General features: G+C 36.6%; 1 pseudogene; it reads left to right on the top strand.

Annotated features, from left to right (window-relative positions):
* The first annotated feature begins 45,050 nt into the window (after positions 1–45,050).
* LOC150015115 (U6 spliceosomal RNA) lies at positions 45,051–45,146 on the top strand (annotated as a pseudogene).
* Positions 45,147–72,089: the final 26,943 nt, after the last annotated feature.

Genomic DNA, 72,089 nt, shown 5'->3' with positions numbered 1-72,089 from the left:
GACCTCCTCTTTTGATCCCAGCCATCTTCCAGGATCCAGAAATGTAAAGGGCACAGAAGGGGATGGGGTGGTGTAGTGAGGGAAGGAAGGAGCATAGAGAGAACAGAACAGAGCCCTCCTCCATATCTTCCTACTGCGGCTCCTCTTCCCACACACCAGGAGTTGTTCCTGAGCTGGCGGGAGGGGAGAGGCTCCACATGGATATGAGACTAAATGCTTTGATTTAGACAAGACTGAAAATTTTAGTACCTGATGTCAAAACTGTTATGAAAAGAGATGATGAAAGAGATGATGTCCAGGGAAGAGGAGGGGAGATCTGACAGAGATTGGCTGCAGTGATGGGACAAAAATGAAGCTCTTTCCTCATTGCTTCTGAGTCTTGTTCATGCAGTAATGAATAATGAAGGCCCTGATTTCTTTAACAGACAAATTGTAAGCAAAAGAAAAAATGAAAGGGTATTCTGCTTTTTGAATCATGAACAGTTTGGAAAACTATATAATAGGAATGCTTCATTTAAATGAGTGGCTAAATTAGATCATTTTTATGATACCTGCAAACTTCAAAAATCTATGCCTTCTTGCCATGGACATGGACAATGAGGTGGGGATTGACTGTGGAAGAAGTGTTGGGCAGGGTAGGGGGTAAAAATGGGACAACTGTAATAGAAAAACAATAAATCAATAAAAATTAAAAAATGTTTTAAATAAATAAATAATTGTTTAAAAAAAATCTATACCTTCTTGGGTGTGTGTGGCTTTTTAATATGTTGTAGCCAGGAATAATTTGTCAGCTCTCACTGTGCTTTTGCACATAACTGGCGGTCAAATGTTATTTTTTGAAAACAATCTACCTTTCCCACATTACTGTATCCCACATACATCATTTTAATGAGCTATTATAGAAGAGTTTTCATTATAATTCTGAAATTATATTCTTTGTTGCTGATACCTTAGCTTTTAAACTGTTGGTCCTAATAGTGGTATTAACTAGTTGGTGTTTTTATTATTTTATGCCAGTGAACCAAAATGACAAACATTTTGAATATAGGCCAGCTCATTTAACTTGATCCATCATTTCTTTAAAGCCAAGATTCAACATCAAACAATTTTAACAGGTAGACTTCATGATCAACTTTCAGACAATGAGCTTTGGGTTTTGAAAAAGTTTGACCATATATTGTAATATAAGTGCTAGGTCCCCCTCTAGCTTCTTTTTTAAGACTCTTTCTACTAATGCCAATGGTCTTTGACTTCTTAGGTAATTGAATATTTAAATCATTGGAGTCGTTGTATGTTGAACTTGGCTGTTTTCATCATCCTTCAGGTTTTGGCCTGTCTGAATTTAAATAGGCAAAATTAAATAATACCATTTGTTTTTAAAACTTTCATTGCTTTAGGATATTTCTAACTTTTTGACATGTACTTATATCTAGGCTTCATGGATATTAGCTATCTGAGAAAGATTCTTTCCTCCTCTCAGCCATTAATCCTATCTTGTAGGCTTTGATTTAAAAAAAAATCAACTGCTCTGTGCAATATTCTTTTTTATTTATTTAATTTTTTAAATAAGTTTTATTGATTACGGTGTTACAGTTGTCCCAATTTCTTTTCCCTATATTCCCCTTCACCCAGTGACCTCCCTCCCTCCAGTTGTCACCCCCCTTAGTCCATGCCCATTGGTTGTGCATATAGTTCTTCTCAACATCTTCCTGTTTACTCCACTCCCTCCTACTATGCTTCTTAATTCCTGCATCATCTCCCTCCCGTTCCACCCTTCCCCCTCCCAGCTGACCTCCCCCCCAAATGTTCCCCATACCTATAACTCTTTTTCCTCTCTCATTGCCTACTTAGTTTCCCTTTGTTTCAGTTCCCTAGCTTCTGTTGTTGGTTGTTGTGATACAGTTTTCATTTTAATGTTCATAGTTTTGATCCTCTTTCTCCTAAACAAGTTCCTTCAACATTTCATATAACAGTGGTTTGGATCTAATGAACTTCTTCAGTTTTACTTTGTCCTGGAAGCACTTTCTCTGCCCTTCTATTCTGAATGACAGCTTCGCTGGGTAGAGTAATCGTGGTGGTACGTTTTTGCTTTTCATTACTTTGACTATTTCTTGCCAGTCCCTTCATGCCAGCAGAGCTTCTTTTGGGAAATCAGCTGATAGTCTCATTGGGACCGCTTTGTACATAATTCTCTTCTTCTCTCCTGCTGCTTTTAAGATGCTCTCTTTAGCCTTAATTTTTGACATTTCGATTATAATGTATCTTGGTGTGGTTCTCCCTGGGTCCAGTTGTTTTGGAACTTTCTGTGCTTCCTAGACCTGTAAGTCTATTTCCTTCCCCAAGTTAGGACAGTTCTGCTTCATTATTTTTTCACATAATTTTTCAATTTCTAGTTCTTCTTCTTCACCTTCTGGCAACCCTGTGATTTGGATGTTGGCTTGCTTATAGCTGTCCCATAGGTTTCTGAGCCTCTCCTCATTTTCCTCACTTTTTGTTTCCTCTTTTGCACTGGTTGACTGTTCTTTCCCTATGTTCTGGTTGGTTGATTTAATCCCTGGTTTTCTTTCCCTCACCACTAGTTTCATATGTGTTTTCATTCATTTCAGCAGGACTAGCTTTCATTCCTTCCTTGTCTTGTTTAAGATCTGCTATTAGGTCTGTAAGCATTCATATAACAAAAGCTCTAAACTGTGCCTCAGAAAGATTTCTTATCTGCTGAGCTGTTAGATTAGATATTTGCTGGCTGGTCAGCTGCATCACCGGGATCTCTATCATGATCTGTGCTATCCTGACAGTTCTGTGTTTACCTTTGCTTCCTGAGTGGGGCTATCACATCTCCCACACTATAGGAGGTGGAGCCCCACATGCACTCATCACTACTGGATTACCCTTCTCACCATGCTATGGTGTTTTGTGTGGGAGTGGGGATCCAAGGTGGATTTCTGCCATTCACTCTCTGCTGAGAGACCAGGAGTCCATCACCAGGTCCTCCAGCCCTCACAGTCCAAGGCAATGGGGGTCTGCCTTCCCTGGCATTGGAATCGCGAGCTGATGGGTTTGGCCTGCAGCCGAGGGTGCTCCCCAGGTACTTATTGCCTCCCCTTAAATGCAGGTGTCTGGGCTTACCACTGTCCCACTGCCAGTGCCACAGCTGCTGCTGCCAGCACAGCTTGACCTCTCTGCCATGGCTTCACTCCTTCTACCCGTCCAGACGAGCACCACTTCTTTATAATTTCATACATTGGACTTCCATGTAGCTTTATTTCCTGGAACTTCTGGTTATTTCTGCTTTTGCGGTAGTTGTATTCTTTTTTAGTTGTGGAGGGAGATGGAGCATGTTAGTCTGGGCTTACATCTTGGCCGGAAGTCCTCTGTGCAATATTCTGAGAGTACTGGTCCTAACCCATTATTCTTTCTAGGCCTTACAAATTCTTTAGAAGGACTAACTTGAGGGTGTCATGGCCCTTTCTGCTAATAAGCCTGCTTTTTCAATATTTTGTCTCTTTCCTTTCCATGAAGAAGGAACTATGGACTGTGTGGTTAAAACAATAAGAAAATACAAATATAAGGTTGGTGTAAAAATAATGTTTGATTTCGAGGTCTATTTTAAAAATGAAAAAGCCCATGATTATAAAAATATTTATTTGTTAACATAACCTCCTTTGCTTTCTAGAATGTCATTCCATCTGTCAACTAGCTTATAAATGCCATGCTTGTAAAATTCTTTAGGTTTTGAAGCAAAATATGAATCCAACTCATCTTCAACCTCTTCTCTTGATGTCAACCTAAGACAATCAAAATGGTTCTGTAGTCCCCGAAACAAATGATAATCAGAAGGAGCAAGGTCAGGAGAATATAGAGGATGAAGCAATATTTTCCAACCAAGCTCTTTCAAAAAATTTTTGGTGAGTCAAGCTGTGTGAAGATGAGCATTATCATGATGGAAGATGACACCCTTTCTGTTGACTAAGGAGGGTCTCTTTTGGTTCAAAACTGCTATCAAACGATGAACTTTTTCACAGTAAAGATTAGCAGTAATTGTTTGATTGTTGTCTAACAGTTTGTAATGGACAATTCCTTCCATATCCCACCATACACTCAACATGATCTTCTTTGGATGAAGTCCTCCTCTTGGTTGTTGAATTCTTCTTCCTCCTCAACTGATCCACCATTGTTGGCATTTAACGTCATGGTAAAGGATCCACTTCTCATCACCTGTAACAAACCTACCTAAAAATGGTGCCTGAAGGTGTTGTAAAAGCAATGATTCACAACAAGCAACACACTGTTGCAGATTCTCTGGAGACAGTTCGTGTGGAACCCATTTTCCAACTACTGAAACCTTTCCAATCCTTTTCAGTTGGCGTAGCATGGTTGTATGGGCTACGTTAAATTGTTAAATTATTTTGCAAGTTCCCTAGAGGTGATGGTGGGGTTTTCTGTGAAAACAGCTTCCAACACTTCAGAATCTAGTTTTTTTTGATGACTGGCCCTCTTTTGGCCCACTTTTCAAACTGAAATCCCCACTTTGGAAATGGGAAAACCACCTCCTGCAACTTCTTTCAGTCACTGCATTGTCCCCATAAGTGCTCTCTGTACTTTTGCATGGGCATCTTTATAAAACTCATAGAGTAAAACATTTCTAATGTGGTCTTTAGATGGGACGAACATAGGTGCAAATATTGCGGATGATTATGAACAATACTTTGATAATCTGAAAAAATAAGGTATAAATTAGTCACTGTGACATCAAAAATTATAAGAGTCACAAATTTAATAAATACTTTCTAAAACTTTCTTTTAAAAAAGTCGGACATAACTTTTGCACCAACTTGCTTATGATTCTCAAACCACAAGTTTTAGAGCCAGTCATATGAGAAGCCCACCCTCTGTGTTTTAAAGGGTGGTAATTCATTGTTCAGGGTGTACAAAGTTTTATATTTCATTGGTTAGGCTCATAGATTCTGCAACTGTCTATAAATATTCTTTAACACTTTACCTAGGATTTTGCCTTTTTATTTTGTCTTTAAAAAAAAAAATACTAGTATTTTAAATGGGACCTGTATTTGAATCATTTGACCCTACAAGTATGATCTTTTTACTCTTATGTAGATAGTTATTTTTTGTTTTGAGAAGAACCTGAGTAAGAGGCTCTGTGCTTTTAATGTTTTACCAATGGATGCTTATGTAACATAAGTACAACTATAGAGAGATGCTCACTAGATTGTTTTCAAATTTTCAGCCGGTAAAAATATATGTACAAAATGCTATATTCAGTTCTTATAAACTGAAATATTAAAAAATACAATAGCTTGAAAGATCTTAAAAGTGAGCCTTTTGTGTTACCTCCCTGGATTCCTCTCCCCTGCTCCTTCCCTTGTTGACAGATTGAGATAAGTTGCCTATTTTTCTTCAGTGTAGATAATTGAATTTTGGCTTCTCGAATTTTTTTTTTTTTTTTGTTGTTGTTGTTGTTTAACAAAGCCTGTAGAGTCATTTCAGGTTTGTTCTCATATATTCTGTTTTTATTAAATCCTTTGAGAAAAGTATTTTCAAAGGCACTTCTAGGTCTTAACTGGCTATATATGACTTTTGACAAGAGGTGTTATTAGTAGGAAAGACATCTCTTAAATCCATTGGTTCCATGAAAAAAGGTTATCCATTTAGAATTCATGATGAAGAATAATGTAGTAGTTTAGTGGAGTGAGTGAAGGAGGGATCCTTTTTAAAGATTCTGCTTTAGGGGTCTAGAATTTATTTAATCTGTAGCCTCTGATTTAAATGTATATATTCTGGCCAAATTTAGCTGAGTAGTTAAGGCATTTCTCTTCATTCTGAATTGCCTTTAGTACTTATCCAAATGTAATACTTTACTGATTATAATCAATTCTTTTTTTCTTGATAAATTAATGATTATATTTCAAATTCCATTTTATTTCCTGATAGAAACCCCTGCCTTCAGGAACTTAGACTGTAGATTTTAATTCTTTCATTTATGATGAGCATTTAAAGCCCAAAGATCCCAGCTTTTTAATCAATATTACCATCATTGATTAAAATATTTATAATAATATACACCACTTTTGCTCATATGGTAGATATTGCATGTTAATATTTTTATATTTTAAACACTAAAATTTGGCAACATAGGTGACTTTTTTGAAAATGTAAAGTAGTATATGAAAGCATATATATTACAATATACCTATTTTCTTGGTGAGGTAGAAAAATAAACCATTTGGTAAATAAAATATTTGGGTTAACTGAAGATTATTATTTATATGTTTATAAATTAATAACTGATTTGTCAAATATTATAATATAGTGAAATGCCTGCACCACTATAACTATGCAAAAACAATTAAGACTCTCTAAGAGTGAGTCAAAATTATTATTATGAACATTTGCTATCATTGTGTTATAGACTTAGAGACATGCTATGGAATTTAAAAAGACGTAAAGAAAATGATAGGGTAAGGCAATGGTATGCCAGATTTCTTTCTTTGATATTTTAGTAATTTATTGCACAGCTTGCATAAAATTCTTTCAACAACTAATTGTTTGAACTGGTTTAGCTCATAACCATTAAGGAATCACAGACTATAAATGGACAAATAAATAGAAATTGTATATTGCTAGGACTTTTTATAATTATTCTTACTTAAAATGTACTTAAGGAAAATGTATTTAAGGACTGTTGAAAGAGTATAAAATGTGTTATTTAAAGGCCATTAAAAACTAGTTTTTAACAGATCCTTGTAGGGAATGTCTTTGGAGCTTTATGCTTGTGAGTTTTTATTGTTAGATTAATTGCATATTGAATGCAAAAACAAAGCATTAAGACATAATAAACTAATATATGCTAATATATTAATATATGAAACTAATCTATGATTAAAGTATATTGAGAAGATTTTTATAAAGAAGTGATTACATAAACGAATACCTTGAGTAAACAATAGATAAATCTTATTGTATGTTTAGTATGCTCCAGACACATTTGAAAGTATTTTGTACTTATTAACTTACTGAATTCAATAATTGAATTAATATTTATTGTGTACCTGCTCTGTGATGGATATTAGTTTAGGTTCTAAGGGATATATACTGAATAATAAACAGGAAAAAAAAAACCCTCTACCTTTAGGGAATTTATTTTATAGAGGGAGAAGACTCACAATAATCAAGATTAATAAGTAAAATAATGTGTTATATGGGGGTGAGTTTTATGGTGAAAAATAAAGAATCAAGTAAGAAAGAGTGTGTGAGTGAATGTGGGGGTTCTTTAATTTTTAAAAAGTTAGAGAAGCCCTCATTAAGAGAAGCCCTCATTAAGACTGACATTTTAACCAAGACCTGAAATAGGCCTAAACACATGTGGACATCTGGAAGAAGAAAGACCCAGAAAGAGGGAATGGGCAAAGGCCCTTAGGTGGGAATGGCTTCAACATTCATTCTAGGTATAGCGGAGAAGCCCAGGTGGCAGAATAGAGCTGCAAGGAAAGAACGAGGTCAAGGAAGCAATGAGTGCCCTGATCATGTAGACTTGGGCTTTTATTCTGAGGGAGAGGCAAAGCCAATAAAGGGTTTGAGCAGAGAAGTCACAATCTGACTTGCATTCTAACAGCTTCCTAACTGCTGTGCTGAGAATAGACTGTGTGGACAAAGACTGGAAGAGGAGGTCAGTTAGGAAGCTGTTGGAATAATCAAGCAGAGATTATTTTCTTGGAACAGAGTTGTGTAGAGCTGGAGTGTAATGAGAAGTGGTTCAATTCTGGATGTGTTTGGAAGGTAGAGCCAAAAGAATATAATGCCCAAGAGGAAGAAAACAATCAGTTATGACTCGAGGATTTTTCTCTGAACAAGGGAAAGAGGAAATTACTATGAAGATGCGGAGACTGTGGAGGAGCAAACTTGGAAGGGGAGGACAGGAATTCAGTTTTGGACCTTTTGAGTTTGAGATCCCTGTTTGACATCCAAGTCAAGACAAATCCTCAATTTAACTCTATGAGGTAGTTACTATTATCATCTCTTTTTTGCTAAGTATCAGTACACTGTTTAGAAAGATTACTTTCCCTTTACTCTCTCAGGAAATAACAGGTACAATTCAAACCCAAGTAGTCTGACACCACAGTTCCTGATTTTAAACACAGAGGGGTCTAACTAAGGAATTTAGAAATGACTCTGGTCATGTTGAGTTATATAGAATTATAACATGGAAAAACTCTACAACCCATCAGAGTTAGGGCATCTGGCAGCTTACATTAAAATGGCTCTTTTTAAAGGACCATTTATAAAAATTTAAGTGATTTGTACCATATCTATGTCTATTTCTCTTCACATTTATCCTAGAGAGCTACTATTCCATACCTGTGTAGCTGGAGTGAGAATGAGTTTTCGTTTCTACATAGCTTTAAATAGTTGTGGCAAAAGTTAATATTTTGATTACTAGAACATTTCTGGCAGTGTTTGTACTTATGCCTTTTAGTCTCAAGCTCTCTAGAATCTTAGCCTCAAAGAAGCTCCTGCACCTTTTTTGTTACATTCTGAATGTTGGTTGACTCAACCTTCTGGTTTCCTAGGAGTCCATTGCTGATGGCATTGTTCAGGCTTAGTATATCCTTACAGTTCCATGTGGTCCAATGTACTTATAATTGTTTAATTTAGCACATGACAGCTCTTTAGGTTGCTTTTGCCAGTTAATCTCACTGTAAAAGCTCAGCCCAGATAACTTGTGTTGCATTGTGTACTATATAACTCAGTAAAGCAAATTATTACAATTTAAACGCACACTCTCTGTATTAAGTAAGATAACATTAATGTGGACTGCTCTATAAATTTTTCCAAACAACTGTGAAGTTAAAAAAATTTACTTTTTAGATACTTATGATCAGGGCTAAGTTTCCTACTAGTTAATAGGAAATGTTTTATATCTTGGCATGTCATCTCTGGAAATATGTATTTGTAAATGAATGAATTTGGTGATTGTATTGCTGTATAACTATTCAAATGTACTCGTCGTCGGCAGCCGTCCGTCTCAAGAGACGATGGTGTAGCTTCTTAAGAGTCTATCTGCACCGCCGAGAATGGCTGTGCAGTCCGACTCGGGAGTGACATGGTATCTGTCTCCTCCCGTGTTGAATCGACATCTTGCGATGACGCTGGAGTGTCCTCTCCAGTGAAGCTGAAGCTACAGAGCCTGGGCAGGGTGATATGGAGGGTCTGCTGTTGCCCATGCAGCAGACCCCCCCTCTCTTCACAGCTGAAGGATCCAAGGGAAAGACGGAGTCAATACAGCTTGGCTTCAGGTGCGCCGCAGGAGTTGCCGGTGTTGACTACAACGTCAAACCGCCTTAGGGACTCCGGCTCCGGATTTTCTGTCCGGGTTTACTCCCTTAGCCTTTCCCCTGAAGAGGTATGCCGCAAGGCAGCGGAGGTTTTTTGGAGTCAGAGTTTTCCTTCTCTGTCAAATGTACTGCATAGTCAATAATATAATTTATTTGTCACTTTATGGTTGGTCCTATCAGAATAAGCACAATATTATGAAAAGCTATTTTTTTCCTTTCCTACATTGTGTGCTGTATTATTGCATGATTAAACCAAAGTGCTAAACTCTGAACTCATTATATTTCATAGTTACAGATAATAACACATGTGACTAGAAACATTTAGTAAAACAATATAATTTATTGAGGGGAATTTAATCTTAGCCTGCAGTGAAGCAATGTATGATTTGGAGTTAAAAAGCTTGACTGACTATTAAAAATGTGGAAGATATAGAAACTAAGTAGTTTTAGGAAAAATAATTTTTGGATTTTCTACTTGTATAAACTTTAATGAGCATTTTAATGTGTTATAAGTTTTCTTTTGAAAACACGAGTGATGACATCCCTCTCCCTGAACTTTGCTTTTCACAGTCTCCTTCTCTCAGCCCCCCCTCATTTTTCATTGTCTTTTTTTTTATTAAAGGAATGTGTAGCACTGACATTTACCTACAGGCCCAGCAAGCTCTCTTGTGTTTGATTCCTGTTAGTTCTTAAGTATGTTGCAGATAAATATTCATAAATGTGCAATCAGTCTTTCTCCTTCTGTACCTTTTGTTGTTTAAATAATTCGCTTATATTACTTAGAGTTCCACAATATGGGCTGAATGCTTCTGCTAATGGCTGGACGTAGGATAGGACAGAGCCACATGATGGAGAGGTCTGTTTTGTAAAGTAGAAATAGCATTGGGCTGATCTTGAAGGGTGCGGGTGTTGGATTATGGGGTGCACATACATGTGAGACCCCAATAGAGATGTGTCTCTGAAGGTTATTTACTCCATAGTTTTGCCTAAGATCCAGATCTGCTTCTGCCCTTATATTATTAAGCAGTTTGTTTTATCAGCACCATTGGGTTAAGGTTTAGTATCAGCAATATTTATTATTTTCAATATTTCATCAAGATTTATCTGTTTTTTAAGACTGTATAAATTTCAGGTGACACAAAAGAAAAAAAGTCTCAAGTTTAGTGACAGATACTAAATTACTATTAGAATATTCTTGAGTCAGGTAGACCAAGCCAAGTTACATTATTTAGGTTATTTACTAAACAATATTAATGTGTGTTTTCTGTCCAGGCTTCCCTGAGTTTAGATTGCTGCAATACAATCTGCCTGGAACAACTTTTGAAAATGGAACTCAGAAAATGAGAGAGGCCCAATTTCTTGATAGGATAAGCCATAGGGAGAACATTTTGTCTTCCAGTTCCACAGTTTACTCTTATGTGCAATTTAAGATGTTGGCTTTGATGTATTCTCCTCTCTGTGCTTACCTTTTTCCAATTGGTACATCATGAAGCTTATTCAGTTGAGATTGAAATGAGTTGAGACCTTTGCTGACAGACTATAGTTGCCATATTTGCTGATGCATTGGGTATACCAGTCCATGGAGTGTATAATTCTCTTTAACATAAATATTATAGCCAGGTAGAGATGCCAAACACTGTGTTTGCACCCCAATATGTTGAAAACATTGCACATATTTATGAAAGCAGCAAACTCTTTCATAAAAAGAGGAGGGAAACCTTTTTCTTTGGCTTCATTACTTGAATTATACTCCATTTTTATTTTATTTTTGCGCTGACTTACATTATATTTACTGGAGCAGGTTCATATTTGTTTCATAAAATAAATCTGCATCATTTTGTGCCAGAAGGGCTTATTTGGGGTGGGGTCACTCCTCTTTAATATAATCACAGACACCTTTAGTAGTCAGGATCACAGTGAGCAACATTTAAGCACACTCATTTCACATTACTTGTGGGGGGGGGGGGCAATCTAAGGAATATTTTCATTTATACATACATTGATAAACATTAAATTTTACTGAAATAATAAATTCCTGTGGTTCAAAAGTCCAACAGTAAGGAAGTTTTTATAATAAAAAAGCCACAATATCTTAGAAATATAGCAGCAACGAATGGAAGAATAAAAACAGAAAGCATTAAAAGTTGGTTATCTTTGAGGGTGGGGAAGCATGTGGCCAGGTATTGTGACTTTTTATATAGACATATATACACACACCAGTATTTCTTGATTTATTATCTTTAACTTCCTTCTAGATAAACTAGATTAGGACTGAATTCATTTATACTATTTCTCATCTCCCCATTCTCCTTTATCTGCATATAATTATATCAGTAGTTTAATGGAACTTCTTTGCTGCTCAAAGAATGGCATGTTTGTAGCATGTTTCATACCTTTTCCAAAATTCTCAGTCTATTCAGTTCCCTTTTTCCCTTGGAGACCTCTATCCTGGGACACTGTGTCCCCTGTGTCCAGTCCGTCCTGGTTCCTATCCAGGGCCTTTCCCAAGCTGTCATCTTGGGACTTATTTTCATTTCCCCCTGAGCAGCACTCTTTCTAGCTTACATCCTCAAGCTAACTTCCTACGAAAGGGTACAAAAGAGGTACATGAATGAGATCTTGTATACCAGAAATGTATTTATTCTACTTTCATGCCTTGTTGACATATCATTTGACTGCAAATAGAATTCTTGGTTGAAAATCACTTGCTTTCAGGACTTCTGCTCAAGATGGAGGCATAGGTAGACATACTTCACCTCCTCATGCAACCATAGAAAGAATTACAACTCTATCTCAAAACAAATAATACTCAGAACTGTCAGAAAATTGAGCTCTATGGAAGTCTGACAACCAAGGATTTAAAGAAGCCACATTCTTCCATGTGGGTAGGAGGGACAGAGTTGCAGAGATGGGAGGAGAGGCATGGAGACATGGTGTGGCATGGCGAGCCACCAGTGGCAGTGGAATGGACAGTCCCACATTCATATGTGGTAGATAAAAATTGGGAGGGATACCTTGAGAGCAAGTGATCCCAGTGCCAGGCCAGACCACAGAGCCCAGGGTTCCAGCACCAGGAAGATAAATACCCATAACTTCTAGCTGTAAAAACCAGTAGGGGTTGGGACACTTGAAGAAACTGCTGGATCTTCAGGAGACTCTGTTTAAAGGGCCTGCACAGACTTAGAACATATGCAAATCTGCCCACTCTGGGATTCACCACCAGGACAACAGCTGGAAGGGTACCAGTCATATGGAGAGTGGGTGAAGTGACTGGAAAAGGGGTGAGTGCTAGACAAACCTCCAGAAGCCAGGCAGAATCATTGTTCTACCCCCACCCCCACACACAGAGCCACAAAGCAGTGAAGTGGGTTGCCCTGCCTTGGTGATTACCTAACGCTCTCCTCTTCCACACACAATTTATAGGTGCCTTTTCTACAATAGGCCACACTACAAAGACAGGGAGTCAAAGCAACTCCACATAATATACAGAAAAAAACACAGGGAGGCTATCAGATTCCGGAGACAAAGAAATATAGCCCAAATGAAAGAACAGAACAAAACCCCAGGAAAAGAACTATAAATGAAACAGAGATGGTGAACCTATCAGATGCAAAGTTCAAAACACTGGTGATCAGAATGTTTAGAGAACTCACTGAGTACAGCAATAACATAAAGGAAGAAATGAATGTTACACTAGTGAAATAAAGAAAAATCTGTAGGTTACCATCAGTGGAAGGAAGGAAACCAGGATTCATATAAATGACTTGGAATATAAGGAAGAAATAAACATTCTACCACAAGAGTAAGAAGAAAAAGGAATTTTAAAAAAATGAAGATACTATAAGGACATCTCCAAACATATCAACATCCAAATCATAAGGATGCCAGAAGAAAAAGAGGAAGATCAAGAAATTGGAAATTATTTGAAAAAAAATAATGAAAGAAAACTTACCTACTTTGGTAAAGGAAATAGACATAAAATTCCAGAAAGTAAAGAGAATCCCAAACAAATTGGACCCGAAGAGGACCACACCAAGACACATCATAATTACAATGCCAAAAGTTAAAGACAAAGAGAGAATCTGAAAAGCAGTACGAGAAAAGCAGATAGTTACCTACAAAGGAGTTCCTATAGACTGTCAACTGATTTCTGAAAAGAAACTTAGCATGCAAGAAGGGACTGGCAAGAAGTATTTAAAGTGATGAAAAGCACCACACTGGAGGGAAGCATGGTGCCAGGTGGAGGGGGGCAAATGGAGAAAAATTGGGACACATGTAACAGCAAAATCAATAAAATCTATTTAAAAAAAGAAAATTATTTGTTTTCAGAACTTTGGAGGGATTGCTTCATTATTGTCTAGTACTTAGTTTTTCGGATGAAAAAATCTGATATCAGATGAATTTTAATTCATTTGTTGATTATCTGTTTTTTTCTCTCTGGAATCTTTTAGGATCTTTTCTTTGTGTTTTGTTTGAACAATGTATGTATGTATTTACTTTTAGTTCTAAGATATTCTCTTATATTATTCCTTTGGTAATCTTCTATGTGTTCTCTTCATTCTTCAAAATTTATGAGTGGTTATTGAACATCCTGGATTTATCCTCCTTGTTTTATTATTCTGTATATTCTCTTTCTTTGTTCAACTGTTCTATGTCCTGGAATATTTTCCTCGTTTTATTTTCCAATACTTCTCTGGAATCTCTCTGAGAATAATATTTTGATGTTTTAAAGTGTTTTCCTGTGGCGTCATTTTTTTCTGCTAATTCATCTGTGTCTTTCTTCTGTAATACTTCAGGCTCTACTCAAATGTCTGGTGATTTTGGTGGGCTGTTCATATGTAAGAATGAAACTGGAGGCTCTGGGCACACAAAATGGTTTCTTAAGTGATGTCCTCTGCTTTTTGGTTTGTGGTTGTGGCTCTGCCCATTAGTCTTATGAATCTCTGATTACCAGGCCTAGAAATGGTTTAATCAGCACATAAGTCTTATACTTGCTGCTTACTTTTTCCTAGTGTAATCAAAGATAGCTCACATTTTTTTTGTGCAGGATTACATGCCTGTCTTCAGGCAGTCTTACTTCCGGGAAAGAGGGAGGTGTTTGTATATCTGTTGCCTGTTCTATAATCCAGGGGTCTGTAAATGTTTTTTGTAAAGGATCCACAGTAGTGTTTAGGCTTTGTAGGCCACATACAGTTTCTGTCATATGGTCTTTTTATGTTGTTTTTTTTTTTCAAACAACACTTCAACACTTAGCTCACTGGCTTACAAAAATAGGCTGTAGTTTGGCAATTCCAGCAAAACAGACCTGCAGTTAATCTTCGTGTTGTCTGCCCTATGATTCACTCTCAACTTCTAAATCTCAATCCTACCTGGAATTGGGATTCTACCAAGTAGGTTGAGACAACCTGCATCTACCACTTGCCACTCCTCCAAAGCCTTTCTATCTGTGTATTCTGGGCTGTGTTTCTTTTGACTTCTCAGCCACTAACTTTCTATCTGCTTTCTGTCTTCCAAGAATCTGTTGAAAATTCATGTCCCCTTTTGGCTTCTTCCACATTCTTCTTGTTGTTGTGTGTAGTAGATGCTGTTGGTTCCTATTTCCTGTCATCACTGCTGTTTTCCCAGTCTAGCCCATCTTTTCAGCTGCCAGCACCTGAGGGTAGGAGCTTGCTATACTGCCCAAGGGGCAGAGTGGAGAAGCCAGAGAATGTGCTCTCCTACCATCCCTCAACTGATGGCTCATAGGAATTAGTGAGTAAAAACCCCAGCTCCCTTGCCTCTCTGTTGGGATAACTCAGAGGTGCTCTACATTGGCTCCAGGATTGACTGGCAGGGTTGAGCCCAGGTGCTAATACTTGTTCAATAAAGAGCCCTTTATTAGCTCTCCTCTATTCCGTGACTCACTTTTCCTTTCCTTTACTAAATTTTCCTGGGATTACTTCTCACATAAATTGCTTGTATTCAAATACTTATCTAGAATCTGCTTCTGAGGAACTCAACTGGAGATATCATGGGTTAGTTTTTTTCTTAATTATAGTTTTAATAAAACCTCAGGTTAAAAGAGCAGATAACTTTGAGTACTTCTTTTATTATGTTGAATCTGAATCTAATTAATCAATATTTTGTTGAGTATTTCCTGTGTGCCAGACATTATTCCTGAAGGGTAGAAGAAAGAATGAGACATGTGTTCTCCCTGCAAGGAGCTTGTGTTCTGTGGAGCAGATAATGCACAGAATGTCTTAAGTGTTGTCAAGAGGTTGAGATGTGTGTGTCGTGGGGCCTACCAGGCATGAGAAGTTATTGAAGAGGGGTGATCAGGGATGACTGCAGGAGGAGGTGATGAGATTTGAGTTGGGTAAAGGGGAAATGGAATTGAAAACAGAATGAATGATAGGGCTGGTCACCTGTAGGAGAGAAAACAATGAACACAACCACTTTTCAAGAGGCATGTGAAGAGGAATGGTTGACTCAAGAGAAGCTTTGCATTTTTGAGAGGACAAAATCAAGTGAAACAAGCATGAGGATGTGTAAAAACACACTATATTTGTATAAATAGACTTGTAGGGAGGTGTTCATATGATGGAGATTGGTGATAAATGATTCATATAATTAGGAATTTGGATTTGATGTGGGAAAAAAATGGGCACCATCAGAGTCCTCTGTGAAGGGAAATTACAAACTTCTCTAAAGGAGAACGTTGTTATTTAGGGTGTTTTGTTCTTCTAAGGAGCAGATTGAATGGCAATGAGGAAGAGGCCAGTGAAGGCTAGCGGTGATTAGGAATCTAAGGGCTAATGTGAGAAAAAGGGAGGAAAAAGCTGAATTGCTAAATTGAGAAAAAAACAAAACCAAAACAGAAGTATGGAGAATGGGAAAGCAAGAACAAATTCAAAGGAAAAGGTCAAACGCTTGGGTATCTCTCAAAGTGGGAAGGATAGTAGTGAGAGTTAAAGAGAGGCTTGTATCTGGATCAGTGAGAACTGGGAAGGTAAACTGGGTAGTTTGTCGGCAAGGACTCTGCTTCATTTATTCTAACCATTTGTGTCCTTCAGAAGAGTTGGTGAGAAATTGTATAAACCTATTGAAGGTTAATTTTGGGGTTTATTTTGAAAAAAGAATTTTGGGAGGTACCAGTCCCCTAAAGGGGTTCCAATTTTTAAAAATAGAAAGTAATACATTCTTCATCAATAACAAAATTTTGAGCTTAACTGGAAGACTCTTAGAGCCTTTAACTTATACATTAGGTTCTATTTAAACTGATTTACTGTTGTAGTCATAACAGTTATTGTACTGATTTCCATGTGAAGACATCCTCTAAGGAGAAAAATTACAAAACAGAATTTACTGCTTTCCCACAATGTTGATTTCTTAGGCACCAATCTATAAGTTAACATTATTAGTGTGGAAGGATACTGTGTCTAGCTACATGTATTTAACTATATGCTGAAAAGATTGCTCATTACTGCAGCTATAGGGTAGCTGTAGCTACACATTAATAAGTTATGAGCTACTGTTTCAGAGAAATTGCTCTACTAATAATAAGCAGCCTATGTTCTTTTTTTCTCCTCCTTTGGATATCTGTATGAAATAAAATTAATTAAGAAGTAAAAATAGGTAGTTACAGAATAGCCATGGTGATGTAAAGCTAAGTATAGGAAAGGGGATAGTCAAATAACTTATATGCATGACCCATGGACATGAACAATGGTGGGGAGATTGCCTGAGGGTGTGGGGGTTGCTGGGTGGAGAGGGTCAAAGGAGAGGAGATCAGAACAACTGTAATAGCATAGTCAATAAAATATACTTTAAAAAAACCAACAATCTCAGAGAAGTGGGAAACCTTAAATAATCTGATAACTGGCCTTTCCTCTCCTCCCCCAACGTTATCAAATAGCATTTAGAATTATTCTAGCGTATTAGTTGCTCTTTCAGACCATAAATCTTAAGAATTTATTTTATTTTACCTATCCCTTCAAGGTCACCTCCCATTGTTTTTTCTGTTAACAACCAGTACATGTGGTATCACACTCTTCCAGTTTTGCACATTTTTACGTATTAGTAATTTACTTTGAAGGTTTTTTTCTTCTGTTTGTTTCTTTGGTCATCCAACAACATGGGAGCAGGCTGCCCCAGAGGAATTCTGCTTTCTTAGAATTTTGGGTTGAGCAATTTCCCAAAAGCCCTCAGGTCCTCTAAAAACATTTTTCCCCAATCTCACCTATTCTTTTAACAAATTTATCATTGCTTCTATTATACAGTAATATTATTAAAATACCGCTGCTTTGTTACTGTTAGGTATTTCTGCTCAGCAAATTATGCAAAAGGTTCTAATGCCAGGGAGGGAGGTACATCTTTTGGAGAACTTCTGAGATTGCCATATGTGGGGTGAAGCTGTTCTTAAAAAGGTAGCACCTTTTCTGTTGCATATTTAGTTTTGGAGGAAAGTACAACATCCTGAAAAAACCCAGGATACCTTAATACCTGCAGAAGTTGTGTGACTCTGAACTCACCCACTTCCGGTCGTCGTCGTCGGCAGCCGTCCGTCTCGAGAGACGATGGTGTAGCTTCTCAAGAGTCTATCTGCACCGCCGAGAATGGCTGTGCAGTCCGACTCGGGAGTGACACGGTATCTGTCTCCTCCCGTGTTGAATCGACATCTTGCGATGACGCTGGAGTGTCCTCTCCAGTGAAGCTGAAGCTACAGAGCCTGGGCAGGGTGATATGGAGGGTCTGCTGTTGCCCATGCAGCAGACCCCCCCTCTCTTCGCAGCTGAAGGGTCCAAGGGAAAGACGGAGTCAATACAGCTTGGCTTCAGGTGCGCCGCAGGAGTTGCCGGTGTTGACTACAACGTCAAACCGCCTTAGGGACTCCGGCTCCGGATTTTCTGTCGGGGTTTACTCCCTTAGCCTTTCCCCTGAAGAGGTATGCCGCAAGGCAGCGGAGGTTTTTTGGAGTCAGAGTTTTCCTTCTCTGATGCACCCTGACTGGGAGATCGAACCAGCGACACTTAGCTCGCAGGCCGACGCTCAATCCACTGAGCTAAACCAGCCAGGGCTATTGTTAAGTCTTATGCTCTTTAAAACACCCACAAACACATATCCTTGCCTCCCCCCCTTCCAAACCAGGCTAGTTTTAGGAAAGTCAGAGAAACCATTTCCCTACTTTCCAAACACAGTTCAGCTTTACCAGCAGCTGCCAATCATTCAATTCTGATTGGGGAGGTCCTTTCTGTGCTGTGGTGCCCTCCAGCTCTCAATGCAGAACCACCTGGATTCTCACTTCCGGTATTGTATAATCATTAGGCCAAAGAGCCTGAAAGAGACCATCTGGGTTGAGTTCCCACCTTCACATTTACTCAACAGTCCCATCCAGTGCTTGACCAGTAAAAATCTGAGGTAGAAAGGGAGCAACATAGTTTAGTAGCTAAAAGTGTGGGCTGTGGAGTCAGACACTGAAATCCAGATCTTCTGCTTACAATGACATGATTTTAGACAAGTTCATTAACCTCTTTTTGCCTTAATCCTTTCAGCAGTAAGCTAGGGGTATTAATAAAACCTACACCATAGAATTGTTGACATTAAGTGAGGGGCTGGAATATCTTAAATATTAAATAAATGTAAGCTCTTGTTATTTGTTACCTTCAGAACAAGAAGGACCATTTCTTTAAGTTTTTGCTAAAATCTTTTTTTGGCTGTAGTCAAAGAAATGCATTGTCAGTCCAGCTTTTTGAATGAAGTCTTTTCTCCTATATTTTGAACTGTATCAGACTAACTTGCTAACATAATTTACACATCATTCACATGTATATACATGTTTAAGTTTTTAAAAAACCTATCTATATTTCCACAAAGGCTTCAATTAAAAGGTTGGTAGAGGTGACAATAGTATTTACCTTTTAGCAGCATGATTTATGTTTACACTGGTGTTGGGACTTTGGGCCAGTGCTATTTTGCATGACTACTTAAAATTACCATGAAAAAAAACAACACATTCTGCTTTTAACTGTAGCTGGAATTTACCTTTTTTTCACAGACTCAGTCACAGTCCTCTGAAAAATAGAGGAATTTTTATTGATACTTTGATTCTATCAAAATGATTTCTGAATCTCATAGAAGAACTATAGTTGTTATAAGTAAACTCAAGATGACTATTATGCATATTTTTATTATAACTAGTACTGGGATAACTCCTGCCCCTTTTAATTTTGTATGAGCTGATGCTCTAATAATCTGGTGCTATGGCATTCTGTTTTTCTCCCAGTCCTCATAGGCCCCAGACACTGATTTCAGAAGTGCTTCATTACTGCATAATGTTCCTGGTTCATTGTCATGAACAGATAGCCTGAAGTGGAAGATATGCTATTTCAAGACAGCAATGTTTTTCTTTTTCCTTTTTTCCCCTTACATTTGAATAATGCATCAGTGTGAAAAACAGCACCTTCAATATTAAGCTTTGGAAGCCAAACTGAATTCCACAAAAATTTCAAAAGTTTGTGTCTCAAATGCTACTTTGCTACTTTTAAATCTCAATTCATACCTGGTAAGGAAAGCATCTGATGTTTATTTAGTTGCTTCCCAGTGCCAGGCATTTTGGATAAATTGTATTATTTAATTATCATAATAGCTCTAGGAGGTAGGAATTATCACCCATATTTTATAGAGGAGGAAACTGAAAGTCAAAGAGGTAATATTATTTACAAAATTATTAAGTGCACAGCTAGGACTTGAACCTAGACCTGACACCATGACTGTCCACCTTTCCACTCCACTGCCTGCAGTAAAGGAGAAAGAAATGAGTGTAGTGAAAATAGAAATGGCTGTGACCATCTGGAAGGATAGTTCTGCCGAGTTCTAATAAAAAAATTCCTGGATCTTGTTATGGCAAACATTAACATAAAGTTGAACCCCTTCATAGAATGATCCCACTCCTATAGAATACTATGATGCAAATTTTTGTTCTGAGTTTTGTTCCCATATTTTGAGGGTACAGCGTTACCCATAATTATTGCTGTTGTAACTTTGTACATTAATGGAAATTTTGTGAGGCTAGGTGAGTTTTCCTATTTAGCAAGAGCTTGATTGTTCTCTCTAGACTTCCCTTAATCTTCTGCTGAGATCTTGTTAAACATTTTGAGGAGGAACTAATCAATGTTTTGCATCTCTTCAATAATGTGAATGCTTTTTTCCCCCCAGCATAATTTAATGTGAGACTATTCAGATAGAAATAGATGGAAAGACTCTCTCACCAGTTATGGTCTGGGAAAATGGTCTGACTTAGTGATGCTGATGGGTAGGCAGCCTCATTAAGGTTTAATCTGAGGTAGACCCTTCAGGTAAACATTTGTAATGGGCAACAATTTCTAAATTATAAGTAATCATTCATTCTCTCATTCTCAAAATTGAAATTCCTTCTGGGAGTATTTATGAGAGGAAGGTGATCTATTCACAAAATCCCTCTAGCCAATTGATAATCTTTTGATAGTGCCCATTGATGCTTGAAAATCACCCCAGTGGATCACTTCAGCATAAAATTAGAATGCTTAATTTGAGACTAATTCTCCCCAGAAGAGAAGCAGTTCTAATTTTCCTGTAGAGGCTATCAGTAATGCATCTTTGAGTTTAGTGTTAGTAGATTATAGTACTCTTCATGTTGTTTCTGGGTCAAGATAGTTGATGAGCATATTACAACTGTAATAAGGAGCCAACATATTTGGATAGTGTTCTGATGTATGAGATAGAAATATACTTTGATATCTTTGATGGCAAGAACCTTTTAGTGTAATTTGACATCATTTAAACATGTAAAGACATGGGTAATAAACCAGTCTTTTTTTCTATATGATACAGGGTACAGATTTTAAATTTCAGCAGTATAATTAAGACTTTGCTTTATGTTCTTTATTACTAATATGAATATTTTTCAATCAAACTTTTCAACGACAGTTCTTATAATTTGGTTTGAAACAGCTGGAAATCATCAGCTGGTTGTGTGATTTTCAGGTACCTGTATTAAAACTGAAATAGTCAAATGCTTTGATATACAATATAATGGAACAATTATGTTATTTTCAGTTATTTTATGGTTTAGGATTATGAGTTCACATACATATAACTATTTGTCTTACATTTTATGCCAGATGACCTTGACTTTTCTTATAGAGACTTTAAATTCCTTCACACCCATATATAAAACCATACTCTAAATTATTTGTTTAGTTCTATACCATAATAGTATATAATATATAATAAATATTATAGTATTTGTTCAATTATTCTTAACTAATCCTTTGGCTATCATTTAAAATATTTTACAAAAATAATTTTTCCAAATAGTGCTAAAGATAGTATCTGAACTGGGATAACACAATAGAAAAATTTCATTCAAGATTTTGGAGTTCAGAGTAGGTAGTACAGATAAACTACTGCTTTTACAGAACAGTTTCTGAATAAAATCCCTTGTTGTTCAGGTGTATCATGTTTACTCATTTTAAAAATACTAATCTATACTTACCAGCATCATATACTTTTCTCTAGTGTTAATGAGTTGGTAACTATTAACCTCAATAATTGCTTACCTTAGTCTTACATCTCCCACAAAAATTATCCCTGAGATTTTACTGTGAAACTCTGTTTACATCCAATTTTTAAAAATTTTCCTACTGAAGCAAGGATTCCTTTATCTGCATACTGTTATGAAATGTTCTTGTATAAAACTATACTATGTTAAACTAAACTATACTATCTTAATGGTATTAAGATATATGTAATCTACATTTGAAATTCCATAGTATCTAATAATTGTCTATCAAAGAGAAAAAATAACAGAAAGGAGTTTCAGTAGTTGAAAGGGACCCAACTAGTTTCGAAAGAGAAAAAACTTTGAGATATGATATATATTTGGAGAAGTTCACAGTGATTTCCTTTGAATGGTTTCTTGATTTTTTTCCTCATATTGAGGATTAATACGATGTCTTGATAGCTAGAACAAAGTATGGGAGTAAAAAATTATAGACAACTAAGAAAATGGGTGGTATTCATTTGACAGAGAAATAGACTGTGGGGGAATACAGATCTTGAATTGGCAGAAAGTAAAGATTAAGGAAAACATTCATAAAAGTTGGAAAGGCAAAACTACAAATTATATTAGCAATTACTTTAAAATTCTGATTTGTAATAATAATCTAAAACACAATTATGCAAAATGGGTAATATGATTTTGTGTTTATTTCTTCAAAAATAAAAAAATAATAATTAAAAATATTTTTATAGAGGGTAATGATGGGGAAGGGACAAAGAAGAAAGAAAATATAAATAACATATGGGAAATAGTTTCATATGACTATCTACAAGGAGATTATTTATCAAAATATTATTAGAAGATCCTAAAGTTGTGTTTGTTATAATGAAAAATATTACATTAATTTGGCTCTTGATAAGAAGTAACTCGTAGCTACAGATAAAATGTTCTCATTTCCCCTGTTCCAATGCAAATTAGATTATAGCCATAACTTCCTGATAAATTACAATAGTAATCAGCAAGAAATTAAAAATAACCATGATATGACAGTAAATGATAATCTCAAACATTTTGTTCATTGTGTTTGTTGAAAATGCCAAATCTTTATTCTGCATACAGTAGAGATAGGGTCCCTGGGAAATTGGAGGGGTTTTGTGATATAATCACCTACAATATTGCAATATTGAGCCCTTCAGTATTGAATGTTATAGGTGCTGGAGATATAGTAGTGAAAACTACCAAAGTCAAGGTTTTCATAGTATTTACATTCCCTTGGGAAAATAAAGACAATTAAAAAAAGAGATAAAGGCATGTAAAGTATGTCAATTTGCATTAAATATCATTGAGAAAAAAAGTAGAGTAAGAGAAACTTTTTTAGGATACAAATAATTTGAACAAATTACCTGAGAATACTTCATTGTAATAAAATATTTCTATTCTTGCCTTTTTTATTGTCAAAATTTTACTACTAATAACCTGATAGTATATTGTTATGCTCCATGTCTAATTACACATGATCTATTTCTCCACTTTTCCCCATATTACAAAGAGAAGATTATTATTCTGGTAGATTCAGATCATGCAGAGAAAGGATTTCAGATAATAGTGATCCAAGGCAATAAAGATTGACATCTTGTTTGCTTTCAGAAACTACAACTAAATAGCTAGCAGAGTGTTGAATTAGCCCATGAACAGATGTGTGGGAGTCTTGGAGCAAAATCGTTTTAATCAGAATGATTTTAACCCTATTAACATTTTTAGATCAGATGAAGCTAAATAGCATTTAGTACATAGTTTATTAACAATCTAGTTTTGGTTTTGGTTACTGAAAGCATACATCAAAAATGTAACTAAATTAGAAATTTGAGTGAGATTTAGGCTCATTTGACAATATAGTAGGTGATTCATTGTTGGTGATAAATAACCTTTTTTTTTTTTTTTTTTTTTAGGAATTAGTCTGTTTAAGTGAGCAAAAACTGAGGTTACTTCCATCCCTGGAACATTTACTGAGTCTTGGGATACAGGAAGGTAGAGGACCAAATCCACCATAGAGAAAGCTTTGTTGGGACAATAGAGATCAACCAAAATTTTAAACACTTTATTTTTTGTATAACTTCCCTTTTCAAGATATAATTCACATACCATACCATTCACCCACTTTAAATGTTCAGTTTAATTCTTTTAGTATATTCACAAGATTGTGCAACCATCATTACAATTAATTTTAGAATATTTTGTCCCCATTAAAGAAGCCCCAGTTCCATTGGCAGTCATTCCCCATCCCTCCAAACTCCCCATATCCTAGGCAATCATTTAGTTACTTCATATTTCTATGGTTTTGGCTATTCTGGACATTTCATTCAGTCATTTTGTGGCCAAATAATATTCCATTTTGGTTATCCATTCATCAGTTGATGGACATTTGGATTGTTTCCACCTTTTAACTTTTTGACTATTATGACTAATGCTTCTATAAACACATGTGTACACTTTTTTCTGTTGATGTCTATTTTCATTTTGGGGGTATATATATACCACAGAGTGGAATGCTGGGTTATACAGTAACTCTACATTTCTTTTTCTGAAGAACTGTCAAACTGTTTTCCAAGGTGGCTTTGCCATTTTACATTGCTCTCACCCATGTATGAAGATCCATATCTTCACTAACACTTGTTATTGTCTTTTTTTTAAATTATAGCCATCCCAGTATATGTGAAGTGGTATGTTGTGGTTTTGATTTGCATTTGCCTAATGACTAATGATGTTCAACATCTTGTCATATGATTCTTGGCCATACGTAGATCTTCTTTAGAGAAATGTCTTTTCAAATCTTTGTTCATTTTTAAATTGGGGTATTTGTCTTTTCATTGTATAGTTGTAAATTTCTTTATATGTTCTGCGTACAAGTTGTTTATCAGATACCTGATTTGCAAATATTTTCTTCCATTTTGGGTGTTGTCTTTTCAATTTCTTCATTGTATCATTTGCAACACAAACAAATTTTAATGTTGATAAACCCAATTTATTTTTTTTCTTTTTCATTTATGCTTTTTAAAAATACTTTATTTATTTATTTTCAGAGTAAGACAAAAGGGAGAAAGAGGGAGGGAAACATCTATTGGTTGCATTTCACACACCCCAAAGTGGGGGCCTGGGCTTCAACCCAGGCATGTGCCCTGACTGGGAATCAAACTGGCGACTTGGTTTGCAGGTCGGCACTCAATCCATACCAGCCAGGGCTCATTTATACTTTTCATGTCATACAATAAACATTTGAATGTATAGTCAGTAAACATTTTGAACTAAGCACTATATTAGTTCTAAGCATGAGTGAGTACAGGGGTTGGCAATTTTTCTGAAGTTACATCATAAATTATCATGAATGATTTAATATATTTGAGAAGATGTTTAGAGATAAGGGGCTAAATGGTCATGAAACTACTGTGATTTGAAGTGGCTTGATCAAGGCACTCAGTAGACATATGGATGAGAATGCAACGAGGTACTGATATTTTTAGGACTCACAAGATTTCCTTCCCCTTCCTCTCAACCACTTCTTAAACTCTTAAATAGTAATTTGTGTGTGTGTGTGTGTGAGAGAGTACTTTCCTGTAAGGGTGTGGCATTGAGGTTTAATCCCGGCCCTGGATGTGCTAATAATCATTTATATGTCATGAGCTTTACAATAATTGTGTCATTTAATTTTCCTAAGATCCTACATCCAACTTCACCAACTCACTCATGTTGTTTCAGAAACTTGGTTCTTTCTAAAGTGCACTTTCCCATGTAACTTCCTGAAGTGGGGCTTCTCATTGTTTTATGCTCTATGTATCTCACATCCCTCAAATTTCCTTTGAGTTGTATGCTCTCTGGAAACCACTCCCCATCTTCTCTGTTTACTATAATTTACTGGCATTTTGTTTACTCTCTCATGTGCATCAAGGCTTTAGCATCTTGTTCACATATTTCCCCTCAGACTTGAGACTTACTATTCTTCTATGTGTCTTCATCTGTAGGTTAACCACTTCTTTACTTCCAGTGGTTCCTTGTGGTCTCCTAGATCAGATTCAAACTTCTCAAAATAGTACTCAGTGCTCCAGACCTAACTGTGTAACATTAGTATACCCAGGGCTTAATGCTAATTGACCATGATAGCCAGAGCTGTACTTTTTGTGACCCAACCAACTACCACAGTCAGTGAGCAGTCCCAGCTCTGTGCCATTGCTTGTGCAGTTCCTAGCATTTAAACTGTTCTCTTCTCTTTTATTTATATTCTCTTCACCATTTAACACCCTATTCCAGTTCTTCCTTTTCCTTCACTACTCATCACTATTTTCTATTATACTTGTTTGAGCCAGACAGTTAATACTTATTATGAATTGTTTATTTACTATAGTTTCTAATACTCCGTACAGTTCAATTTAACACTAAGAATATGCACTTTTATTTTCTTATGATTTTGTGTTTGTAAGATTTTTCTTCTCAATAGATAACAGTTATTGTAAGTTAATGTTACACATCAATGAGCACTTAATGTTTATACACTGACTTCCTTTGGAAATCTTGAATCTCTATGAGTGAGATAAGTTTTATTTAGTAATAACAATAATAAACTATTTTATCTTTTGTTGATTTGGAGAGAAATGTGTAACTGCAATCACTGTGCATATTCCTTCTCTTTAGATGAGCTTGATATTCTACATGAATGTGTGTGTGTGTGTGTTTCCCCCCAGATCAGACTGTGTTGGTTTTATGACAGTACTCAATATTAAAGTCTCAGGACTCACATCAAAATATCACAAAATTGATTATAATAGAAAATTATATATCATTCATGTCATGCAGTTCTATATGAAAGTTTGGGAATTATCTAAATATGATCTTTAATTTTTTTTCTTTTAAAAAAGTAGCTAACCAACCAACAGTATTAAGACAGTATTTATATACGTGCTTCTTTTCTTTCTGAGTGGGATGACAAATCAACAGTGTGCAACTGCTGTGCTCCTAGATGACAAAGGTCAGTGAACTGTACTTGTCTTGGATTCCCACTTCTGTTGGTTTTAGTACAATGCAATATCTGTGCTAGTTGACAGGCAGCCATCTGAAATCTCCAACAGAAAATAACTGATATGTGTCTGTAACCAACACACCTGATCTTTGGCAAAGTAATTTGAAAATGTGTGTTACATTTTATCAAGTGACAAAAATTTTAGGTAATATGTTTCTAGAATCTCTCAGGTGTAAACTCTAAAGGGCTCTTGTTATTACTTGAGCATCTTGCTCACTCCTTTGCTGTTTACTTCTTAAAAGTAATAAAAGTGAAAAATGCGAAGGAAACAAACCAGATTCCAAGGACATTTGCTGTGCCAATTGCACACATCTACTATAGCACTTGTCAAATTGTCATATTTAGATTGTGAATTATTTATTTTTTTGATGGCAAGAATTATGCTTTATTTCATTTCTGAACCTAGTTCACACAGTACATGGCTTATAATAGGTGCTCAATAAATAGTTGCTGAATTTACCCATATGTTTCTGGAATGGACTAATAAAGAATGAAGCTTTCATACTTAGTCTGAAAATGAATAATTATTATTGTTTTTTGGTTAAAGGAAAATTTTATTTATTTATTTTTATTTTTGTTTTTTAAGTGTATTTTATTGATTATGTTCTCACCTTAGTCCCAATTTTTCCCCTTTGCCCCACTCTGCCCAGTACCCCCCCCTTTTTGTCCAGCAATCCCACCCCCCTTATTTCATGTCCATGGGTCATGCATATAGTTCTGTGGCTTTACCCTTTTCTATGTTATTCTTAACTTACCCCAGTCTATTTTGTATCAACCAGCTATGCTTCTTAATCCCTGTATCATTTTCCATTTCTCCCCTTTCCCCCTCCCAGCTGATAACCCTTCAAATGATCCCCATAACAATGATTCTGTTCCTATTCTGGTTTGCTTAGTTGGGTTTTTTTTTTTTTTTTTTTTTTTTTTTTTTTTTTTTTTAGATCTAGTTGTTAATAGTTGTGTTTGTTGCCATCTTAATGTTCATAATTTTGATCTTCTTTTTCTTAAGTAAGTCCCTTTGACATTTCATGTAATCATAGCTCGGTGATGATGAACTCTTTTAGCTTTACCTTGTCTGGGAAGCACTTTATCTGGCCTTCTATTCTAAATGATAGCTTTGCTGAATAGAGTAATCTTGGTTGTAAGTCCTTGCTTTTCATCACATTGAATACTTCTTGCCAGTCTCTTCTAGTCTGCAAAGTTTCTTTTGAGAAATCAGCTGACAGTATTAGAGGAACCCATTTGTAGGAAACTCTCTGCTTTTCTCTTGCTGCTTTTAAGATTCTCTCTTTATCTTGAACCTTTAGCATTTTAATTATGATGTTTCTTGGTGTGGTACTTTTTGGGTCTAGCTTGTTTGGGACTCTCTGTGCTTCCTGGAATTGTATGTCTATTTTCTTCACCAAATATGGGGAGTTTTTCTTCTTTATTTTCTCACATAAGTTTTCAATTTCTTGATCTTCCTCTTCTCCTCTGGCACCCCTATGATTCAGATGTTGGCTAAGTCTCTCCTCATTTTTTTCAATTCTTGTTTCCTCATTCTGTACTGATTAACTGTTTTTTTTCTCTTCCTTATGTTCCAAACCATTGATCTGAACCCTGGTTTCCTTCCCTTCACCATTAGTTTTGTGTGGATTTTCCTTCATTTCATGTAGTATAGCCTGCACTTCTTCCCTTATGCGTTTGCCATACTTAAGCATATCTGTCAAGCCTGTGAGCATCTTTATTACCAGTGTTTGGAACTCTGGATCTGTTGGGTTGGCTATCTTCTTTTTTGTTAGGTTGGCTATCTCCTTGTCACTTAGTTCTTCCACTGGAATCTTGATCCATTCCCTCTTTTGGGCCATACTTCTCTGTCTCCTCATCTTGACAGGCTCCTGTGTTTGTTTGCCTCTGTGTCTTAGGTAGATCTGTTGCACCTGTTACATTGTAAGGGGCAGAGCCTTAGATATGCATCAGTAGAGGGCGACCTCTTTCACCAGGTAGTGGCACTGTGTGGGGGGGGAGGGATCCGAGAGGGAACAATGACGCCTGCTCAGCACTCGCCCCTTTTTCAGGTATTTCTCCCACTTCTGTATGGGACTGGCACCTCTCTAGTTATTGCCCTGGCCGTCGTTCCTAGAGTGGGTGGGTTTGCAGATGTTCTAGGACCATGGGGCCCTTTAAACAAGCGGACTCTGCTGAGAGACCAGCAGTTTCTTCCTGCACCCCAACCCCCACTGGTCTGCACAGTCAGAAGCAATGAGGCTTTATTTTCCCCGGTGCTGGAACCGTGAGCTGTGTGGTCTGGTCTGGTGCTGGGAGTGCTCCCCAGGTGTCCCTCCCGACTTTTTTAAATGCGTGACTGCACTTTCTGTTGGCCTGCCACTGCTGCTGCTGCTTGCCACCACACTGCATCCTCTCCACCCTGGCTCTGCCCCTCCTACCTGTCTGGATGAGTATTTCTTCTTATATCTTTGTTTGTTGGACTTCCATGCAGCTCGGTTTTCTGGAACTTCTGGTTGTCTCTAGTTTTGGAGTAGTTGTATTTCTTCTTAGTTGTGGAAGGAGATGCAGTGTGTCTCTATAGGCCTCCGTCTTGGCTGGAAGTCTGAAAATGAATTCTTAATGTTGGATTCATTGAGCAAAAACTGTATATTAATAGATTCATAAATAACAACACTCATGTCACATTTTATAGTCGAAAAAATATTTTCAACAACTACTGAATTCTTCAATGAGTAAATGACATCCAGAATAATTGACCAGAATACTGAGGCTACACTGTATACATAATAAATGTGTATGGGTTTGATCTCATAGCTGGAGATGAATAGAGTGTAGTTTGTATTTTAGTCATTATAGGAACATTTAAGCCTTCTATATATGAACCATGTTCTTCTTTCCTCATTTTAAAACTTTATTTTTCTAGAGATCATATTCTGCCTATCTTGTCTCATCTTCACACCCAGATAATACTTAAAGAACATGAAAATTACCTTGACAGAATACCAGAGAACTTTCTAGATATGAGACATTCAGAAACTGGTACTAAATCACAGGGCAACACAAAAGGCAAAGCTATTGGATAGAAAATATGTGAAGTTTAGCTATAGTTCACCACTTCCCACTTTCCATACTTACTTCTTCCATTTTAAGGAAAAATAGAAACTCATGTATTACTTAACAAATACTTACATGCTTCCGTGGTACTCAAATCAAGTCCTTGCTGCTTAGGATAGAATTTCTTCCTTTTCCTTGGCATATTAAGATGTCTTTTGGAAGAATTTATGGAAAACTGAATCATAAAGAATCATAGTTAACAGGCTTTGGAAATAATCTAGATAAAATCCTGACTCTATCTGTTAGTAGCTGTGGCAGAAATTAGTGGTTTGCTCCTCTGTCCTCCCATCTTCAACCCTTTCTTTTTGTACCTTTTGCTGATTGAGAATGACTCAAATGGTCAGTTTTTTTTCCCTAAACCTTAACCCCGGACAACCACTGGTCTAATTTCTATCAATATAAAGTTGTTTGATTTAAACTTTCATATAAATTAAATTATTCACTATGTACTCTTTAGTGTTCAGTTTCAGTTGGCATGGTATCTGTGAGGTTCAACCATATTACATTGGTTTGTCCTTTTAATTGTGTGTGTTTAGTCCATTTACATTTAGTATAATTATTAAAATGTTTGGGTTTAAGTATACTATTTCACTATTTTTAATATTTCTATTTCTTATGTTTTTTGCTCTGCTGCTCTTTTTTCCTGATTCTGACTTTTGGGATGATTGAATATGTTTTGTGTTCCATATTATTTTGTCTATTGGCTTCTTAGCTATATACCTTTTAAAAATATATTTTATTGATTATGTTATTACAGTTGTCCCTATTTTTCCCCCTTTGCGCTTCTCCACGCAGCACCTGCAACTCCCTTAGGCAGTCCCCACACTATTGTTCATGTCCACGGGGGCAATGCATATATGTTCTTTGGGCACTATATTCTCTGTGTTGTACTTTACATCACGATGATTATTCTGCAACAACCAATTTGTACTTCTTAAATCCTTTATCTTTTTCTCAACCCCCATTTGCCCTCCCTTCTGACAACCATTAAAACTTTCTCTGTATAGATGATTTTGTTTCTGTTCTACTTGTTTACTTACTTTATTTTTTAGATTTGGTTGTTGATAGAGATGTATTTATTGCCATTTTATTGTTTGTAGTTTTGATCTTCTTCTTCTTAAAGAAGATCCTTTAATATTTCATATAATACTTGTTTGGGGGTAATGAACTCCTTTCTTTTTTTTTTTTTTCTTTTTTTTTTTTTTTTTTTTTGGCCTTAGAAATTCTTTATCTATCTTTCAATTCTAAATGATACCTTTGATGGATAGAGTAATCTTGGTTGTAGGTCTTTGCTTTTTATCACTTTGACTATTTCTTGATAATCCCTTCTATCCTGCAACATTTCTTTTGAGAAATCAGTTGACCATCTTATGGGAGCTCCCTTGTAGAAAACTAACTGCTTTTCCCTTGATGCTTTTAAGATTCTTCATCATTTTAATTATGATGTGTCTTGGTGTGTGCCTCTTTGGATTCATCTTGTTTGGAACTCTCTGTGCTTCCCAGACTTGTAATGTCTATTGCCTTCACCAAATTAGGGAGGTTTTCTGTCATTATTTTTTCAAACAGATTTCTAATTTCTTACTCTTTCTCCTCTCCTCTGGCACCCCCATGATGCAAATGTTGATAGCTTGATGCTTCCCCAGAGGGTCCTTAAACTATTCTTGTTTTTTGGGATTCCTTTTTCTTCTTGTTGTTCTGATTGGTTGTTTTTTTACTTCCTTATAGTCCAAATTGCTGATTTGATTTTCAGATTTATCCACTTTACAGTTGATTTCTTATAAATTGTTCATTTTAATTAATGTGTCCTTCATTTCTGACAGAATCTTTTTTATGCTGTTGAGATTCTCATTAAGTTCCTTGAGCATCCTTATAACCAGTGTTTTGAACTCTGCAACTGATAGATTGCTTATCTCCATTTTGTTTAGTTTTTTTTCTGGAGTTTTGTTCTGTTCTTTCATTTGGGCCGCTTTTTTTTTTTTTTTTTTTTGTCACCTCATTTTGGCAGCCTCCCTGTGTTTGATTCTATGTATTGGGTAGAGCTGCTATGTCTTTCATTCTTGGTAGAGTGACTTATGCAGTAGGTGTCCTGTAGGATCTAGTGGAACAGCCTCCCCTTGAATTGTGCCCACCTTTTGGCTGTGTACACCATCCTCTTGTACTTGAGCCTTGATTGCTGTGGCACATCCAAGGTCAGCCTTCCCCTGTGTTCTGTCTAGGGTCACACAGCATAAGCTACAAAGCTATCTGCAGATGGCTGCTACTTGTGCTGGGCTTGGAGGTGCCAAGGTGAGGCCGAGCAGTGAACCAAGCCAGCTTCTGCTAGTTCTAGACCTTAGAACTTAGCAAGATATATGGGGCTTGTTGAGGCCAGATCTTCTTGTTTGAGAGAAGTTAGTAAAATCTGAAGCATGATCCAAGACAAGGCGTTTGTATGGAAAAGCCACTGGAAACAGCTTGGGTAGACCTTAAAGTTGGGTGGGATGGAGCCTCAGGGAATCAATACTGTGGGGCTAACAGTGTGAGCCAGGTTGATAGAGTCTCAGATATGGTACCTGCCTGCTGGTTCTTTGTGTGTGTGTGTGGGGGGGGCTCAGAAAAGAAACAATGGCCTGTGCCCACATCTCTTTCTGGGAGAAACCTATACTCCCAGCCCTTGCCCTGATACCAGATAATTCAGTTCATTTCTGTATGTCTCTGGTGCTGTTCATACTGCTGCCCTTGTGTTGGAGCTCAGAGGGACTGAGTCTTGAGTAAGTCCATGTGCAGGCCTTTTAAAAGGATCTGCCAGGGAGTTCGGCAGTTTCTGTCTTCCACGGCCTCAATCTCCACCAGTTTTTATAGCCAGAATTTATGGAGACCTATCTTCCTGCCACTGGAACCCTGGGCTGGGAAGCCTGGTGTGGGGCTGAGCCCATCGCTCCTGCAATATCCTTCTCAATTGTTATCTGCTACACATCTCCATCCCTGCTACCAGTCTTGATGTGGTTTCTTCTTTAATTCCACTGTTGTAGGCCTTTCATTCAGCTTGATTTCTGATGGTTCTGAATAATGGTGTTCTGTAGTTTAGTTGTAATTTTTATGTGGTTTTGCAAGGAGGCAAGCTGTGTTCATCTATGCTGACATCTTAACCATAAGTGTAGCTATATACCTTTTATTATTTTCTTAGTAGTGGTTGATCTAGGGCTTACATGATATGTCCTTAACATAACATCACTTATCTAAAGGCAATATTCTACATTTTTGTATTTTCTACTTTCTTTTCACACCTACCACTTCTCATTTCACAAATATAATGTTAATCAGTATTATTCTATTATACCCTCTCCAAAATTTCATTTAAAAATACTCAAGTGAATGTTCATTTTTCTGGTACCAATTTTAAATTCCTAACATGGCTTTTTAAATCCATTATGTTTTGGGCTTAGTACACAACTCTAACCTCATCTATTGCCACTTTAACTGCAGGAATACTGATTTTCTTATAGTTCTTCAAATGCATCTTGGAGTTTGAAACCTCTTTGTTTGGAATATGCATCTTCTTTTGCCATTTTAAGAATTTTTCTGAGTAATTGTATATCTGTGAAACTTCCCGACTCCACTCCTTCAGGAAACATTAATCATTCTCGACTCTATTCTACTTACATGGGATGCTTCTTGTGCTCCACTTCAGGTATTCTTTGCCTTACCTCTTATTTCAGCCACGGCTACAAGGACAATTTCTATGCAGGTGCTGCCCATCTCTATGCAGGTACCACCTGACAGTGTCTGCTCAGGCTTGTGCAGTTTACCACTCCCTCCCTCACTCTAACCACAATGGATTCTTTACTTGATGGTGAAGTAGCATGGGACACCCCTGGGATTATGTTTATCACTCAAGCATATGAAAACCCAGAAGTGATGAAGAGTTAATGCTCTGGAGGATTATCTTGGCCAGTGAAGAACAGAGTAATGGATAAATGCTCCCAGCTTTCTTTCCCTTGGAGATTATCAGGGTGGTTTATAAGACTGAATATCCAGCCATGTGTATGGGTAGCCAGCCAATTTAATAATGAATCTTGATTTGACTGCTCTTCCTTTCCTACTTTGCTCCCTCTTTCCTGTTGTTCCATGGACCACACTCCTTTGTCTTAGGCTCTGTATTCTGAGGAATCCAGGCCACGATAATACATTTATTTCCTTGATAACAATGTATTGTAATTATTTAAATGTCTGTTGCTTCCTCCAGACCAGTGATTTTTCTAACATCTTAGAGCAGTAATGTATCAAATCCAAAAATATACAATTGGTAAAAGTAGAGCAAGCCTGATTAAAATGAGAATGAGGGCAGAGGCTTTGAAAAGCAAAAACAATGTACTAATTAAGCTATAACTTCATTAGAGTTAGACACTATGTCTTATTAATCTTTGACTCCTAAAGAACCTGGTATAGTGGCTTGCTCACAGCAGGCAATCTATAATGTTTGTTAAACTGAACTAAATTGAATTGAGAAAAACTGAAGTTTAGAAAATATGAATAATATTACTTAGCACACAGTGGTTGTAAATAAAGGAAGAAACAAAACAGAAATATAGTTTTAGAAAAGTGAGGTTTAGTAGAAAAGGCAGTAAATATTTTCTGTAAACTCAAGTTTTCCCATTCTTGAATAGGTATATAACTTTCAAACTGTTGTCCTGGTTTCTGCTATATACCAGCAGTAACATTACAATTGAATTTTTAAAAATCCCCCATTTGTTAAATTGTTTAACAAGATGAAAGGTATGGAAAAGTTATCATTTATAATTATTTTTTACTCACAAATGTAAAAGCTAAAGATAATTTCTAGAAAGTAAACATGCCACTATAAAACCAAAGAGCCACAAATGGAAGCTCCTCTTATGTATTATAATTATGATTGATATGGAAAGGTATCATCACTTATTTAAAATGACAGAAACTCCAGAAGGATAGATTTTTGAAATTAGTTCATGTGAGGAAGTTGTTTTGAACATTTGTAGGTAGGGAATAAAGCCCAAATGGAAAAACCTTGCCAGGAATTTATGCTCTAAAAAATCAGCAAGGTATATATTTTGAATGAATAAAGTATTTTATCAATTGATCCACCAATCCAACCACTCACTCATCCATCATAATGATATTGGGGTTAGCATAGGAAGCCTGTGATAGTGTTTATTTAATACCATCTGTCAATAAGGTTTTTTTTTTTTTTTTTTGATGTTGTTGTTAATCATATTTCTTTAAACCAGAACTTTAAGCTTTATGGAAAGCAAGTTAGTGACTGATCTCATTTTCTTTGGAGTAAAAGTTGAACTTATTTATGGTATTTGTGAGCAAAATATAGTCTTAAAATATATCTATCATAAATGTAACACCTACTTTGTGCTAAGTCCTGAAGATTCAGTAGTGAAATAGTTTTTAGATATTAGAGATAGAAGGTACACCAAGAGAGATTATAGGATATACCAAAGGGCATAGTTACTGACTAATGACACAGTCATGTAGAGAGGTTAAGTGACTTGCCCAAGACCACAAAGCTTATAAATTATTCCTCAGAATATAGTTATTTTTAGGTATTATTTTTGTTTGCATTAATAATATCCCTAAGCATTACTGAATGATAAACTATGAAGACAGACAATGGCAAAAGGGAGCTGTGTAAATGAAAAAAACACCAAAAAAGAAACTCTCGGAAAGAGAAGGGATTAGAGATAAATTGGGAAGTGGGGAAAATATTTATGAAAATTTCAGTTCATTGGGAAATTTTTAAAGCTTGGATTTTTTATTTTGTTAAGTTACATTTGATTTAAAAAATACAAAGAGATAAACTAATGACAATTTACTGAGAGTTCAACATACTCTAGGCACTTGAATATATAGTAACTCATTTAATTAATATCTGCAACTGTTCTGTAAAATATTGTATTATTAAATCTTAATGGCCATTTCTGCCTGGTGTTACATGTATGTGTCATTCCTTAGTGATCACCGTTGTCCAGAGTCTGACACACAGCTTTCAGGTTCAGAAACTGGGTTACTGTGTGGTCGGTCACCCAGATGTTGACAGGCCCAGGCAAATTGATTCCTTCTAACCAAATTTACAAGAGTCTGATTATAAACCAGAACATCAATTTACAAGTCTCTATGAGGAAATTAACTGCCAAGTAGACTAGAATAGTCATGTCTGCTTGTCAGCACATTTTATTTCCTGTGGCAAAGAAACATTGGGAAATAAAATTAAGGACAGAAGGATGCCAAAGAAGTATAAAATTAGAAGAATGTGAGTTGGATGCTTTTAATAAGGAAATTGTCCTTTATTTATTGGAATCCAGTATGCCTTCTCCACCATAAAATTATACCTGTTTGCCTAAGGGATCCAAATATTATTGCAACCAGTCTGATCTTTCTCTGTTAATATGCCTCAGATCATGGCCAGTTGTGGACTCCGCTGCAGCAAGACAGAGAAGATTGAAAGTTTAGTATTGGATTATAATTAGAAGTTTGAAGCAAGACTTAGAAGTTTCAAAGTTTTAGGAAGTGAAAAAACATGCGTGTAACAAGCAATATGAAATGTCAGCTCTGGGCATCTTAACATGTAACAGTGAAAATGCAAAATTAAAGAAAATTGTGATAACATTTTCAAAGTGATTTAAAAATAATCTTGAAACAGTTTTTAATTTGGATATACTAATAAGGAATAAAAATAAAAATCAAAGAAAAGAACCTTCAGAGAGAAGAATAGTTACATCAACTAATAAATGTAGAAGGAATAGTGGAGGTAGAAAATCACCACTTTGCAATCACTGTGGTTGATTCAGAGAATAATCAGTGGATTCTAAAAATTTTAAGACGTACAGAACATATTGATACATTATCATACCATCTCCCCAGAGATTTCTTATTATTTCCAAAGTGAGAAATGGTAATTTTACAGTGGAGAAACCTGACAGACACCACTTTATTGAGTGATCAAAATTAATATCATTAGTGATGAGATAAACAGATTTGATTCCTGATGTGATATGCTGAGAAAGTCACAACATGGTTTATATAGTATTCCTGCCAAAAATGTATAACCTGAATCTAATCATGTGGAAATATCAGACAGACCCAAAGGGACTGTTGAAAAATTTCAATGTCTTGAAAGAGAAAGTGTGAAGAACTGTTGTTGATGAAGAAGACTAACAAGACATGCCAATATTACAAATTACATGTACTATGTAATTTTGTATCTGGATCAGAAAAAAAATTGTGTAAAGGACATTATGGAGATAATTGTATAGAAATGAAAAAGACTGTATGTTATATAAAAGTATTGTATAATTGTTATATTTTTTAATTTGATGAATGTACTGTGGCTACATAAGAGAATGTCTTTGTTCTTAGGAAATGAACACTGAAGTATGTATGTATAAGGGCATGATTCTGCAAATAACTCTTAAATGATTCAGGAAAAATATTTTGTGATGTGTGTGTAGAAACAGAAATAAAATATGATAAAATCATAACAACTGGTGAATCTGGTTGAGAAGTATTCAGTAATTCTTTGCTCTATGCTTCCAACTCTTATGTAAGTTTGAAATTATTTCAACATTACAAATAAATTTTGTAATGAGTGATTATTAATCACCTTTCTCAGAAAGGTGTTCTTTCCCCGAGTCACTGTAACTGAATAGAAAGCATTTGATAATGCTGAAGTGAAAGTGTGGACTCCATGAGACAGAACTCATGGCGGAGTCGGCAGATGAACCTGCAATATTATTTATCAGCATAATTCAGAAAACAAAGTCAACTTTCTTATAACTCTCCCAGAAGTATTTTACCTTATATGAAAAACACAGTTCATTTTATAAACATTAATGGGCCTCCTATTATATGTCACATACTTTGCTGGGCACCGGGGGAATATGATGATGGCTATCTCCTATTCTCAGGTTACTCACAGGGAGGGGGAAACTATACAAATTTAATATGCAACAGTAAATGTAAACCTAGAGAAAAAGTCAGTGGAGAATGCATTAATTAAGACAATATTGGGGAGGGAGGAAGGGGTGGCATGGTGGAAGGGAATGACAATGAGGTCCAGGAGTTTTCCTCTTGGTGGTTTCAGGCAAAGGGAGCAGTAAGTAATTATAAGAAAGCGTAGGCTGTTTGGGGACTCTAAAGTGACCTGGAATTGCTGAAGTGTATAATAGCTTTCTGATTTTCAGTTTGTAATAATAAAAAATAAATTATTTTTAGTATAGTATTGTTTAGCTATGAATATAAAACATTAAAATGGTATGAAATAACTAACACTAGAGAACATATAAGACAACTTGATCCTTTGATGAAGTTTTTATTTTGTATGACATGGCATCTCATTATAACTTGTGATTCTTCCTTTGACCTTGTACCTACAATAATTTTTGTCAAATTTGAGTAATATATGGACCATTTAAAAAAAATTGATTTATTTTTAGAAGGTGGGGGAGAAAGAGAGAAAGAAACTCATTTTGTTTCACTTCTTTGTTCCACTTATTTGTACATTCACTGGTTGTTTCTTCTATGAGCTCTGACTGAGGATTGAACCCGCAACCTTGGCATATCAGGATGACACTCTGACCAACTGAGCTACCTGGCCAGGGCCAGATATAAACTTTTTTCTTTTAAGGAAAAAAATTCCTCAATTCTCAATAGTGGGTGGATCTCAGTTTGAGAAATACTGAGTTGTAGATGAAAGTCTAATTTTATGACAATATCCTTTCCATTACAAATTGTGACTATAAAAGAGATATTGTGTTTTCAGTTGATAAAATATTTTTGTATTATTAAAATGAAAACAAAACAAATAATTAAACATAATCATCAAACAATGAAAAATATTGGCAGCCATTGAAGCCAAATCTTAATATTCTTAATGTGCAAGTTTTACAAAAATTGTTAAGTAATACATTTAGGCACCCATAAGTACATGGACAAACATCCCAAGTGAATAATTTATAAAAGATGAAATAAAAATTATTAATAAGCACATAAAATGTTTACCTTCAAAAATAACTAAAAACAGCAATTTGAAATGTGAGAACATTTTTTGACTGTAAAATTAGTAGATGCTTCAAAATGTTATAACCTGTATTGATGAGGATTTTTAATAATAGAAAAAATTGCAAGCAGTCTAATTATTCAATGGTGTGTACATAGTTTAAAAATGCATTGATGTAGTATGACATTACTTGAACGATAAATTAATGTTTTTGAAAATTTTTAATAATCAAAATGCTGATGCTATCATTAAATATGAGAAACTTTGAACAAAAATGTATCATTTAACCTTGTCACAATGTACATAGAAGATTTCAGTAATTATACTATAACAATGAAAGTTGTTATCAGTAGGGGAAGCTGGGTGAAGCGTATACAGAAGTTTTCTGTACTATTTTTGCAACATTTATCTAAGTCTAAAATTATTTCAAAATAAAAAGTTAAAAAATATATATAGAAAAAATACTGATGGGAAAAATAAAATTTTAGTAGTGATTTTTATGTGGTAAAATTAAGTAGCTTTTTTTCCTTTCATTTTAAAAACGCTTTTTTTGTGTAACAAATTTTTACAAGTTCTATAAGCATTCTTAAAAAAAACAAAACTCTTCCTATAATTAGGGGAAAAAAGTGAAACTCAGAAGAAGGATGCCATCTGCCACAATCCAACTTGTTGATCAGTGAGGCAGCTAAATGTAAAAAAGAGAAATTTGAATGCTGAAAAAAGGGTGCATAAGGGTGAAGGAGAAGGTCGACACATCGACTGGTTAGGAATGCATTTGCCAGGTGAATGGGAAGTAAGAGAGTAGATAGTAAAAGCAGGGGCTGAGCTAAGTGGAGGAGGCCGTGGCATTGGGAATTTTGTTAGGAGTAAAGAAGAGAATGAAGTCTTCTGAAAAGAGAAGATACCTGCAATATTTTATGTTAGAAGAGAATTAGGGTACTTTTTTGGATATCTAGGGAGCATAAACCATAGTAATTAATGGGAGTATTTCCAAAAGTTGGGTTTTTAATAATTTAAAATCATTTGCTTTAGATAACCATCTTTATGCTTGTTTTTATCACAGACTGCTTTCTAAGCAACTCAGCTTTGCAGTGATTCAGGCCTTCTTCTGAAGACACAGCCTCTTATCTTAATGAGTGACAAAGGTAATTAGCTACTCAAATTAAGTCCCTCTCTTGATCTGGATTTCTATGTAAAATATTATTTGTTCAATATTAAATAAGGACAAATAGATAAGTGAGTATACACCATGGTGTCATTAGGAGCTGTACCTGAAAAACTGCAGCATGTGAGACATTGTGGTTCTCAGTCTTCCCATCCCAAGACCTCTGAAGGTACATGCCATCCTCCCTTCTGTGCTTGAGGGCTCCCTATAGCAGTGATTCTGGCAAAGGTCTGGTGAACAGGGGCTTTATGGTTTGTAAAAGCATGTGCGTCCCCATGTGTACTTAAGTCAGTTCTGAAACTGCCTCTTCTCTGGCATCGCACCCTCCACCTTAAGAGTTGTCACAAGCATCTGTTCGTGATATAGTCTTTCCTACAAGTCATCTAGGCAGCGGCTCAGCTAGCTGCCTGCTGAGCATCCCAACACCAAGGAATAGACCAGAGTCACACACAGTAACTATGCTATTCACTCAGCTTTTATTGAATGCAGGTTCACTAAGAGTACAATATCAACATGCATTAATATCCTACTCACACTAACAATCTAAGAGAATTGTTAACACACACACACACACACACAGCAGTCAGTGGGGAATAATGAACCTGAGTCCCAGAGTCTCAGTCTGCAGGTGCAGGAGACAGCACAGTGGGCAGAGGAGTTGTCAGTGTCTTGCAAGGAAAGATCTCTGAACCCACGTGGGCAGCAGGGCAAGGGAAGTTCTCAGTTCAGCAGGGTAAAACCTCAGGCAGCCGATGCCAAGGGAATCAGCATGGTTTTGGAGCAGTACTCTGGTGTGTGTCGCTCAGCTTTCTCAGCAGTGGTCTGAAACCTGCCTCAGTTATACCTGAAAAGTGGAGTACTCCACTCTTCTGGGTCCTTTTGATAAATGTCTTGGCACCCCTCATGCCAAGTTTGGAATTTGTCCAGGCTCCTATGGGTGGTACATGGCTGTTTTGCTTGACACCCCTGTTAATAAGAGTGGAATTCCCCCCAGTAGCCTATCTATGGGTGGTCCCTCTTTGCAGACATGGCATTCTGATCACATGAGCAGACAGCTGCGTCTCCTTGCCAGACATGTCTGTTCAGACCACGTGGGTAGATATCTGAAGTATGTCCCCTTGCCAATTTGTCTTAGAGTGACTTAAGCAATTTTCATTTTGAACCAAAGTGTCATGGCTTACTGAAAGCCATTTTAGTTGACATGGGTGACTCCACTTTGTTTTATGTACTTTATGCTATCTTGATCGTACCGATGTCATTTTATTGGTCTTGCTCTCCACAAGAGTTATTGCTAGAAATAGAATCATTGACATTCATCTTAGAGGATGATTGTTTTCAGGCCCCTCTCTCAGACTGGGAAGCCCCGGCTTGCTTGGAGAGAAGCAACATGGTGTCAGAATTTGTTCCTTGGGGAGGGACCATTTGACTCCACCTCAGATTTTGACCCTGACTCCTACTATTTCTGTGTCCATAATTAGGTTTTAAGTCTCTGGCAGGCACAGACCAGGCCTTATCCATTGTTTTAACCCCCTCAGGCTTAGTCTTTCCATTTCAAAGAGGTAGTTACTTAGTAAATGTTTATTGAAAATGGATACTGTTTTTCTTAAGGGCAAATTTTATTCCTTCATGAAGGAAAATCTATTTCTTGCTAAGTAAAATGTTGCATAAGTACAAATTAAAATGTAAGGTACAGAATGTGTAGCTTAAAGCTAAGTAACAGCTTTTATCTCTGGCTATTTTAAAATGATTAAAAGGGTTATTAAAAATAGGATCTACAGGTCTAACAAAAGCTTTTAAAACAGGCCCAAGTAAATCTACATAGGCTTGTGAAGGTGCAAACACATTGTATCATGTGGGCTTTCCCTGACAAGACCCTGCTTTTATGAATCTGTTATGGAAATTCTGCATCCAGAGTCTCTGCCCTCTGTGTGTGGATTGCAATTGTTCCTCAACTATGAAATCTGGGAATGATCACCTTAAAGCACATTTTCTTTTATGCACATAAACAGTGTTATTAAAGTACTCATGCCTGGGGCAAATTAGTTTTTTAGTCCTGTTTGCTCCTCTGTAAAAGAGAATTAACAATAATTATCTCACAGACCCAAGTAAGGACTAAATTGACATGGTGCCCACATATCTTGTATATGCTTAATAAATGATGGTTTTTATTTTGTTCATAAATTGAAATTCAGAAGTGTGTTAGAAATGGTTAAGTGTATTTGAGCAGAATTACGAGGTCTGTATTGTTCTTCAGCTACCCTGTGGCTTAGATTCACTTATGTGAGCAGAGAACAGATCATTGCTACTATGTCTACCAGTCCTTTAAGGAAAAATAATTTCTCAGAACTGTACAAACTGGCATGCTCCTGGAGTCTGGGAACCATGAAACACTTGTAAGTTGAGTGTTACCTAGCTCTTTTCCATGTTATTTATTTAATATTTATCTCTCTTTTCTGAATATTGACTGTTAGAAAACTTAGAAGAGACATTACAACTTTCACCATCAGAAAGAAACCCTTTCTTTCACATTAATATCCACTTTTTAAAAAAACTTTCACTAATTGATGCTTATGTTGGCCTCTATTTAATGTCAAGTAGTTTATAGGCCTTGACTTTCAATTAATGAATGACTTTCTCTATAGCATTTGTAAGTCAGACTCTTTGGGCTTGAGTCATTACTTAACTCACTCTGTAAGGACATTTACTTTTTAATTTTTTTCATTAGTTTTTCTTTGAAAATCTTACAAATGCAATAAAAACTATGATAATTAAAAAACTGTGAGAAAAACCAAAGAAAATAATATAGATCTTGAGAAAACCTTGTCCATTCAGTGGCAAACACTTACAGAACAGAGAAGCTGCAGCACCACCAGTGCCCCCACTATCAATAGAAAATATTCAGGGAATGTAAAATTGAGTGTGAAACTATGCTTAAGGTGTCAAAATATGAGAATCACTTGAGGACAGTGACCAGGAACTAGTTAAATAGAATTTGTAGGTGGACAGAATAAAAACATTAAGGAAATATCTATATATGGGCACTATGGCTTTTATAATAAACAAGGTCTGTCCACAAAAAATTCAGCCATTGTTAACATAATGACAATGGTTTGCATGACATCAATGTAACCTGGCAGCCACGGAGAGAGGACTGGAATGTGCATGTGTGAAGAATGACTCCCTGTATTAGTGAGGGCAATAGAGGCTATTGAGTGAGCATGTGTACTGTGTGGCTGTCACATTCAAAATGACTGCACAAGCAGAGCAACAGGTCTACATCAAATTTGCATTACCCTTGAACATTCCTCTGTGGAAACTATTTGGATGATTCAGAAGGCCACAGCTATGGACAACTGTTGACTGGCAGCTTCATCACAACAACACACCCACTGTTGCGTCATGTCTTGTGCAGAGTTTTCTGGTGAAACATCGAATCACCCATGTTACTCAGCACCCCTACAGCCCAGATTTGGTGCGCTGCAACTTCTGGCTTTTCCCAAAACTAAAATCACCTATGAAAGAGAAGAGATTTCAGACCATTGATGAAACTCAGGAAAATATAATGGGGCTGCTGATAGCATTTGGGAGAACTATGTGAGGTGCCTACTTTGAAGGGGACTGAGGTGTCCTTGTCCTATGTACAATGTTTCTTGTATCTTCTTCGATAACTGTCTCTATTTTTCACATTACATGGCTGGATACCTTCTGCACAGACCTCGTATAACTAAGGTACAAATGAAATTTTGTCATGTGGAAAAGGTTAATTACGTGACTGAAGTAGAGATTAGAGAGAAAGTTAGGACTTGCATGTCTTGTTAGACTGATGCATAATAGTAACAGTGTGACTATGGTCTCTTGAATTCAAGCATTTCAGTTTTGGTGGCCACCATGACAGGACGTTAGGGCAGAGGTAGGGAGAGTGATGATAGCTGTTGTGCTTTAGAGTGAATTCTTCCGGCCTGACCCAGAGTTTGGGTCAGCCTGATGCTAGCACCTGAGGCAAGCTGAAGGCTTGTGCTACTTTTCATAATGTGCCATTGACTCCTGTGGCGCTGGGAAGGTTCATGGAGGGGTCATGGAGCATGTAGCTTCAGGGATATGGCTTCAGAGATAACAAAGAGGAACACCAATGCTACAGATAACCAAGATGAGGCTAGAGCAGTTTGTCTCAGAGAGTATAATACATTCCATCTGAACCTGTTGTGAGTTTTATGTTTTGAGGACACTATAGGACACAGCCAATAAACATTTAAATAGGATTTTTCAAGCTGACAGTTTAAATAGTTATACTTTAGCTTAAATGGGAGTACCTCAATTCATTCTTTATTCATTTCTGCAATTGAAAGAAAGTCTTTATAGTATGTCTTAAAGCACTGAGGATTTATTTGTACTAACATCTTAGCTTTGCTAAATGCCAATAAATGCTATGTCTTATATCCACTTTTCTGTTAGCAAATTTCCTGAAAGAAAATGTTTTACTGTAAAATTTAAGAAATTGGTCATAAATAATTTTTCCAGAAGCCAAGAAGCTATTTATATTATATCCACATCTATATCTCTATCTACTTCTACATCTATATCCATATCTATATCTTCCTGTATTGTTCAATGATCATACTCTCAAATATACTGATATTATAGAAAATAGAAATTTACATGTTTAGGTGGAGTTAGTAGGATTAAAATCATATAAAATTAAACACACACCTACTTTTAAAAAAGACTGCAATTAGTGAACGTAAAGGCAACAACACTTTTTCTTACACCCTAAGAGAAACATAATTAATCAAGATCCATCTGTTCATTCTTGGGTTTTCTATTCCACTTCTGTGGCTGATCTCACTCCTATGGCACATACAACACTGCAATGTCACAGAGAAGATTAGCATAGCCCCTGTGTAAAGATGATATAACTGGGTGGTCATATTTTTGCATAGTTAATTACTTTTTCCTTTGGGGTCTCTTGGCACACTGTCTATATACATTAGTTGTCATCTTGTTGTATTATAATTGTTTATTTGTCTGTCCCTCTCATGAAACAGGATCCCTAAAACAAGGACATGATTCTTTGTAGCCTTAGTGGCTGACATGTGCCTAGCTTCTAAAAAGTACCCAGAAAATGTTTAATGAAAGAGCAAAATAATGAATAACAGCTTTATAGTCTATAAGTAAGATATGTAGGAATTCTTTGTATACATTGTGCTTATCCAGAAATTGATTCCGAAACAGTTAATCCTTTTCTTCCCTCCTCACTTTGTCTTCCTGAAGACAGAAATTCTGTTTTAGTATAATGCCCACACGGCCACCTTCTGCTGATAACTAGTGGGCACAACTCAGTTTGGTGATGGACAGATGGACAAGCCTGCTGTTGTTCTTGGCCATAAGACAGTTTCTGTCTACTCTCTTAGATACATCCAACGTGCCTTTCTTCCCATCCCTCTCCCTTTTATGTAAGACTGTACATATTTTCTCCTAGCACCGTCTTGCTATATTTGCAATATTAAGGCTATAAATAGGCTTTGGAAGATGGATAAGATTTTGAGAGATATGTGGTATCTAACATACAAAAAAGTATGGCATGGAAAAAGAGACCATAAAATATTGCTATTATTTAAGTGGAGAGAGGTAGATCTTCTCTTTTTCTCTCCCATCATCATGGGACTGATTAGAAGGGAAATAAGTTGCAAAATATTTCTGGAAAAAGTGACCCAAATTATGGTATCAACTTGAATTGTTCAACTAGGAGACTGCAAAGAGTCATAAGTCATTCATATTTTATGTGTAATCACATAAATAGTAGTTGTTTCAAATTAGCAATATACAGTTGCATAAGACATTAGCATGTTACTTAATTTTTAAACCATACACAACATTCTAAAGCATCTTAATAGATATTCTTTACTAGCAAAAAGGAAATAGGGAACAGAATTAATATTTATTTAGTTTCTATCATGAAGTAGGTATTTTTATACCTTTTCTATGTTTTTCATGCGATCTTCAGAACTACATTGTGAAATAAATTTTATTAAAATTATTTTATATAAAAGAAAACTTAGGCTCAAAGATAATAAGTAACTTACTCATGACCACAGAGATAGGAAATGACAAAACTGATTTCTAAATCAAGTCTTTTTCAACTCTCAAATCTATTCTCTATTTACTATGTTGGATTAACGAGTATACAGTCAATTTTCAAGGAATTTGGGTTTTTATTATGTGAATATTAGTGTTTTGAAGGATTTTCCATAATTGTGAATGATGTCTTAGATACTAAGACACCATTCTAAAAATATTTCTGTGAAGTGAATTGGGGTACGTGTCCCCTTTTCCAGGTGGGTGACTGGGTTAATTGAAACAAATGATTCAATAATGTGTTGCAGGAGAAGAGATCTCTGAGTTTTGGGGATGACTAGGCCAGAAAGCAGAGTGTTCCCATGTTTATTTAGACATTTTTAAGGAAGTATAGGTCCACTTCCCTGTTTGCCTAAAGGGTACATGGCTGGGCTAGCATGATGGAGTCTGAACAGTCTGAACAGAGCTTTTCGTTTTATTCTTGTTTTGACTTGATTCATGGAGCACCAGTGACCTCAACTGACGACAAAAGGGGTTGAGGTGAGAATCACATCAGTCTTCTAGGGCTCCCTTAAAAAACATCAAGCTGTGGCGAGATTTTTCTGAGACCCATTGGGATTGTTTCTATATGTATCCAGACCCTAGAAAAACCCTTGAACTGACTGCCTGTTTTTTGTGGAGCAGGGCCAGTGCAAGGCCCTGAACTTCCTCTGGCTGTTTCAGCTGCAGCTCCCTGCCCCTTCTCTCCTCCCTCTGCTGCATACTGAAGAGAAGAGATTCTGTGTATTTGCTAACTATCCTCCATTTACCCTCAAATTTGAGTCAGGCTCACCTTCTCAGAGTGAGAGGAAAGGTGACTGGATCAACTGCTGGTTCCTTGTAACTAAGTAACAAAGTTGCTAAATTGGATTAACTCTGTGAATTAACAGAACTGCCAGTTGTCATCCCAGTTTCCTTGAGTAATGCAGACAGTGCCAGAGGCAATTTCTAATTGTGTCAGATGGTGGTTTCCCCCGCAAAGGTGGCTTCATTTATAGTATGCCTAAAATGAGTTAATCAAGACAGAATTATCATTGGCTAGGTAAAAATTGACAAGTCAGTTTTATTCCAACTGAGTTGCAAAGGTGATTATGACATATGGAACCTGTCCTTTAGAGAGAGCCTCTGGAAGATTATAATTCTAAAATGTGGTTTTTAATCCTTTTGTCTTTTTTACCTATTCGCCCAAACTGCCTCCCATCTGGTGACTATCAATTTCTCTTTATCTATGAGTTTGGTTCCATTTGGCTTGTTCATTTATTTAGTTTTTTTAGAGTCTACATATAAGTAAAATCATATGGTTTTAGTCTTTCTCTGTCTGACTTATTTCACTTAGCATAACACGTATTGTTAGTTATAAAAATAGTCATGAGGATATAAAGTGCAGCATAGAGAACATAGTCATTAATATTGTAATAACTATGTATAATGTCAGATGGTTACAAGACTTATCAGGATGATCACTTTATAAGGTATATATAAATGTCTAATTGCTATGTTGTGCACCTGAAACTAATATAATATTGTATGTCAACTGTAACTGGAAAATAAATTAATTTTTTAAAAAGTAAGGAAAATAATAAAATAAAATGTGGGCATACTTTCCACAGTGAGGAAATAGTTATTTATATTATAATAGATATTTATTTCTCTCCCTTAACTCTTTTTCATGTTCCTTCAAATAAATGTTTTCCTACAATTTAAACTTAGTGATTAAGTCATTTAAAAAATAATGCTTTACATTAATGAGAAAGAGGTCACCTTTAAAAAGTTGATTAAGGTTATTTTGGGACTAGATTTGAGTGCAGTTCCTGTTTCTTTTTCTTTCTTTCATTCTTTTTTTTTTCCCATTACCATTTATCACCCTTCCCACTCCCACCCCTCAATCACCAGAGCCTATTTCCTGTTAATGAAGACTATTTCCCTTTTCTTTTTTAGGACAATGACATTAAAAATAATCAGTTTTGTCTATTTCCGGTCATGACACATTCCAGGCTTAGGTAAATAAACCCAACTAAAAAATAACAGACTAACCAACTCTGTCTATCACTCAACTCAAAGCTGTCATTTTTTAATTTCAACATTATATTCATGAGCATCAATACGGAAACTCTCTGTCAAAGGTTTGCTTCTTGTATTATGATTGCTTTAGAATGGAAATTTAAATGCTGAACTTCAGAAATGAATTAGAAGGAGCAGTAGAAAAAGTCCTGGACAAGGAATCAGGAGGCTGGTTCTGGTCTTGGTCTGCTACCATCTATGTGGACAAGTCACTAAATTTCTTAGTATCAGTTTTCTTTACTTTTAGAATGAAGATGGTTAGACTAGGTTAGGATGACAAACAGGTGTCCCCTTGTCTGCCTGCTCTGATCAGTTGGTAATGTTTGTCTAGAGGGCTGCATTGGGCATGATGGTGAGCCTCTTCCAGACTGTGGTTGACAGTAAGAATGAGGACAAGAAAGCCACTTATTTTGCTATCTCTGAATTCAATAATTCTTGCGTCATTATATGAAGTTTGTCTGGAAAAAGTCCAGCCATTGTTAATATAATGAGAATGGTTTACACAATATCAGTATAACCTGGCAACCAAAATGAGTGGACTGGAATGTGCATGTGTGAACAATGACAACTTCACCGAAGGTGGTAGACGCCATTAAGTGAGCATGTGTACTGTGTGGCCATTGCATTAAAAATGACTAAGCGAGTAGAACAAGGAACCTGTATCAAATTTTGCATTATGCTTGAACATTCCTCTGAGGAAATTTGGGTGATTCAGAAGGCCAGCTATGGGCAACTGGTGATTGGCAGCTTCAATCACAACAATACGTCCACTTATGCATCACATCTTGTGCAGAGAGTTATGATGAAACATCAAATCACCCAGGTGACTCAGCCCCCTACAGCCCAGATTTGGCACCCTGCGACTTGGCTTTTCCCAAAACTAAAATCACCTTTGAAAGGGAAGAGATTTCAGATCATCAATGAGATTCAGGAAAATAGAACAGGGCAGCTGATGGTGATTGGGAGAACTGTGTGAGGTCCCAAGGTGCCTACTTTTAAGGAATTGAGGCCCCATTGTCCTATGTACAATGTTTCTTGTATCTTCTTCAATAAATATCTCTATTTTTCATATTACATTGCTGGTTACTTTCTGGACAGAACTCATATTCTTACTTCTGTTATGACTTTCATGATTTAGTCTTAATTTTTTTTTTTCAGATTTAATGTGTTTTATTGATTAAAATATTACATTTGTGCCAATTTCCCTTCCCTCTGCTCCCCTCCACCCGGTGGCCCCCCTCCCTCCAGTTGTCCCCCCCTTTTAGATTATGTCCATTAGTTGTGCATACAGTTCCTCCCAATCTCTCTCCGTCTATTCCATTCCCTCCTACCATGATCCCCAATTTCTATATCATCTCCCTCCCTCTCCCCACTCCCCCTCCCTGTTGACCTCCCCCCACTATGCTTCCCTTACCCACAGTTCCTTTTCCACTCTCGTTGCCTGTTTCGTTTGCCTTTGTTTCATCTCCCTAGCTTCTGTTTTTTAAACCAGTCCCTTTAACATCTCATATAACAGTGGTTTGGATCTAATGAACTCTTTCAGTTTTATTTTGTCCTGGAAACACTTTCTCTGTCCTTCTATTCTGAATGACAATTTCGCTGGATAGAGTATTCGTGGTTGTAGGTTTTGGATTTTCATTACTTTGAATATTTCTTGCCAGTCCCTTCTTGCCTGTAGTGTTTCCCTTGAGAAGTCAGCTGATAGTCTAATTGGGACCCCTTTGTACATAATTCTTTTCTTCTCTCTTGCTGCTTTTAAGATTCTCTCTTTATCCTTAATTTTTGACATTTTGATTATAATGTGTCTTGGTGTGGTTCTCCCTGGGTCCAGTCTCTTGGGAACTCTCCTTGCTTCCTGGACCTGCATGTCTATTCCCTTCCCCAAGTCTGGGAAGTTCTCCTTTATTATATTTTCACTCAATTTTTCAAGTTCTAGTTCATCTTCCTCATTCTCTGGCAAACCAATGATTCTTATGTTGGGCCTTTTATAGCTGTCCCAGAGGTTTCTGATCCTCTCATTGTTGCTTCCTATTTCCTCTCGCTGCATTGGTTGACTGCTTGTTCCTTCTCCATATTCCAATTTGTTGAAATGAACTCTGGATTCCTCACCATCTGTCTCGTATGTGGTTTTGTTCCTTTCGTTATGAAAGTTTTTCGCTTCTTTCATATCTTTTTCCTGCTCTTTTGTGAATTCTGTAAGCCACCTGATAACAATGGCCCAGAACTGAGCCTCTGACAGGTTTCTTATCTGTTCATCTGTCAGGTTCTCTATCTGCTGTCTGGTGAGTTGTGCCACCGGGATCTCTATATTTGTCTGCCACATTTTGACAGATGCGTTTTGTTTTCCTGGGCCGGCTGTCCAGGGCGGTGCCTGTGTACGTGTCACAAATCAGCGACTGGCCGGCGCCTGCTTGTCCGCGACCTATTTCGCAGCCCTGTGGTGCTTTCTGTGGGGGCGGGGGTCCAAGATGGATTCACACAGTTATTCAGCTAGGGGACCGGGATCCTCCTCCCGTCCCCCTGGGCCTCACTGTTCAAGGCGATGCTGCGGCCGCTCTCCCCAGCGCCGGAGTCGCGCACGCCAGGGGCTTGATTGGAATCGCGCAAGCCAGGGGCTTGATTGCCTCCGGGATTTTTCGCTGCCCCGCCCGCTGCTCCGCAAACAGCTTTGCCTTCTTTAACTCTTACCTGCCCAAATGGCACCGCTGGTTTATAACTTCATATGTTGGGCTTCCGTGTAGTTTTATTTTCTGGAATTTCTAGTTATCCTTTGTTTTGAAGTAGTTGTATTCCTCTATAGTTGTAGAGGAAGACCTAGCGTGTCCGTCTAAGCCTCCATCTTGGCCGGAAGTCTATAGTGTCTAGTCTTAATTTTTAACCTCAAGAAATATTCTCTCCATACTTTATTTAAAGATGTTTAAAAATTTGAGAGCAAGGAGACAAAGTCTTTGAGATCATCTAGTCAAAAGTAGGTTGATATGTATAAAAGTGCTTTGTAAAATGTAGAGCACTCTTTCTTGTTTGAGGACAACATAGCTAATTAATGGTAAATTCTTCCATTGTTAGCCTTGGGGCCCCTTCCTGTTTAATTTTTCATGGAATGGTTGTTGCATGAATGATATAGCTTTATTCAGTAAATTTTTAAGGCATTACTCATTGCCGTGACATAAAATTAAGATTTAAGTGTCAAGTTGTGTAGTATAGATAATAAACACTGTCATTCAGAGAGTTGGAGAGCTAGAGTCATCAGGGAATATTAGAGGAAGAAATAGAACTTGAGCATGGCCTAAAATGAGCTGAAGTTAGACAGAAGGGCATTGTTAGATATGGGATGGAATTTGAATACAGCATAGAATAAGACAGAAGAACAATTGGGACAATACACAAGAAGTATAAACTGTTAGTTTTCAATAAGGAAAAATTTGGATTGCTAATAATAATATTGATAATAGTTAACATTATTCACTCCTTTCTTCCCTTAATATTTTTTGAGTACTTCCAATGTGTCAGTCCCTGTACTAGATACTGACTGAGGATACAACTCTTAACAAAATGGAGAAAATCCTTGATTTCATAGAGTTTACATCTTAGTGGGAGGAGACAGATAATAAAGCAATAAGTAAAATATGTAGTATGTTAGAAAGTAAAAACTGCAATGGGGAAGAATACACCAGGAGAGGGAACAATGGAATGACAGGGTGGCTTGCAATTTTGGCTCAAGTGGCCAGGGACAGCCTCACTGGGAAGCTAATGATAGAGTAATGAAATACCGCTCTGCTGAGTGAGTTACTCATATGAAATCATTTAATTTTCATAACAACCCTATGAGAATGGGTACTATTGTTATCCTTGTTTTATAGATGAGGACCTGAAACACAGACAACTGAACTCATCAAGACTGCACAGCAATTAAGTCTAAGAGCTGTGATTTAAAATCAGGAAGTCTAATTCCAGAGTTTGTACTTTTAGTTTATAAGTTTTAATAACAAAAATCTTTTAAAAGGCTGTGGGAGGTAAAAATAATAGCATTTTAGAGCTGAAGAGAAATTTTCTAATCTAGTGGTTTTCAAATCAACCAGCTCTCTGGATTTCTGGACTCTGACTCCTAAATTTTTGATTCAGGAGGGTTGAGGGGAGGCCTGAGAATTTGCAGTCTAACAAATTTCCAGGTAATGCTGTTGTTGATAGTGTGGGTAACACTTTGGGAATCATCAATTGTCCCGGTGACTCTCAAACCAGACTGCATGTTAGAATCACTTCAGGAGTTTTTAAGAACTACCTGTGCCTTATGCCCACGGGTACTGAGAGCATGAAGTTCATTGCTCTGGGCTGAGACTCTGTATCAGTGACTGTGGCGCACATCGAAAATACCTCTGGTCTAGTTTAACCCTTACGCTACAGATGAGGAAACAGGTTTGAAGAAACGAACTGTTCCCTTCTTGTCTTGGCTCCTGGCATTCTGCACATTGTTTGTTACTCACCCACTTCATTCTTGGCTGTATAAGGCCAGGGCCAGGGGCTGTCTTAATCTATTTGCTACACAATAAGGTTCAGAAAACATCTGTTCTTGAGTTATTAATGTTGAAGGGGATAGGGAGCCACCAAAAGTTTTGACCAGCAAAGTGACATACTACATATTGAAAGCAATATTTTAGGAGGATTTACTATTAGGAAGGGTAAGAAAAAGATGTGATCTTCCTACTGCAATGTTCCTGTAGACCCTTGCTACTCAAAATGTGATAAATACCAGCAGCATCTGCATCACCTGCAACCTGGTTAGAAATGCAGACTCTCAGGTCCCACCTCTGACTGACTAAATAAGAATCCACGTTTTCACAAGTTCCTAGTGAGTTGTATGCACACAGACATTTAAGAGGCTCTGTTGTAGGACATCACATGACCAATGCCTGGACTTATGTAGTAGCCCTAGGGAGCCAGGAAAAAGCAGCAAATATGAATGGCTGAACATGTCAGTTTTTCCTTAAGCTTATTCCTTGGGATACCAGTTCTCTGGGATCTTAATAGGTGCTTAATGGTCAAAAAGGTTTGGCAAATACCAGGTTAAACAATGCTAAACAGATCTTCTTTTAAAGAACCAAATTTCTATTTATCTTCTAATATTCTGAATCTCCAAGAGAAAAACTGTATTATGTAGCTGCTTCCTTATTTATTGATCACAGAAGACTGTTTGGGATATATCTTCTCATGTTACTGTTTTGTGGAGCACATCTTGGTAAAGCTGTAATAAGCTCTTTGTGATTTATGGGGGTTCTAGACTTAAAAGATATTCTAACCCCGGGACACTTCTTAAATGTAATATCCATTACTTCTCAGTTCAGATGCCCAATCTTTCTACAGTATCACTGTCCAGGTGTGTGACTCCATTTCTGACTCACTGTTCATTGGCTGAGTCATTTGGACAAAGTCATCAGACAGGTCTGCGGGTTCTGTCAGTGCTGACCTGGGGAAAACATTCAAGATTTTGTTGCTGGTTATGGTGTCTGTTGGAAATGAGGAGGAGACACTGGAAAATGTAGAGTCACTGGTAACATGCCGAAGTTTTGTTTGTGCTAGGAGTGAAATCAGGAGGTATGACTGAGAACAATTACTGGGTGAACAGAGAGAAAACACAGAAATGTGACTGACAGTTGTGAGACACAACACCTGTCAGCAAATTTATAGTGAAAAATAAAAAGAAACAAATGAACAGATAGATTGGAAACTAGTTATTTTAGATTGAGGGCATTCCAAAATGGCTTTTTTAGAGTTTATTTCCATTAATGAGCCCTGGCTGGTTTGGCTCAGTGGATTGAGCGTCGGCCTGCGAGCTAAGTGTCGCTGGTTTGATCTTCCAATCAGGGCACATCAGAGAAGGAAAACTCTGACTCCAAAAAACCTCCGCTGCCTTGCGGCATACCTCTTCAGGGGAAAGGCTAAGGGAGTAAACCCCGACAGAAAATCCGGAGCCGGAGTCCCTAAGGCGGTTTGATGTTGTAGTCAACACCGGCAACTCCTGCGGCGCACCTGAAGCCAAGCTGTATTGACTCCGTCTTTCCCTTGGACCCTTCAGCTGCGAAGAGAGGGGGGGTCTGCTGCATGGGCAACAGCAGACCCTCCATATCACCCTGCCCAGGCTCTGTAGCTTCAGCTTCACTGGAGAGGACACTCCAGCGTCATCGCAAGATGTCGATTCAACACGGGAGGAGACAGATACCGTGTCACTCCCGAGTCGGACTGCACAACCATTCTCGGCGGTGCAGATAGACTCTTAAGAAGCTACACCATCGTCTCTCGAGACGTACGGCTGCCGACAATTTCCATTAATGCCCCTTTAAAAATCCATGGCCCATTTTAATGCTGACAAGTTGCTTATCTCACATTCTATAACTCGGAAAGCATTTGATTTTAAATTATAATCACCGATAAATTACCACCAATATTTCGGATAGTACCTTTTATATTGACCATACAGTTTTCCTCTTGTATCCTTGACATTAAATTTCACTTTTTAAAAAAGCAGGATAATTACTATTCTTAGTAATAAGAGGAATGAATATACTTTCTCCATGATATCCTTACTTGGAACAGTAAGCCACATCATTTTCAATTTTTTCTTTTTTGTTAATAAATCAATGGAAAGTATTTTTGATTTGGATCTGACCTTTCAAATGCTCAAAAGATTTACTTTTATTCTCTTTCCTTGATATTTAGTTTTCTTCAAAATGAAGGAAGGACTGTTAGATCTTACTTATGACATCAGTATAATTTTTCTTAGAAAATTTTCTCTTGAAAAATTTGGTATTACTTTAATGGGTAAACTTGGATATGTAAACCTTTCAAATAGGATTCAATTCAGTTTCTCTTTATTGTACTCTTAGTTGATAGCATTTCCTACACTTTTAGGAGAAATTTTGACAAGAAGAAAAGAAAACTTTAAATCAAACAGAATATATTGAATTAAGTAGTCTTTGATTTCAGACACTTCTAGAGGGTATTAGTATAGTTTCAACTGACTTTTATCCAACTCTAAAATCTATGGTTCCCAGAGACTATGACCTTAAGATCTTATAAGCTGCTAAGCCATCTCAAATAAATTCAATTTTTTCTTATTTTACTAGGTTTACAAAGACAGAAAAGTAGATTGATTCATTATAGACTATATAGACATTGGCAGTCTTTAGAAGGAGTGTTCAGGTGCTTGATCTGTCTCACTGTCAGGTGAATAATGGTGGGAGACAGTTTACTAGGTGATCCAGACTCTTCAGTGGAGTGGGACATAGGAGATTGTGGTAGCTGAGAAACTACCTCTGAACAGGCAAAGAGAACCAGGTGGGTGCTACGGGAACACCAGCTGCTGAATTTTGGACAGTGTGGGTAGCTTGTATCAACTACAAGCCCTTATGGTTGTGGGGAAGGAAAAATAGAGGCAGCAATTGTCACACATGCCGAAAGTAACTTGCTAATGAGCTTTATTTAACATACATGCTAACAGTTGCCAACACTTATTCTGGCAAGATTTTCAACAAGGATTGTATCTAGAGGTTCAAATTAGTCCTTGAGTTACTAGATGATCCCAATCACTGAGATATTTGTACAACATCCATCCAATAAATTATCAAACATCATCAGGTGCCAGGTTCTATGCTGGGTGTTGGAATACCAGGGCAAGAAAAGATAAACATTGTCACTGCCGTTACATTGCTTGCTGACTAGAGTGGGATGCAAATATGTAAACAAGATAATATAACATAGTACATTATGTGCTATGATAAGAGAAATACAGTGAATCATGGTATTGTACAGAAGACAGTACTTCACTTTTAGTTTAGGAGTTGGGTAAGACGAGACATCTATCTACATGAAGGAGGAACAGGCATTGGATAGACCAAGAAGAGATGGGTTAGGAAAGTGCATTCTGCATAGAGGGGAAAAGCATATGTAAAAGTCCATAGAAATATTATAAAGAATATTTTTTGGGGGCATACAGATTTGGGGAAGAAGGAAAAGTGGCTGGAACTAAGGCTGGAAAAGTAAACAGAGCCCAGACATGTAGGGTTTTGTAAGCATTTGGGCTTTATTTTAGATAGAATGGAGAGCCATTGAATGCTTTTCCAGCTGAGAAATGATTAGATATGCATTTTAAGATAATGACTCTGTCAACCTTCTGGAGAATTTGTTGGAGGGAGAAAACACTGGAGAGAATGAGACCAATGGGGAGACTATTGCGGAAGTTTACATAAGACAGGATGGCAGCCTATATTTGACAAGTGATGACATTCTTAATAGATTGTGCTTTTGTATATGGCACATTGAACACTAAAGTTATTTACTCTTACTTTTTATAAGATTGTTCATATGGTTCTTTACCTCAGTATTTTTCATTTTATAATTCTTTAAGAAACCTTTCTTTATTTCCTCTTTCTTGTATTATGTAAATTATTATGTTTTTGTTGCTTCCTAAATAATATCCTGGAAGTTTATTTTCTGTTCTTGACACATGTAAGTGTGGTTTCTTTATCAAACTTGAGTGCAGAGTTAATGTTGAAAAAGAATGAATTATTATTCTAGTGAATATATCTTAATTGCCACAACTATGGGTAGCTTGAGATTTCCTTGAAAGGACTGGTAGAAAAAATAATTTAGTGGCTCTCATCATTTGAAAGAAAGAAAATAAGGTAAAGACATTTTTAGAGGGGAAGAGGCTTGCTGTACAGCAATCAATATTGTAGGATTAGAAAAGACCAACATGGATCAATCCCAAAGTGCAAAAAATAATTAAGGGCACAGAAGGCACATAATGCATGACAAGTTCAGAAGAGAAGCTGAGAAGTTACAGAACAAAGTTTGGCATTTAAAAATGACAGAAGGAGCAATGGTGGGAAATGACAAAAACATTTCATGTAAGACTAAAAGTGCTGCAATATTACACGGAACATGAAAGGTCAGTGAACAGCTTGGAATGGTGTCTAATGGATAACGATGGTAATCCATTGACTGAGACGTTCTTGTAAACATTGATTAAAAAAATAAAATTAAATGAATTCTTTGTCTCAGTAGTCTCAGAAAGCACAGTCTGGCTGAAAAGAGAAATCAATTTAAAATGAAAGAAGTAAAATTGTTCTTGGATTTGTTGCCAATCAATAGGTGCTAAAGAAATTGAGAAATTTGAATTCTCATGTAGAACTAGATATTCTTTCTTCTAGGATTAGTGCTGTCCAAGGTCAATAATTTATTTTTAGGTTTAGAAATGCTATTTAAAAAGTATTACTATTTTTTTCATCCCCCCCACCCTCAAATCTCCCAATGTAGGACATTTTCAATGCTTTTTTGGTTTTCTATCTGTGTGTGAGAGTAAGACACACCTGCCCTTACTAGGTAAAAGGACGTGTAGAAGTTCGAGTGAAAGAACTTCCCAACCTAGTAAACATTTTTATGTTTGAGGAAATTTACTGGTGTGAAGTAGAGCTTTGGAGAAATGGCTAGTTTTCACTCTGGAAACCCTTTGTCTTAATCAGTTTGGGCTGCTATAACAAAAATACCATAAACTGGGTGGCTTAAAAAACAAACATATTTTTTTTTACATTTTTGGAGATTGAGAAGTTTGCTATTTGTCAGCAGCCTCTTTCCTGGCCTCTTGTAGACAGCTGCCGTCTAGCTATATCCTCACATGATACGGACAGACTAATCCCATCATGAGGGCTCCACTCTCATGATCTAATTACCTCTCAAAGGCTCAATCTCCAAATACCATCACACTGGGGATCAGGGTTTCAACATGTGAATTTTGGGGACACAAGCATACAGTCCCATAGCATCCTTTGAGATACACATTTTCTAAGGAGAAAACAATTGTCCTTTCTTAATAGCATGTTAAAGGCAGGATTCAAAGAATGGGTATACCTGATGCAAAAGCAGAGAGGTTTTATGTTACCTTCTCAGAAAGGATTCAGAAATAATTCCATATGCAAGTGTTTTTGTAGCATATGTTGAATAATGGCCATTTCATATAGTGTAATCTAATAGTGAGAGACTACTATATTAAGAGCAGAATAGGAGATGAACAGACTCTAGGGCATGGCCAAATAAAGGAAATACAATTTAAATCACTGAAAGAGACATTGATCCTTCTTTTATCTTCTGTCTCAAAAGCTATTTGTTCAGAATAACAAAATCATCCTTAAGCACTTTAGGTAGAACACTGCACATGTAGTTTAGTTCCCGGTTGTCTGGTGAGAGATTCCAAGTCATGAACATAAGACTAGTGAGCAAGGAAAGGATCAGACTGGAAAGAGTACTTTTCACACATTCTTATGCTAGAGCCAGCCTGCCACTCTTGCCAATTATTGCCTGAGTGATGATGGGGTGGGAGAAGAGTGAGGCAGGCGATCCTAACATTGGAGGAGGAGGGTTGGCTCAACTTTTGCAGCTAAGCTCAATTTAGAATCTTAAATATGATAATCTCAAGAAGCATGACTGGACTCCAACTAATTTAACCTATGTTTTTCTCATTTTAAATGGTGGGCCTTGCTGATTGTGGAGGCAGAAAGGAACTGATAGAATAATTTTTCCCCTAGAGGATACTAGACCAGGAAAGAAAAAGACATCTGGATCTAAAATACAGAACGTTCTCATCTGTTCTTAACCTATTCTTAAATTCTAAGTATGATACTTTGTGTTTTCTAGTTCTATATGGCTTTTAAAACATTTTCACAAATATTAGTTCATTGATGACCTCAAGAGGCAAGTCAGGCAGACATCCGTGTTTCAGAATAAATGAAACTCAGAGTTGTGATTATTTTCCAGCTTAATAAAATTAGGAATGACAGGTGGTCCCTGATGCTTACATCATTGCTTTCTCTTCACCCCAGTGCTTATGTAGTGCCAGAGCTTACACTAGTTGTTCTTAGACTTTTTCTTCTTTTGCTGGCATTTTAAACTCGTTTATCTGTGACTAGTATTTAAAAGAATGACTATGTGGTTGCTTTCCCCCAAATTCAATGCAACATTTCAGTGTGCCTATCATGTGGTCTGAAATGTGGGTGCTAGCCTTACTCTCTACTTTTATGTTTTCCTCTTTTACATCCTTGTGTAAGGCTGAACCAAGTTTGCTGCTGTGTGTATATTACATTTTGAATTTATTCCAGTTTTTCTGTTCATAGGTTGGATATTATTGTGTTTCAACCCCTGTGACTCTATGTCAGCACAACTCAGCTTGGGGATATATTGCTGAGTCATAATTTTAAAACCCTTGGCTTTCTCTGTCAAGCAAACTTGGACATATAACAGTGTTGTCTTAAAGAGGACAGAGTAAGGATTTCTTTTTCAGCAAATGATGCATATTTGAGAAAGAATGTCTACTTAAAATCTCTCTCACCTCTGTCATGGTGCTATTTTAATTTATATGTCTTAACTACTTTATTTTATTAATCTTTCAGACCCAAATTATCTTCTGTCATAAGCAGCCTTCTTTCATGTGGCTTATCATTGCAAGTTGAAATGCTCAGTATTTTCTCTCTCCCTCCATGCCTCCTTCCTTCCTTTTTCTCACCTCTTCTATGTTTATCCATCCATCCATCATCCATCCATCCAACCATTCACCCATCTATCCATCTCTTCTCAATCTCTTAGTAACAGGGAAGCCCATATTTAACATGTGTTGTAGCAAAAACAGCATACTTTCAAAATTTGAAGTTTAAAGGTATTCTTAAATTGAGCAAGTTTATGAGTTTGGAATTGATCTGTTCACTCCAATTTTGAGTGTTTTATTGCAATGTTATTGTCTTTTAAGTATAATCATATAGCTAAGTGCTCATAATTTATCAGACTTCACATGGTGTCAAAAACTAATTAAAGTCTTTGCTTAAGAGATTGAAATTCAAAGTCGGTTTCAGAGCATAGATAAAAATGACTTTCTGTGTCCATCTTGGGATGATTTAGTAATGGATTTTTGGGATTTCAGTGGCCGTAACATTTCATTTTCTTCCCCTCTTCCCCAAGGATAGAGCCAGTCCTTTTAGCAACATGACCTTCAATCTTTTGGCATTCTTACCAGCTGCCTCAAGATTATCCTATACTCTAGTCTCTGAAGGAAAATGACAGGTAGCCAGGGAGTTTTCTTTTTGCAATCCAAAGAGATGTCTTACTTCCTAAGAGAAAACTCTACCTACCTATTTTATTTTACAAGAGACCTCATGAGGAATTTAGATCACTCAGCTGAGTGGTTGGAGAGTTATTAAATGATAGAAATATATCATTTAGGAGATGATGATCAGAGATACATAAACTAAAGGAAAAAGGAGGAATAATAGCTTTCAGTTCCATGAGGTTATTGTTTGTGGAATATACTGCATATTTTCCAGTATGTAATAGGTTTTCTATGTTTTATTATTGAGCATTTTGTATGTGCATTGGGGGAAGGGTACAATTAATGCAGGAAATTCAGAAGGATTTCTATTTAAAGTAACCTAGTTTATGATTCAAGAAATATATCTTATGTGGGTTGTCTCGCACTTTGTGCTAAAATTGTCTCTATTGCCTTTCAAAATGTTATGAGAAAAGAAAAAAAAAAAAACTACATCCAGAGCGACAACACTGAAGAACTGTTTGTGAGTTAAAAAATTTTTTTAAAGCTTGTAACAAAATAATTTTGACCGATGATAATGGAAAAATACAATAAAAATAAATAAAAATAAACATAAGAAAAAATAAATAGAAAAATAAAGTTAATTAGTAAAAAAAGATACTAAACTAACTTAAACAGCTTTATTGAGGTATACTTTACATTTACTATAACTCTGTTTAAAATGTACATTTCAATTGTTTTTAGCATATTTACAGAATTGGGTAACCATCACTATAATTTTAGAACATTTTCATCATGGCAAGAAATGTCTTTAGCATTCACTTCCCATTTCCCTAGGCAGCCACTAATCTCTCTGTTCTATTGATTTTCCAATTGTGGACATCTCATATAACTGGAATCATACAATATGCTCTCTTTGGAAATTGACTTCTTTTATTAATAACTTCTTATGATTATACAGGTAATACTTTGAGAATTTTTAACAGATTTTTGTAAAGAAAATTAAACTACGTCTATTAGATCACTGAGAGAACTTTAACCCATTTTTGTCTGTTTCTTTACAGCCTTTTTTCCATCTATTTGTTAGTTAATTCATTAATTTGTTTAACAAACATTTATTGAGCATTCATCATGGATCAATCCCAGTGCTGGGACTGGACATTCTGAGGTACAGAAGATGAGCAATTTAGTGTTTTTTTATGAAATAAGTAATAACCATTGTAGTGAGTGCTGCAAGTGAGAAATACAGACTGCCTGTACTATACAACACTTAACTCATTTAATTTTTCTAAAGAAGTTACTTTATATGCCTATGTATATGTAATATATGCTTATTTATTTTATTTTTAAAAGAATTTATTTATTTTAGAGACAGGGGAAGAGAGGGAGAGAAACACCAATGTATGAGACATCAATCAGTCACCTCTCACATGCTCTCCACTGGGGACCTGGCCTGCAACCTAGGCATGTGCCCTGACTGGGAATCGAACTGGCAGTCTTTTGTTTGCAGGCCAGTGCTCAATCTACTGAACCTCTCAGCCAGGGTTGCTTATATATTTTAAATAACTGGGATCATATGACATACAAAGTTTAGTACCGTTTTCAGAAATACCTGTATTTGTGTATTTTCCCATTACTTTAAATATTCATTGAGAATACTATTTTTAATGACTCCATAATTTCCTACTGGATGAATATACCGAAAGTGTTAGAATTTTGAACAGTTCCTGGAACTTAAATTTCTCATAAATGACATTCATCTTGAGATTTAAAGTGTCAAAAGCTTATGTGTGAAAGCACATTAATATATAACCAATACTTGCCAGTTAATTTCTTCTTTTGAATATATGTCTGCCTTGTACCTTTGCTTTAAGATACCTCTGGAATCAGGACTTAGGATTTATGGCACCTGGAGGTAAAAAGGTGGTTACAGTCCTCTCCTTGATTCAATCACCACTCTCACTATAAGATAATTGGGAAATTTCAGAGAAATCCAATAGGAAGGATGGCTACATGACTGCTGAGCTTGCCCCTCTAACTCCAAATAGAGAACTCCTTCTGGACTTAGTATAGGTATTTGGGTGATTGTGGGGAAGTTAGGAACAAAAAAAGATATTGTTGAAAATCAACTTTTTAAAGAGATGGTGACTCTACAATCATTGATGTTTGGGAAGTATTCTCTTTGATTTTTATTTATTTGCCTTTTATTTCTCCTTTTCCAGCTTTTTGTTTCTGCTTTTTAAGTTTATTTCTGTATGTTCCCACGTTGTTTTGTAGGACATGCCCTCTATTTATCTGAGATTACTTTTTTTTCATGTTCAGGACAGACTTACTGTCAGCTGTCACACTGGGATCAAGTCATCCAAACATAAATACTGTTGGTTTCTTCTCCTTCTCTCCTCTTCCTCCCCCTGTTCTTCTTCTTCTTCTTTTAAGTTATATTTTATTGATTATGCTCTTACAGTTGTCCCAATTTTCCCATTTTGCTCCCCTCTGCCCAGCCTCACATCCCACTGCCTCAGGCAATACCCACACCGTTGTCCATGTCCATGGGTCATGTATATATGTTCTTTGGCTAGTCTGTTCCCTATGCTGTGCTTTACATCCCCATGACTGTTCTGTAACAACCAATTTGTACTTTGTAATTCCTTCACCTTTTATGCCTATCCCCTTGACCCCCTTCCCATCTAGCAACCATCAAAACTTTCTCTGTGTCTATAATTCTGTTTCTGTTCTGCTTGTTTGTTTATTTTGTTTTTTTAGATTCTACATTGAGCTCAGAGGAAGTGAGTCTGAGTCAGTCCATGCACAGGACCATTAAGAGGCACTGGAACTCCAGAAGTTTCTGTCTTCCACAGCCTAAATCCCTGCTGGTTTTTACAGTCAGAAATTATGGGGACTCTTCTTCCTGGCATTGGAATCCTCGGTTAGGGGGCCTGTTGTGGGGCTTGGACCCCTCACTCCTGAAATATCCATCCTGATTTTTACCTGCCACACATAGATGTGGGACCAGCCTGTTCCACATCTCCTCCCCTCCTACCAGTCTCAGTGGTAATTTTGATGTGGTTGTACAAGGACGTGAGCTGTGCTTGCCTACACAGACATCTTGACTGAAAGCCCCCTCTTGCTTTTCTCCTACCCTTTGTGTGTTGCCCTTTTCGTTTGCATTTTTGAGTTCACTTCTTTTGTTTCTTGGACTGTATACTCCATCTCTACTTTTTGTTGAATTTTCTTTGGTCATAAAGTTTCTTTTTTATTCGGCAGTTTTAGCTGCTTCTTTTCATTCAATTGTGCTTTAGTATTTTCTACTACCTCCCCCCTCCCCCACTCTCTTTGTGTATTTAATGTGTATTTCACCTTGGCTCTGCTCATTCATGCTCCTGAAATTCTACTATAGCTTCTCACACATCTTCTGTAGACTTCATGAAGAGCAGAGGCATTGAAAGGAAATGAAAGGACAACTGTTGTAGTCACTGATGGAACAGCAATTTCAAATGTATGTTTACTTAGAAAAGGGGCTAACTGAAGAAGGATATTTACATGATGTGTTCCTCCTGTTAAGAAGTTCCTGCCTTGGCCTTGTAGCTCAGTTGGTTAGAGCAGTCGGTTAGAGCGGCATTTCAATGTGCCATGGTTGCAGGTTTGACCCCTGGTCAGGGCACATAAAAGAGTCAACCAATGAATACATGAATAGGTGGAACAACAAATTGATGTCCCCCTCTCCTTTCTCTCTCTAAAGTAAATAAGTAAAAATTTAAAAAAATAGGAGTTCCTTAGCCTAAGTCCAGAGATTCAACATTTTCAAAGACCTCTAAATATAGGCTGGTCCTCCAAGTATGATTATTTATAGAGCCACACTCAATTTTCCCCATGAATGGAATTGACTATTTTAGAGACTTGTAACGGGGGAGTTATTCTAAAACTCAATTGCTGAAAGCCACTTTGAAATGGTTTTAAAAATTTCATACACATGATATGCCTCAATATTCCCTAAGACAAAAATTGTTATTAAAGCACTGTTACCCCAGCTTGCAGAAGAGAGGGTCAGAGAGTCAATTTGACAACATATTGTGGGGCTATTGTATGTCATATACTGTGTTGATGCTGGGAACATATAGGTGACGGGGCATACACAGTAACTGTTCTGGTTATAGTCTAAAACAGAACTTGCATTCTCTTATCAGTTCATTTTCTTGTTTACACAATATGAATGAACAAAGCTTTAGTTCTTGACCTCAAGTAGTTCACTGCCCAATGGTTGCTTACTGTTCATGGGAATTCATGCTTTAAATAGCTGGTTTGAGAACTCACATTTTACATATAGAAAGGATGGTATGTAAAAACCATGATCTACAATAGTATGTGAATTTCATATTGATACAAAATTTCAGATTGGTTTAAAATTTTTAAAATAACCAAGAGCTTTTCACAGTGGGCCTACCTATTATAATTGGAATATTGATAGGATAATTTCTAAAGCCCCTTTCAATTTTAAAAAACATTGTTTTCTGATTTTATTCATGTCTATTATATTAATTAATAGAAAAGATAAAATTGTAGCTTCTATTCTCAAACACCACATTTTCTTTTCAATTTTAACAGGTACCCCCAAATAAGAATGGATATATGTGGTTGGTTTGTTCTTATAGATCAGAGTATTTTTTTCAGCCTTGATTAATTATATCTAAATAATTCATCTTTATTAATAATTGGATATTTACATCAAAAGTCTGTCATTACCTTTGCATAGTCTGAAACAAATTGCTCAGTTGATGTAGTCAGTATGTTTTATGATACTGGGTGTTTGAAAATACTAATTACTTAATAAGTACCAAAAAATAATTCTGTATCAAATTAAATTTATGTTGGTAAAGGAGACTGAAATAATTATTTCAGATTAGAGGGGAAGGAGGTCAAACAAAAGAAACTCATACATTTTGTTATATCTCATTTTTTTCCACTTGGACACCACGTCAGCATTTTCTTCAGCACATGCAGAGTATCTGAGTACTTCACATAATGGCTGTATTGACTCCCCAGGAACTGAAACGCATTTTTAACAACTGTTGTCATCTTCAGAATCTTGGCATGACAAAGCAATATGGACTGAAACACAAATGTAGAAGAATGTGGATCAGGTTCGAAGGGCTCAGAAGTTAGGCTCAAAGTATAGAGCTATTAAGTCTTAGCTAATGATATTTGGTCCTAGTAAATATAACAGAAGAGACAGTAAACAAGAGCCAACCAGGATAAATAGATTTTTTCATATTATTAGTGAAAAGATATAATTGAATAGAAAAACGATACTTTAAGGGTCTTTATATAGTAATGATTTAAAAATTGGAGTAAGATTCAATTTATTTACCATGGAATGAAGAGGCAATAGGAAAGCCCAAGGTCTGTCTGGAAGACATAATAAGAAAAATAGAGACATTTATTGAAGAATATACAAGAAACATTGTGCGTAAGACAGTGACACCTCAGTCCCCATCAAAGTAGACACCTTGGGACCTCACACAGTTCTCCCAATCACAATCAGCTGCCCCATTGTATTTTCCTGAATCAACCTCTTCCGTTTCAAAGGTGGTTTTAGTTTTGGGAAAAGCCAGAAGCCACAGGGCACCAAATCTGGGCTGTAAGGGGGCTGAGTCACCTGGGTGATTTGATGTTTCACCAAAAAACTCTGCATGAGACATGGTGCCTGAGCAGATCTGTTGTGTCGAAGCTGCCAATCACCAGTTGCTCATAGCTGGCCATATGAATCATTTGAGTAGGGTCTGTGGAAGAATGTTCAAGCTTAATGCAAAATTTGATGCATATTTGTTGCTCTTCTTGCTCAGTCATTTTGAATGTGATGGCCACAGAGTACATATGCCCACTCAACGGCATCTACTGCCCCCACTGACTAGTACAGTGAAGTCATCATTGTTCACGCATGTGTATTCTAGTCCACTCTCCTTGGCTGTCAGGTTACAGCAATGTCATTCAAACTGTTTTCATTATATTAACAATGGCTGGACATTTTTCTGGACAAGCCTTGTATAATTTTCCATCAAAGATTCCCTTTTGTATGTTGGATTAGAACGTCTCCTGTACCTCTAGTTAGGTACTGATCAGTATTGTTGTTGCATAAGGTTCATTTTCAAGGGACTGGTTGACAAACCAATTTAACTAGGAATTTAAAGCTAACTAGAATTGTGTTAGACACATATAAGAAAACATATATTTTTGCTTGTATATATTTGCCATTTAAGATAAGCTTTAAATTTATTATTAGCACTCTGTTATATTTCTTCCATAAACTCAGTGTATTTTAATTTAGTCTTTTACATTAGAGTAGTTTATATCATCCATTATCTAGTAAAAATGGATAAGGTCATGGGAGAAGATGCACTTTACAACATCCTTAGACTATAACCTCATGAATAAAATATCTAACAATAATCTGAATTTGAAAAGCCAAGTGACTGAGTTCTGATAAACATGATTCCTTCATTAAAACACTATATATTGGCATGTAAATTGGAAAGTGTGCTATGCCAGTTATCTAATTCAGGATCCAAGATGAGTTTTGAATCAAAATTATAAATGTTGTTCCACCTACACAGTTGCTGCAGAACTTCTCCCTTCTATTTAATATTGTATGTGTAGTTCAGATCTAAGTCTCTAATAATACTTAACTTGGAGTGAGAAGATCTAGGTTTCAATTCTGGCTTCATAATTTACTAACCATGTGACAATGAATAAGTCCTTTCATCTTAGGCTCGAGATTCTCATATGTGAAATGAGCCTTACAGTACCATTCTATCTAATTGGTAGAGTTGTGAGAATCAGTTAAATTAATAGAGAATGGATAAAAGATCTGTGAATACTGTAACCATCCCAAGTAATTTAATAATATAAATAAGGTAGAAAAGTTAACAAATACTTTCTAATAGAAAATTTTCTTATTTTTCTAATAATACAATGTGAAATTACTGGCATAAAGTACATGTGAAAAACATAAATATAGAATATGATCCTATAGATGTTTATTACTTTCCTCACCCTCCCTTCCCTGGCTAATTCTACCTCATCTTTCTCAGAAGAATCTGATCTGCTGTCTCCTCCACATTACAGTGAGTAATCACACTCTACTTCCATTACACAATCTTAATGCTCACCTGAATTCTCCCACATGGCACACATCATCCTTTATAATGTCTTCACGTGTACGTATTCGATTTGTCTCTCCCAGTAAGTCCTAAGCTTCATGAAGGGAAGAACTTGTTCTGTTTACATACCTTAACATCAGCATAGTGTGTAGCACCAAGACATCATTGTATAAAACTTTCTGCTATTAACACGTTTATACAAGTAAACTTGAATCGCTAACCAAAAATTGGGTTCACGATAGTTCCAGAACTCAACATGATAATCCACAGAGATGAAGGAGTAGTCATTCTACTTGAACTTGGATTAATTATGGTTGTTCTAAACCCAGATGTAGATTACCATCTTTGGGGCCTAGGGTCAAAGCAAATTTGATTCTCTTAATATTACATGAAAAGGATTTCTGGTTTTAGTACTATTGATTGAATGGCAGTCAGTCATCTTAGATGTTGAATATATTCTGCTTATAAATAAATCTTGAGTCAATTTTTCTTTATTTATAAAATAATTCCTTAAAGTAGAACTGTGTTTTCTGGGATAAATCCATATCTTAAAGCTTTTATTTTTTCACTTGAGCTCTGCTTATTTACATTGAGCACATTTTCAGATTTATTGAGGCCATGCCATGGCACATCAACAGGATTGCTCAGTGGACTCAGCACAGGACCCAGAGGCCTATGAGTTCCTGTGACAGCTCTGCACAGGACTTCTTGGTGGCCTTGTGCCAGTCAATAAGCACTTCTGGACTTTAATGTCCCAGTTATGCAATTGGGATTATAATATGTGTCTCTTCCCTGCCTCACTTGAATGGTGAGAAGATTAATGAATAGACTAGCTTGACCTTACTGGAGAGAAATAAGTAAATCACTTGCTTTTTAAGGGGTTCATTAATTCCTAGAAACTGGTAGCTATTTAGTGCTTGGAAAAAGATAATTTACTAAATGACCCAAGGTTAGCCTCAAAGATGAAATGTTCTTCTCAAAAGTGAGAGATTGTTCACTTTTTGCTGGCAAGAGCGGGCATTCTACCTTATATAGTGCTGTACAGGAGCAGGTTTCACAAATGTGCACATTAGTCACATCATTTTGTTAATACCTTATAAAAATAGTGGTTCTTTAAAAACCCAGAATGGAAGATGGAAGAGGAGTAAGTGGAAGCTACACTAACCTTCTCCCAGGACCAACCTGGAATTACAACTAAATCGTAGAGAAATCATCCTTAATAATCAACTGAACACTAGCTGGAGAGAAGCCTTATAACCAAGGACAGACAGAAGAAACCACTTCACCACATGACTGGAAGGGAATGTGAAGGAGGCGTGGGAAGGCTGGCTGGGCTCCCATGAAGTTACAGAGGGATATTTCAGTGGCCTGGAGACTCCTTAGGAGAAGTGTGAGGTCTAAACCCTGAGCTATAGGCTGGGCTCCCCATCCTACAGCAACAGAGCTGGGAAAGGAACCCAGATAACATCCAGCTGTGAAAAGCAGCTGGCATTTCTGTCTGCCAGGGAGAGATGGCTGGAGATGCAGAGAGCTTCTTAAAGGGCCAATGCACAAAATTTTGTTTGCAGGCACATAACTTGGGCTCCTGAAGAGAGAGGACAAAGTGGACTAGAGATGCGTAAGGAGAGTCTGGTGGCTCTGGTGAGAGCTAATTAAGTGGTCAACTGTCAGAATCCCTGTGCTGAGTCTTTCCCCATACTATAGGAGCCATCTTTCTCAGGCAGAGTCCTCCTCTCTGAATGGCATCAGCCTGAAGGACAGCTTGCTCTAAGAAGTAGAAGGAAAAAAGGAGAAAGAAAAAAATAAAAAGAGGAAAATAGTCTAACAATAAAGTGGCATTAATATGTATCTATCAATAATCACCTTAAATGTAAATGGCTTAAATGCTCCAACCAAAAGATGTAGATTAGCTGAATGGATAAGAAAACTAGATCCCCATACATGCTGCCTCCAAAAAACCCACCTCAGATTGAAAGATACGCACAGATGAAAAGTAAAGGGATAGAAAAAGTTAATTCATGCAAGTGGAAAGGAAGAAAAAGCTGGGGTAGTAATACTTATATACAACAAAATAGACTTTAAAACCAAGACTATAGTAAGAGACAAAGAAAGACACTGCATAATGATAAAGGGAATAATGCAACAAGATGATATAACCTTAGTAAAAACTTATGCACCCAACATAGGAACACCTAGATATGTAAAGCAAATCTTGATAGACTTAAAGGGAGAGACTGACAAAAATACAGTCATGTCAGTGATTTTAACACCCAATGGCTTCAATGGATAGATTTTTCAGCCAGAAAATCAACAAGGAAACAGTGGCCTTAAACAGTACACTAGATCAAATGGATTTAATTGATATCTTCAGAGCATTTCACTCCAAAGCAGCAGACTATACATACTTTTCAAGTGCACATGGAATGTTTTTTAAGATAGACCACATGATAGGACACAAGACAAGTCTCAGTAAATTTAAGAAGATTGGAATCACATCAAGCATCTTCTCTGACCACAGTGCTATGAAACTAGAAATCCGTGACAAGAAGAACAGTGAAAAACATGCAAAGGTATGAAAGTAAATAACATGTTACTAAACAAGAATAGGTCAACAACAAGATGAAGGAAGGAATCAAGCTACCTTGAAACAAGTGAAAATGAGGACACAACAATCCAAAATCTGTGAGACACAGGGAAGGAACCCTAAGAGGGTAATTCATGGCATTACAGGCCTATTTCAAAAAACAAGAAAAAGATGAAATAAACAATCTAACTTTACACTTAAATGAGTTTGAAAAAGAACAACAAACAAAGCCCAAAGTGAATAGAAGAAGGGAAATAATAAAGATCAGAGCAGAAATAAATGAAAGAGTCTAAATAAATGATACAAAAGATCAATGACTCCAAAAGATGATTCTTTGAAAAGACAAAAAAGATTGACAAACCTTTAATCAGACTCATCAAGAAAAAAGAGAGTGGACCCAAATAAATGAAATCAGATATGAAAGAGGAGAAATAACTGACACCAAAGAAACATGAAGGATTGTAAGAAAATATTATGAAAGATTATATGCCAACAAACTTACAACCTGGTTGAAATGGATACACTCTTAGAAACATACAATCTTCCAAAATTAAATCAGGAAGAACCAGAGAATCTGAATAGATAGATTACACCTAGTGAAACTGAAGCAGTAATAAAAAAACTCCCAACAAACAAAAGCCCTGGACCGGGTGGCTTCACAGGTGAATTTTACCACACATTCTGAAAACTAACACCTCTCCTGCTCAAACAATTTCAAAAAATTCAAGAGGAGAGAAGGCACCCAATCTCACTTTATGAGACCAGCATTATCCTAATTCCAAAACCAGATAAAGACACTACAATAAAAGAAAATCATAGGCCAATATCTCCTGATGAACATAGATGCTAAAATCTTTAACAAAATATTAGCAAACCGAATACAGCAATACATCTAAAAGATCATACACCATGATCAAGTGGGGTTTACTCTGGGAATGCAATGTTGGTACATCATTCACAAATCAATGGATGAGATTTCCCACATAAACAAAGTGAAGAATAAAAAGCACATGACCATATCAATAGATGCAGAAAAAGCATTTGATAAAATTCAGCACCCACGTATGATAAAAACTTTCAGCAATTGAACATAGAGAGAATATACTTAAACATAATAAAGGCCATAGATGACAGACCTACTACCAGCATCTTACTCAGTGTTCAAAAACTACAAGCGTTCCCCTTAAGATTGGAAACAAGATGGGGATGTTGGCTTTCATCCCTCTTATTCAGCATAGTACTGGGAGTCCTAGCCACAGTAATCAGGTAAGAAGAGGGAAAAAAAGGCATCCAAGTTGGAAAGGGAAAAGAAAAAATTGTCTTTATTTGCAGATGACATGATACTGTACATAGAGAACCCCAAAGATTCTATCAAGGAACTACTAGAACTGATAAGTGAATTCAGCAAAGTAGCAGGATGCAAAATTAATATTTAGAAATCCGTTGCATTGTTATATACCAATAACGAATTAACAGAAAAGGAAATTGAGAAAATAATCCCATTCACAATTCTTTAAAAAATAATAAAATACTTAGGAATAACCTGAACCCAGAATGTAAAAGAACTGTACTCAGAAAATTATAAGACATTGAAGAAAGAAATTGAAGAATATACAGATAAGTGGAAGCACATACTGTGTTCATGGGTAGGAAGAAATAACATTAGTAAAATGTCCATACTACCCAAAACAATCGATATATTCAACTCAATTTGTATCAAGATTCCAATGATGTATTTCACAGAACAGGAAAAAATATTTCAAAAATGTATATGGAACCACAACAGGACCCACATAGCAACTGCAATCCTGAGAAAGAAGAACAAAGTTGGAGGAATCATGCTACCTAATACTAACTATACTATAAGTCTACAGTAATCAAA

The sequence above is a fragment of the Furipterus horrens genome, unplaced genomic scaffold (genome assembly GCF_987537825.1).
Source record: "Furipterus horrens unplaced genomic scaffold, mFurHor1.1.pri manual_scaffold_3, whole genome shotgun sequence".
NCBI lineage: Eukaryota > Metazoa > Chordata > Mammalia > Chiroptera > Furipteridae > Furipterus > Furipterus horrens.
The sequence above is the reverse complement of the archived record's forward strand: the minus strand, read 5'-3'. Positions and strand labels throughout refer to the sequence as shown.